At 39.0% G+C, this 72,089-nt stretch overlaps 1 protein-coding gene across 1 annotated transcript; it reads left to right on the top strand.

Moving 5' to 3' along the window:
* Positions 1-28,576: 28,576 nt before the first annotated feature.
* SOCS6 (suppressor of cytokine signaling 6) lies at positions 28,577-56,526 on the top strand. Its single transcript, XM_075705292.1, has 2 exons — positions 28,577-28,609; positions 52,750-56,526. The coding sequence occupies exon 2, from the start codon at positions 52,875-52,877 to the stop codon at positions 54,477-54,479; it is 1,605 nt and encodes a 534-aa protein (XP_075561407.1). The 5' UTR covers positions 28,577-28,609; positions 52,750-52,874; the 3' UTR covers positions 54,480-56,526.
* The last annotated feature ends 15,563 nt before the right edge of the window (positions 56,527-72,089 follow it).

Raw genomic sequence — 72,089 nt, 5'->3', positions numbered from 1 at the left:
GGGAACAGTTATTAGCGTACAGCTCATCTTCTTCACTGCTAGCGTGAGGTCAAAACTGCAATCTAGCCCCAAATTAGTGCCCGATAGGTTGTGTGCTCTAAAAAGACATGATCCTGCTCTGCTTCAGCTGCAGTATACTGCTGTCTGAAGACCAGCTGCAGCCTCACTGCTATGCGTTTACAGACACCCACTACTTGACATGCTGTTTATGGTGCATAACAACTAATGAAAAAGGGTTTAATTAAATCTTTTTAATTTTTTTGTCACTTCCATTTTTAAAGGAAGTGTTGTAAAAATGGAGAAATGTAGGGCACCCTTCTGGGCAACCTGAGCCCCTATACCAAGGGCTGGTGATGCACACAAGACTGCTTTTCTTTGCCCTGAGGACTGAAGTGCATCAGCAGCACAACCTGGGAAAACGGGAAACTCTCTGAGATATGCTATAGATAGAAGCATGATTTAGCAGTGACACCAGAAGATACTTAGAAGCAGAGGAATCTTCATCAACTCCTATTTGGCCACTAGGTATATTATCACAGCTGAGTGTTTTCAGTGGGGAAGGAAAAAAAAACCAAACAAAAAAAAGCTTGTCATTATCACTTAAAGACATTTTTCAGATCTCATATATTAAGCCAGCAATTATCATGAATTCATCTTGCAGCCCTTCAAAATAGCATTTCAAAATACCTGATGAATGCTCTAGAGCTTGTTGGATTCCTCCTTTTCTTTCTACACCCAGCCATCACTGATGCAAGTAGCAAAGCCTGGGACATTTGGTAAAGAGCAGAGTAGAATTTGCTCACAGTCCATAGACAATCAGAAGGAAAACTGATTTCCTGCATGTCCCCTTGAAGAATATGAAGGGAAAATTTAATGAAGTAAATGACTTCACTGGTATAGTAACTGTCTTAAGACAAAGTACTAAAGAAAGCAATGCATGACCTGTAACACTAACAAAAGAGAGGACAGAACCATCCTTTAGCTCCTCAAAGGCTGTAGATTTTTTACAAAGTATCTTTTTAACCACGAAATTATAAGATTAGGGCTCAGAGTTTTCATAAGCAGCTAAGAGAGCTAGATATCCCATTCCTGTTAACAATAAGGAAACTGGGCACTCAGTGTTGCTAGGCAGTTTTGCAAGATCCACATCTAGAAATTACAAATGAAAGAAAGCCTAGAAAGTCTTCCAGCTCATTTTTGCATTGAAGAGAAGAATGTCCTGCCTAGTATTTATGAAGGCTTTATTTAGCCTATTTTGACTGTTTCTAATGATTTCTTACTTTTGACTTGTGTAATTATTCTGAACTTTTTACTTCATATATTTTTTACTAAAAAATAATCTTGTTTTTTTGCATTCCATTTTGCATGCTTATGTTTTCATTTCTGACAGACAACAGACTATTTATACCCATGTGATTCTAACACCCTTTATATATTTATCAATGGGTAGCAGGTTGTCTCAAACCTTCTTCCCCTGTGCAATTTCTATACATATTCATTTTTATTCATTTTCTTAATACATCAGTTTCTACAAGCTTTTCCTTCTCTAAAGAAATTTGGGATTAATCGATGTGATTTACAAGCTGTAGTACATAAAAATGCAAGCCCACTGACAGCATTACAAATTGCACACAAAAGTTGAAACCTTGGTCCAGTTAAGTCATGGGAGTTTTTTACTGACTTAGAATGTAGTCAAGTCAAAGGGTTATTTTAAATTATTGACAAATGACCAGCCTAAGGTGTATATGTATTGGTTATTTTTTGAAAAGAACCTAGTTCTTTACTCTAAAGAACTTAGGTTTCCTCTTAAGCATTTTTCTGGCCATTCAGAAAAAAAGAACTGTCAAATTGCAGACAACACCAAACGGTGGGAGTGTCGATCTGCTGGAGGGTAGGATGGCCCTGCAGAGGGACCTGGACAGGCTGGACCGATGGGCCGAGGCCAGGTGTATGAGGTTTAACAAGGCCAAGTGCCGGGTCCTGCACTTGGGTCACTACAACCCCATGCAATGCTACAGGCTTGGGGAGGAGTGGCTGGAAAGCTGCCTGGCCGAAAAGGACCTGGGGTGTTGGTTGACAACCAGCTGAACATGAGCCAGCAGTGTGCCCAGGTGGCCAAGAAGGCCAACAGCATCCTGGCTTGTATCAGGAATAGTGTGGCCAGCAGGAGCAGGGAGGTGATTGTCTCCCTGTACTCAGTGCTGGTGAGGTGGCACCTGGAATACTGTGTCCAGTTTTGGGCCCCTCGCTACAAGAAAGACATGGAGTTGCTGGAGCGTGTTCAGAGAAGGGCAACGAAGCTGGTGAAGGGTCTGGAGCACAGGCCTTATGAGGAGCGGCTGAGGGAACTGGGGTTGTTTAGCCTGGAGAAGAGGAGGCTGAGGGGAGACCTTATCGCTCTCTACAACTCCCTGAAAGGAGGTTGTAGTGAGGTGGGTGTTGGTCTCTTCTCCCAAGTAGTTAGCGATAGGACAAGAGGAAATGGGTTTAAGCTGCACCAGGGGAGATTTAGGTTGGAAATTAGGAAAAATTTCTTTACGGAAAGAGTGGTCAAGCATTGGAACAGGCTGCCCAGAGAGGTGGTGGAGTCCCCATCCCTGGAAGTGTTCAAAAAATGGGTAGATGTGGCACTTCGGGACATGGTTTAGTCTAGTCTACCCTTGACTGGTTTAGAGTGGACTTGGTAGTGTAGGTTAATGGTTGGACTGGGTGATCTTAAAGGTCTTTTCCAACCTAAACGATTCTATGATTCTATGATTCTATGAATCCTAAAATCAAAATACAGAGGGAGAAAAATGTCCCTTAACAAGCCTCAACACTACTCAGTTTCAAAATACTTCTGTTTTATATTTTATTCAGATCAAGTCAGAGATGATTTAAGCAATATTTTACAACTAATTTTTAAAATGTTTTCCAGATCTAAGGCCTTATACGATAAATGTTCATGCTGAAATTATTTGACAATTACCAGCTTCAAAAAATGGAGCTTAATAGGGTGACACTGAGATAACCCCAACTATTCTGCTGCTTCTAAGATAAAATGGTATATTACAGTAAAATATACAGTTACATTTAAAATTCTCTCTGAGAAAATACGCAGTAATTCACTACTAAAGAAATTCCACTGACTTCATAAGCTCTGAAGTTGTGAGTGCTTTATGAAAGAATGCCACTAGAAATCCAAGAAGATCCTGTTACTTAAATATTTCATCACAAGTTATTTGTTATTGATGTGACAGTTTTCATAGTTAGCACAGCAAGCTATCTCATCCAGCAGCACTAAAATGTCCTTTTCTAGAAGATACCCTGTCTATGATTCCTTCATGTGTGAAGGATATTTCAGTAAAACATGCAGGCGTGAGGGTGCACACACACATACAGTTACAGGCACTTTTTAGTAGCAACCCTCCGCTTATCCTCCAGTCCTAAGTCTAGCTTTGCATTAACTGTCTCTAGTCCTCACTTTTTTAAGGAACTATTTTCATGGTTCCCATTGCTTTAAGGCGGTTGAGAAGAGTCAAACACAGCTGTCGACTAAGACATGTATTTGACAGGGAGGAGGTGCAGGAGGGCATGCCAGGAGCTGGTCACCACATGCTGGTTATGGTCTCAGGCAGAGTCCTGTGCATTAAGGAAGCCTAGGGGCTCAGCTTAGTATTTGGACAATTTAGGAAGTAGATGCATCTCCTAAGCTCTCAACAGCATTACACAATTATCTTGGTATTTGAGGGAGTAGCGAGACTTCCTCTTTAGATGAAGCATCCCACACTGGGCAAAGCTTTAAATAGATTACCAGGTTTAGATAGGATGTTAACTCAGATGTTGATCAGGTACGATAAATCCTGTCTTTGTATCTTTCCATGACACAAATAAAGCTAGTGTTTTTCTCTCCCTGTTACTCTGTTTAATCTGAGATGTTAACATTGCAAATTTTTTACTTTGAAAGATTCTAAACAGTTTTGAAGTTTCAGGCTGCAGTTGTAAAATAGAGTCTTCTAAAGACAACACTCATTCTTTTGATAACAGATGAGTCAGAGAAGAACGTAGACACGGGCTTCTTGCCTGTAAACTTATATTAATAGAACTTCCTTGTTTGAGAAAACTGTTCATAACTTCAAAAAGAGATACTGAGCCAGCTGAAGTAAACACTCTTAAGTGCCCGGATATTCTTAAGTGCCCGGATATGACTAGTTTTGGAAAGAAAAGGTATTGATATTAGAGACAGTTCAGCTAAGCAGTGTATCAGAACAGCTGCAATGAACAGTGCAGCATTTCAGGATGCTGAAGTGCACTTTAGTGCTTATTCCTGGCAAATGGCATAGAAACAATTCTTGCAAAATGGGGAAAGATGCAATAAGGTACTCTGGATTGCCAGATATATATGATCTTTATGGACTATAACTTTTAGTTTGGCTAGAACATTATGACAATGAAAGCAAAAATAAAATACCCTCTTACAGAATTATGAGCTATCTAATCGTAACTAAAACAGATAGAAAATGTCTATGCTTAAATTGCTATTTTATTTGCATACAGAGGAGCAGGTCAGATTTTTAAAGAAGGTATGACTCTTGGCTGGAGTAGAGACCTTCAATGAAGGCAAAAAATACAGCACTTTTATAGATTTATATTTTACCAAAGCACTGAGGTAGGTTTATAATTATGTGGAGGAGTTTATCCCCATGCATCACTGAAATCAACAGGACTATGCCTTGAAACACTGGAAGGGCTGGCCTGGCCTGGCCAGGCCATTAAACCTAAGAAACAGGAAAATGGGATAACAGATGGTCAGTCATACTCAGAATTATACAATTCCTTATATTACTGGTTGTATATTATATATATATATATATATATAAAAATCTAACAACCCAGTATTTGTGCTTACTTTTTCTATTTTTTAATAGAAATTAACACTCTACTCTGTGGCATTCCATGTGATTTCATGGCTTGTAAAATCTCTGTTGGAAATCCTAAACATATGGGAAGGTCCTAAATAGAAAATCCTAATGACTATATTTAACTACATTTATATAACTGACGCAGGAAAATGCTCCTGGTGATTTTCAAATTAAACTTTTCAAGCCAAAGAAAAGGGGACATAGAAACAGTGGTAGTAAGGAAATTGATTATATGCCTTTCAGTGGAGACTTATTACCTGTCCTCAACTATGTACTACATGTAATAATTCCCATACACGTGTAGTGAAAAGACAATAAAACATGGGAACAGGAAAAGCCAGGAACAGAGAGAAAGTTATCTTAATTTGTTACTTTACAGATTATGTAACTCATTTGTTATGCCAAAGTGCTGCATGCCCCACATACATACATCAATGTACCATAAAATTTTGGAATTTTTTCCTTTATGATTAACAACATAAAATAGATTAATTTTTCTTTTACAGGGAAGTGTCCATAACTGAAAGTCAAACTCCAGGGGGCATTTATAAACAACTGCTGAGTCACAAAAAAATCATGTAAATTATATACAGAACAAATATATAAGATCAAACAGCCCACCTCTTGGCTGTTACAGGATTGTTCTTTACACTCTCCAGTACAGTCCACTTCATTATCAACAAAAAGAGCAGTTAATGTAGTCTGAATTCCCCCTACTACAGATTTTGCATGTAAGTGGATCTAAGTGTCATGCCTAAATATTTTGCTACTTTAGGTCAACTCCAAAGTGACTAGTGTCCTCCTCCCTGTTTCTCCCAATTTAGTATACCTTAAAGGGGCATCTTCAGGGAACAACACATACCCTTTCTGAGGATCCTGACATTTGACAGCAACTGTCTGCACCAAAAATACTCTACAGGATATGCTGCACTGATATCAATCAATGCTGTTAATTTAGTCATATTTAATGCCCTTTAAATATGCCTTGTGAGAAAATAAAACGTGAATAAACATCTAAGAACACTTACAGATTGAAATAAACCTGCTTCTCAATGTAAACTTTCTTTTTTATTGCTACCCTGCCCCAACCTCCCAAGGGGTTTCAACAGCTCTGAACCATCTGATAAACCGGATTCACACCTTTTCTTCCTTTTTCTCTGCAGTCTTCTCTCTATTGTTTCTTGGGTGCAAGACCCTCATTTCTCCACCGAGGAGTGGCTCATTTATTTTTAGATATTCCTGCTATTAATGCCAACAGACGTGGACAAGTGGGAAAAATCGATGCTAACTTCTTGTTTCTTTCTTTGTGTCTCAGTCTATTGGTTATTTGCATACATTGTCATGTAGTTGGGTTACAACAATGACGGTCCTAAATGGCACGTTGCAGCAGATTTGCATGAATAACAATGACGAGCAGTGAAGGCTCACAAATGGCTTTGTTTGCTAATTTGTAATGTGGAGGTCAGATATAATGGAATCTGACCTTTGAGGGTAAGAGGAATTGCCCATATGCTGTTCCCAGATCCAGAAACAAAAGCTCTACACATAAAGTGAAACTATTGTTAAACCGCTGTTACATGGAGAACACTTGATTCTTTATTTCTTTGTTTATTCTGTAAGCCATTTTCTCAAAACTTGGTTACGTTTGTGCAAATTGCAACCAAGATCTGTTCTAACTTGCAAGCTCTGTCTCAGCTGAGATTAAAAAAAAAGACCAAATTGTTATAGGAAATTCCAATTATTTTTTCAGAAGCTAAAAGTAGTCAAGAATGCAAAATGTCATTTATCCAAGATAAAATTAAAATTAAAGCATTACAAAAGGTATTAATGTTTTGTTTGTTTTCTTCAAGGGATATTATTAAGTACTGTTTCACTGGATGAATATACTTTTATTGGTATAATTTCATTATTGGAGTAAAGGTAAGATTGCCCTTTGAAAGAAGTAACAAATGTATTAACAGTACACCTGCATGGGCTTGTCCAGTTTCTACAGACAGGCTTTGTGAAAATATTTTTTAGTTTGAATTGATATTAACTGGAACCCTGAAACTCAAATTGTAGACACTAGCTGCAGCTTATAGAATTGTGGATTTGGACATAAGAGGACATTATGGTCAATGAAACAACTAAAATTATCAAACTGTACCAATACTGAGGAAAAGACAAATTTAAGAAGTTTCACAAAGCTAACTTTAAGTTAGTTAACACCAAAGCTGACTGAGAGTCACTCAAAATTCAGGACAAATCTAATAAAGATTTAGATTTCCAAATATTTGTGAATGTGTTGGCAAAGTACACTGAAGTTATAGTTCTTGATTTTGTGACGTAAGGAAGAAGTTGCTTCATTATGTTACATTGCCTTTAGGTGAACTTTTTAAATAATTTTTTAAAATTATTACAGTTGCAGACTCCTAAACATTATACAAGCTACTATTCTAATTGTTAGGTAGGAATCACTGGTTATAAAAAAATGGAGTTTGAATATCAAGGCTTGTAAAATTGCATATTTAAATTTTAACATGGTTGATTTACTCCTTCTTATTTTTTCTGTATAAGTGAAATAGAGTACCATTTAGCTTATCATCTGTATTATTATATAGATTAGATTTGGGATTTAATATAATAAATTCAGATGTCTCTGTTTCATATGGATAGTAATGGGCTTTATTTTGTACATTACTAGTACAGAGATTTTCCCATGGTCTTTGACTTAGCTTTTGGTATTATGTATGTTAGGGTGTGTGGACATTCCTTTCCTTAGTCTATTTTCTACAGGGAATATAGATTGAACAAGCAGAGAGAGAAAAAACTTGTCAAGTCTGTCCAGCATTTGGATCCTTTGATATGAAAGCTGCTTTTTCCAAGAAGCTTTTAAATTTACTTTGAACTTATGGAAGACAACAATAGGGAAGTCCTACCTCAGTCTAATGTCCTAAATATGACTTGGCAAATTTTGACTATTAGCAGCCTATTTGATACTGACATTGAATAAATCAGTGTTTAATAATGGAAATGAAACCTAGACCACAGACACTGATTCTCTTGGCAAAGGCTCTCAGCAGATGCTCGAGCACTTGCGTAATCGTGAGGGGCATGACACACAGGAGGAATTTGCTGCTATTACTAATCAAGTTGCACAACAGTGCTGAGAGGCAGGTGAGGGATATGAGTTATTTTATATATGCAGAATGGAGAACAAACTGGTTAAAGGCAAAGGCCGGCTCAGGCTGAATGGACTTCTGGGCTGCTTCTCTGCCACATGAAATGGGTGTGCAGGCACCAATGGCAGGTGGAGATGTTACAGCTAGAGCCTCTTTTCTATTGCTCTTTTGTACATCATCCAAGGCAACATTTTTATGAGTACCTTTAAATGAGGGTCACACATTTGAGTAATTATTCTTCCTTTCCCTGGCTCTGAATTTCAGGTGTTGAAGACCTGCACGTCCTTCCCCTTGTCTTCACCTGGGGTTGGAGATGTCAGGGATGTCTCAAGATGTATTCTCAAGTACTTAAATCCAAAGACGGTCATGCCCAAAATAAGGATTCACTTATCAGGCACTGTGGTTTCATTACTTGCTTGAGATCTGTAGAGCTGACACCAGCAATGGCTGCGGTGCTCATGTTTTAGTCTAACCATTGAACTGTTCACCCGCATGCTTTTCCAGCACGCGCCACTGATTCCTTTGTGCACTGGGTCCCAGCTTACGCTCGGTTTCAGCCAACGGATCTGTGAGGCAGCGTGTTGGGTTTAGGTGGCAAGGTTTTGGCAGCAGGAGGGCTGCAAGGGCAGCTTCTATGAGAGCAGACCAGGGGCTGCCCCGTGCCGCACACAGCCAGTTCCAGCTGGCTCCAATGGACCCACCGCAGGGCATAGCTGAGCCCAGCAGCCAAGATGGCGGCACCCCTGGGAAAGTGTATTTAAAAAAAGGATAAAAATGCTGCACAGCAGCTGTGAGAGAGAGGGGAGAGAAAATAGGAGAGAAACAGCCCTGTGGATACCCAGGCCAGAGAAGAAGGAGGGGGAGGAGGTACTCCAGGCGCTGGAGCAGAGAGTCCCTGCAGTCCAAGGAGACCATGGTAATGCTGGTTGTCCCCCTGCAGCCCATGGAGGACCCCACTCTACAGAAGGTGGACATGCCCTGAAGGAAGCTGCAGACCATGGAGAGCCCACACAGGAGCAGGCTCCTGGCAGGAAGTGCAGCCCATGGGGGGACCCACACTGGAGCAATCTGTTCCTGAAGGACTGTGCTCCATGGAGAGGACCCATGCTGGAGCAGTTCCTGAAGGACTGTATCCATGGTTTAGTCTAGTCTACCCTTGATTGGTTTAGAGTAGACTTGGTAGTGTACGTTAATGGTTGGACTGGATGATCTTAAAGGTCTTTTCCAACCTAAACGATTCTATGATTCTATTCTATGGGAGGGACCCCATGCTGGAGCAGGGAAAGAGCGTGAGGAACGAGTGGCAGAGAAGCTGTTATGGACTGACCTCCCCTCTGGCAACAGGGGAAGACATAGAGGAGTGAGGAGTGAAGGAGTGAAGTTGAGCCTGGGAAGAAGGGGAAGATGTTTTTAGTTTTGTCTTTGTTCCTCATCATCCTACTCTATTCTTAACAGGCAATAAATGAAATTAATCATGCCCAAGTCAAGTCTGTTTTGCCCATGACAGTAACTGGTGAGCAATCTCCCTGTCTTTATCTTGGCCCATGAGCTTTTCCATCTTATTTTCTCCTCCTGTCCTGTTCAGGAGAGGGAGTGATAAAGCAGTTGGGTGGGCACCTAGCAGCCAGCCAAGGCCAACCCACCACAGGCAGTCACAGAAGGTTGTGTCCACGGTAACTCATTTGCTTAACTTCCATTTAAGAACTATTTCTTGCAGGAGTGCTGGATATTACTTTGCCATTGTAGATTTCTTCTGGGAGTGCCACAGTGCTAGAGTTCTCCTGCAGATCTTGTACAATCAGCTCCCATAGATCCAGGATTAGGATTTCTCTAGATAAGGTAACTTCTGTGCTAAGATACATGTCTTCTGAGGAAATCTGCAATTTCTAGATGCACATATTTCTGATTTTTTTCAACATTACATGGAAGTGGTGTATGTTTCCAAAATATGAACATTATTGCAATAACTTGCATCTTTCATAATGTTTAGAGTTTCTTAACCCTGTCCTAAGATGCCAGCTAAAGTAGTATGCAGAACTTAAATGGGGTTTTAGATATCAAAAAATGCAGAAAACTTTTTACTAGTTTCCAAACATCAATGTCATAATCAAAAGAATACCTGGATGTAACTGTGGGTTTTCCAAATGGGGGGAATTGCAAATTCTGTTAAAGACCTATCTTCCATGTACATGTGATCCTAAGAAACAAAGAGAATTGCTATATTTGTTTCAGTGTTTATTCTCAAACAATTTATGTAAAGAAAAGCACAGCTGAAGGGTACTGAAAGTATCAGCTTATGGCAGTAATTTTCAATAAAAGGGGTGATGATGTGAGTAGAAGCATTAAACATTTAGATAGTATCTTTGATAAAGGACAAACATGGCTAAATAAGGTCATAACATACCAATTTTCAGAAGAAAAAAACATGGTGTTGTATTCCCAATACTGAAGGAAACTGTTCAGAGGTACAGGATTTCTCCTGTCTGGCTGATGGCTCCTCTCTTGGGATTCTTCCAAAGCTCTATCCTCAGGTTATGTCTTAGGCACTTCATCAGTGCGGCAAACAAGAAACGAGGAAAGCTTTTGAAAGCCAATATCCTGATACTGAAAAATACTTTTTCAAGTAACTTTTAATGACAGAGGAGAAGAGTAGATATATGAGTATCTGAAGCCTCTACTTTCTAGTAGCACTCAGCCTGACCTGGTGGCCAAACATCGGACTATAGCAGAAAATTGTTAAATACCCTCCCAAACACTATGCCTTTACAAGGTAAGGGTAGCAGAAGATATGATAGCTGCTAACTCACAACTGGAATTTATGCGAGTGATGACATGTAGTTTCATTTGACAAGCTCAGCATTACCTATCCTATATTACATTAAGTGATATGGCAACCAGAACAACTCTACAATTCATGCTTTTTTTTTTTTTTTAATATGGAAGAAGAGCAAACATTTCTCCATTTGTTGAATCTAGCAAAAGCTTTTAGATATCCAAAGAAATTTAGAAAGTTCTTTAATACTGGATGGCAAGACAATATGTCTCTTCAGTAGAAGAATTTTCTCTGGCAATTTGAAGAAACCATGAGAAATTTTGTTAAGAAAAAAAAGCTATGAAAAGGCCTACTGATGAGAAGAGAATGCAGATGGTCTCTGGGTAACTGGAGGTTACCAACTCAGCCAAGACTTCTTTCCCATTCTGTGATACCATCGATTTCATACTCATGCTATTGCTAAATGTTCCTCCTGACTTTCCTTTTCACACTGATGTGCTTTCTCCAGATGCCACTCCTCACAATGCTTAATGCAAAATGATCATCTCTGAAGTGAAAAACTCTGCTCTGTGGTGATGATTGCCATGCAATGAGAAAATAGTTTGACAAACTCCCAGAGATTGAACAAAGCAACTCACTCTGTAACACTGTGTCATCTAACAGAAAGTGATCTCTGCCAAAAGCAGGCTGAGGATGTTGGTTTCTCTTCTTTTTATTACTATCTTGACAGCAGGTAGAAGAGAGGATATTTATTATTAGAACTACAAATATGATCTTGAACCTGGTCAGATAACAATGCACTGAATTCTTAATATTAACAGTTTAGCAATGAAATCAGCATTCTTTTCAAATGGATAGCAAAAATGTACAATTTTGCAAAAAGTTTCCTGGCTACTAAATTTTGCAATAATATACTTCACAATTCGCAGGATCAGCTTTCTTTTGCTATACATTTCTTCCAGATGGATGACACAAATTAATTGGGAACATAAAGTAGACTTCCTGTAAGCTTTAAGAACTGCTCCCCACCAAAAAGCCCCCAACTACTTAGTTTCTTTGCCTGCAGAAGACCTAACTGCAACTCTTGAAAGAATCTGTCATGAGGAAAGCAGATTTAGCTACTTAGAGACAAAAGAGCTGAGTAGCTTGTATCTATATTTGATTCTGCGCTTCTAGACAGTTAAAAAAAATCCAGACCTGAGGCTTACACTGTTAAACTTTTCCCACAGTTTTACAAGAACTGACAAGGTCACAGCCTGAGGTAGTATGGTTGCCAGATGTCACACCATTAGTTACAATCTTAGACAGAATAGGTGTGAGTAGGGAGAAGCAAGACTTAAAATAACTCTTCATGTAATGTTTTTCCTGCCAACACTCTTCTTACAATGTGAGCACTATTTTTATTTCATAGTATTAGGTGGATCTCAATGTTTTTATTTAACAGAAGCTAAATATTTAACTCAAATTATAATTAAGTGGAAATAACTGTAGCTATTTATCCTGTACAAACTGTGTTTTTAATTATCAAGCTTTTAATAGGAAAAAAACCCTTGAACACATCAGATCCTGCCAGTGACCTATGATTGCTTTAAACTGAACATTTGCACAATCACTTTCAGGTATTTTTGTTATCCATTTCACTATAAGATATTGTGTTCAATGGAAAACATAGGTTTTTTCAGGCAGAGGCAATATTTTTTCAAAACACCTCTCATCTTTGAAAGCAACTTTCTCATACTGGGATGCACATAAATAAATCATTGCCTCACTTTATTGGCTTTTGATGCAAGTTTTCTACAGGTCATTCTTCACTGAATGAAAGCTATATATCTTTAGTAGCAAGCTTGGTAATGCCAAGCTGATGGTGGTTAGTTGTTCTGAAACTTCCAGAGAGAAAGTGGAAAATTGCAAGTCATTTTCTACACTTTTGTTCAGCCCATCCCTCCTGGACTGTGTATTCTTATTTCTCAAATAAGGTTTACTACGGTGAACTATTTTAGCTGCTGAAAGTTTTCTAGAAGTTACTTTTATAAAACAAAGTTATTCTTATTAGAACAAGTAGATGAAATTTTTCTATAAGAAAATTAGTGATGCAGAAAGAAGAAAATAATTTGTACAAAGAAATGAGTACACGTGGAAATATATATAGGTATATGTCTATACCTATAATCCGTTTGGAAAAAAAAAGGCTCTTCTTTATAGTGCTGTATACAACTAATTGTATGCGCCTGCATAGATACATAAAGGGATAAAAGAACATTTAACAGTATCCTGCCATGCAGCTACTGTTTCCCTCTGTTTTGCAGCAGAATGGTGGATGCCATAATCTGACGCATTTCACAACGTGGCTAGTGCTGTTATGCCAGTGGACTCAGGAAAATATATACTGCCTGGTACAGATCCGATGCAGTGGGGAATGCTAGACTGGAGAGCAAGTATGTAAATCATTGCACCCGATCACCAAACCACATCTAACCATAGATGTTTAATTCAGGAAGGTCTATAAAAACATCCATTCCTCTTCCAACATGCTCTCCAAATCATCCTTAACCAGGCAAATGAGAAACTTCCAGCACCGGGGACAATAAAAATTGTGGTATTATTGAACAGTACATTGGAACTTTGAAATAAGGAAATGAGCAAGACTGACATCATAACATTTAAAACTATTAAATATTATTGTTCTTTGATGTGTTTAAGTCTAGTAAACTATATAGAACACTATAATTCACCCTTACACAGAGCACCATCGTTAAAAATTCAGGTCAAAGTAATATAGAAATTATTACATTGAAAAAAAAATGAAAGAAGAAAAGTCTTATAAATAGACTGACCAATGTAATATGTTCAGTGTCATGGCAAAGGACATAGCCCATGTATGAGACCCTAGTAGACCACTTCATTTAAGTAAATAGTTGTTCTATGCCTGTTTTCATATTGGTGTTCATTAGAAACACAAAAGAAGTGCCTCCAGCAGTTTCTCCTTAGAAGCAGACAATGCAGCTTTTGTCTTTTGAATCTGCAAAAGAGAGTCACAGACCGGAGAAACATCTAAGTTTCCCCTGTGAATTAATGATATCTAAAAATAACAAGAACGAAATACATTTTGATTATTAGATGAATGCTAAAGTGTAAGTAATGCTCTATGAAATTTCATTCTTGGGAAAAAATGACCCTTTTCAGCTGCATTGCCTATTTGCTTAGGGCAATCTTGCTAAGAAATGTAACAGTAAACTATCATATACCAATTAAACTTTGATATGAAGGGGGTCCTTAGAGAGCTGGTGAGAACTACCTGCATATAAATAGCCACTATATGGTATGGAGGAATCTAGTGCCTTATAGGGTAGTGATAGGTAAAGCAGTATAAATTACTACAGAGAAATAAAATCACCATAGTGATTATCTTATGTGCCAGTAACCTGAAAGTTTTCATGGCAAGGCTTACATTCACTTTCTATTGCACCAGTGACTGGTTAGTAAATGATTGGCTAGAAACAGACTCACTGCTAGTATCAATTAGTGTAATTTCACTGAAATGAACTGATTTTCATCAAAGATCAGCCACTTAGCATACCTCCACAAGCAGACTGAAAATCTGAAATCACTGAGCATTCCCAGAAGAGTCCTCCCCTGGCATAAAGTGAGTAGTTAAAGTTATTTTGATGTTTATGAATGAGGTTCCTTCTAGAATCCTTTATAGCATTTTTTCCTATAAATGCTTTTGAGCTCTCACCTGGTAAGGAAGATAAATTCAGGAACCAGAACAGCAGTAGTCAGCTGAAAAAACACTCTGAAAAGCTGTGTGTCTGCTGCTGCTGAAGCGCTGTTGAACCTTGGTCAAAGCACGTCTTTCACTCATCCTGTAGTTGTCTTGCCTATTCACATTGTAATATCTGTAAATCAGGGACTTCATGCACTCAAGGCCCAAGAGAGTGAGACCTTAATCTCAGTTAGAGCTTCTGGGAGTCAACTCCTTACCAGGAATGACAGAGCACAGGTGCAAGGACAGAAATGCTCAGAACTGATGGAGTCACTAGTCTGAGTCACCCCACACAGGTGTGAAGCACCTGTGACTCATTTATGCTGCCCATACCATAACCATATAATTCTCCAGAAACTTCTAGAAGAATTCCTGGATTGGTCAAAAATATCATTCTGTTTTGTGGAAAATATAGAGAAAATTACATTGTTCAGTCTCCATCAGTGTGCTTCATTAAAAGCATATTTCCCCATTTATGTTTGTGCATGTGTTTTTGCAGAGGAAATCCCACTTCATAGACTTGCAGAACAAATGGGGTTTTTTTCGCCACTGTATAAAGTGTTACTTTGTTAAGTGATTTAGTAAATGATTTACAAAGTGATTAAAAAGTGCCAACATTTTTTATTCTTTAGTAAGAGTTTCAATTTAAAGAATTCTTTTAAAAAAATAATTACTGTTGAAAACCCGTTTTAAGATGTTTGACCAGGTCTAGCTTTGATGGCAAAAAAAATACCACGACGGTGTTCCTAGGAGATATGGTGCAGTTTGCAGCTCATGACCTGCATTTAATTGTCCCAAGCAGCAGGTGCTCTTCCCTCTCCCTCTTCTCTGCAGCAGCATCCGTAACAGCAGCAATAGTCTCTGTCCATTCCGTCTTGACTTAGCCCATCTCTGTTCTGCTCTTCCTCTTTCTGCCACTGGAATATGGCCTTCTGGGACAGGCAGAGAACGACAAGTCCAATAATGGACCAGGAGGGGACAGGCAGAAAAGACAGACATTTGCCCATAGAATTGGGATAAGTTGCAGCCCATGTCAAAGATGAAGGGCAAAGTAATGGGAAACTGGTCTTTCTGCTGCTGCAAAGTGAGAATGAAGGTGGTAAGAGGAAGTGGCTAGCAGGCTGGGAAGTCCTAAACCCCCAATTCTTACCTTTGCAGAGGTGGGACTATCTTTAATACACGTAAGACTGTTTTCAGGAGCAGCTGCCTCTTCTCTCATGTGCGCCCTGTGTCACCTCCTACACTGCAAGCAGTACAGCTGCACTGGGAACCCGGGTGACAAAGTGATCTGCAGGGGACAGGACTTCTGCAAAAAATAAAGCGTTTCTTAATTTTATTTTTATTTTTTTCACCTAGATTATTTCCTCAACCTGTTCCCTGTGCAGCTGCATGAACCATTGCCTTAGAAGAGCCACAAGGTTGTGCAGGGCTGGGAGGGAGCAGCCCCAGGAGAAGGTGTGGGGCTGCTCAGCAGGGCAGCAGCAGTGTTGCCAACTGTGAAACCTCAGCCTAAGGATGCGGTTTCAGCTCACACCTCATCTGGTGTGACCGTGGGCTGCTGATAAAAGGGTGATCCTGCTCTTCCCCTTTCCTGCTCGACTTTGTATCAGATCTAGCAATCACACATCAATGTGAGTTGGACCAGCATATTGATCTGCCAGAAAACTAACCCACCTCTTTCCCTGGCAGACCCTGTGTATGGTTAAGGGATTGAGTCGATTCTCCCCTGCAGCAGCACAATCTCCAGGCTCAGTTCACAGAATCATCAGGGACACTTTGCTGGGAGTGGGGAAAGAAGATGTATTGGGTTTGCGTGGCAAGGTTTTGGTAGCAGGAGGGCTACAGGGGTGGCTTCTGTGAGAAGCTGCTAGAAGCTTCCCCCATGTCCGATAGAGCCAATGCCAGCTGGCTCCAAGACGGACCTGCCGCTGGCCAAGGCTGAGCCAATCAGCGACAGTGGTAGTGCCTCTAAGAAGCGAAAAACAACGCCAAAACACCAGGCCACAAACTGCAGCTGGAGTGAGGAATGAGAATATGTGAGAGGAACGACTCTGCAGACACCAAGGTCAGTGGAGAAGGAGGGGGAGGAGGTGCTCCAGGCACCAGAGCAGAGATTCCCCTGCAGCCCCTGGTGCAGACCATGGTGAGGCAGCTGTGCCCCTGCACCCATGGAGGTCCACAGGGGAGCAGATATCCACCTGCAGCCCGGGGAGGACCCCACACTGGAGCAGGTGGATGTGCCCAAAGGAGGCTGTGACCCCGTGGGAAGCCCACGCTGGAGCAGGCTCCTGGCAGGACTTGTGGACCCATGGAGAGAGAGGAGCCCACACTGGAGCAGGTTTGCTGGCAGGACTTGTGACCCCGTGGGGGACCCACTCTGGAGCAGTCTGCTCCTGAAGGACTGCACCCATGGAATGGACACACACTGGAGCAGTTTGTGAAGAACTGTAGCCCGTGGGAAGGACCCATGTTGGAGAAGTTCATGGAGGACTGTCTGCCGTGGGAGGGACCCCACGCTGCAGCAGGGGAAGAGCAAGGAGTCCTCCCCTGAGGAGGAAGGAGTGGCAGAGACAACGTGTGATGAACTGACCGCAACCCCCATTCCCTGTGCCCCTGCACCACTCAGCGGGAGGAGGCAGAGAAAAATCAGGAGTTAAGTTGAGCCTAAGAAGAAGGGAGGGGTGGGGGGAAGGTGTTTTTAAGATTGGTTCTATTTCTTATTACCCTACTCAGTTTTGATTGCAATAAATTAAATTGATTTTCCCCAAGTCGAGTCTGTTTTGCCCACGACAGTAACTGCTGAGCGATCTCCCTGTCCTTATCTCGACTCATGAGCTTTTTTGTTATATTTTCTCTCCCCTGTCCAGCTGAGGAGGGGAGTGATAGAGCAGCTTTGGTGGGCACTTGGCATCCAGCCAGGGTCAACCCACCACAGAAGAGATGTTTCCAGATTAGATCAGTTTAAATGTAATATGACACATCACATCACACACAGCATCGGAATTGGTTTCAAAATCACAGTCCTGCTTATGGTTGTTGGTTTTGCATTACACAGAGTACAGACTGGGCAGGAAGTTAAATTAACCACATCTCCTCAAGGGTGCCCTCCTCCCAGCCTGACATCACAGGCTCAAGGAGCAGCTGGACACCCCATGTCACAGAGACCAGAAAGGCACAATTACAGTAGTATCTTTGCTAAATATATAAAATTATGTTTGGTTTTACTTAAACAGACAATCCTAAAATACTGCCTTCATCACTAATGTAAGTCTGAAGTTTCCTCCCACCAAACACCCACCTCCCTGCCACATACGTATTAAGTGTCATAAGCCACAACTTTTCTCTTGGTGTTCAGTAAGACTGCAAAAAAGTCTAAAAAATCACTAGCCTGATACGGTTTTTGATAATGAAGACTTAAAAGAGAGAAATATAATTAACTGCCAAACATCATAAGCTTATGAGAAATGGGTCTGGTCAAACTAACCAAGCTTTTTGTGAGACTAGGTTTTGTCTGCTAAGTGAAATAGTATTAATGTAACAGGCTGGCACTTACCTTACTATTGAATAAGTCTTTGATTAAGATTTAATACAGACAAAGGAAAATGTTGTGATGATGAATAGATTAAATCTCATTGAAATGATATATTTAAGGACAGTTTTTTGCTTACAATGTGGTTCAGTGCTTTTATGGTTTTTTTCAAGAACACAGGGAAATGCAAGATTTCTTACAAACCGGAATGCTCTGGACAAAGGAGCTGAACTGTACAACAATCAGTATTTATTGATACCAATTCAACTAAGAATGTACAACAGCCAGCAATAATTTGATGTAATGATCAATGATAGTAAGATATTTCTCAAAAAAATTTATATCATTAATTAGACCATTTTTACAAGAGCAATTGCCTCTTCCAACACAACAACAAAATAGCCACTTTTGTTTACATTAATTTACTTTTGATGTTCCATTTAGCTAATTCTGATGTTTTTAATAAAAAAAGTTGTTTGACTTCCTCTGAATCTGAAGCAGGAAGGTTTCAAAATTATATTCCATTAGTTTTATCTTTAGATTATTACAGGAAGGATTTATTATTCAGTAGTATACATAATACCAGCCATTCTAGTTAGTATTTAAGTAAGAGTGAGGAAACCACAGTCCTCCTGATGTGACTGGCAATTTTGCTAAGGATTTAAATGTAATAAAGACTTTGTCTCAAACTGCCCACTATACAAAATTAAATGTTCATTCATAATTAAGCATCTACCTTTAGTCGTCCATGTATAAAAATTGCTCCCACTAGGCGTATACTTACATATTACAAGCTTTTTAAGCATTTTCTTCTTTTTATCGAACGTGGCTACCATGAAAAAAATAATCTTCTATATATGTGTTCTATAACTACTTAATATTAGTGTTACATAATATGTTTTTGAAAAATTTTGTTGCACTATCTTTTTGTTTCAGATTAGACAAATAGAGATTTTATTATTTTTCATGTGTAATAAAATAGCCTCTGTGATGTAATCATAGTGAAATTGCACAGCATTTTTAGCTGTTGAATACTATTTAAATCAACATCCTTCAGTTCATGCTCTTCCATTTTGCTAAGTATCCTTCAGCTTTACAGTGATTAACGTTTTCCATGCTGCCTATCAACATATTTATAAAACCAAGACAATGTTTTATTTACAGCAAAGACATGATAGAGATGAGTCATAAAAGAAAAGAAATTCTGTGTTAAGAAAATCCTAACAGAGCAAGGGAGGATATTTTTTCAAAGGTATGAAGATCCACGAGGCACCTAACTGATGTATCGAAGTACCCTTCACATCTTTGAAAATCTGCCTTGAATGCATGCCACTTAGTACAATGACATTGCTTCTATCAAAGGAAGCATTTTCTTTTCTGGAGGAAATTTTTAAATGCAGCTAAAGACTGATTTTTACCCACAAAAGAGACTGTGGTTGTGTATTCACTATGTGAGCACATTTTGAAACATATCAACCCCCTTTTTCAAAAAGAATAGCCTTATTTATCAGTTTCAGCTTTAAGTTCTGGGGTTTAAGATTATATCATTCTTACTGTTGTCTTTACTGGTGTAGATTTTAGTGATATATTGAGGAGCACATTCGAATCCATTGCATTTGCAGTGGGAAGAAGATGCTGCAATGTTATTTTACATCAGTATAATTTCCAGCTTTGGAACAACACATTACATATTCAGTGCTGCTCTTCTCTTTGATAAAGTTTCTGGATGAAATGAATGAGAACTGTGATATGATCTTCAGCATGTCCAGGTTGTAGTCTTTTATTTTTCTTCCAAAAGATGCCTTCAGTCACTTCTACCCAGTGCAGAGCAGAATGATTAAAAAGAGTTTTGCTACGCTATAATCACAGTGACAAAATTTACTGTTTCATAAATAAAAAGCAGAGAAATGTTTAAGGGATCTGCACAGCTTTTGTGGAAGAAGGCGGCTTATACAAAAGATCAGTCACTTACTACTACAACTCTGTCTTTGGTCATCGAGTAGCAGCCAGAGAAGTCAGCAGAATATTTCCTGGCTGTTTGCATACTAAAAACAACCTACAAACCCAATCATAATCTGAAGATTTTTCACTTTTTTGTTTCTGAAGCTGTGAAACTTCATCTTGTCCTCTTATATTTTTTTTAATGTTCAAGGTACTTTTTGTGATTAATTTGACAAACTTATTTCTGAAGAACAACCCAAATTTCATGAACTGATCATAAAGCCTCCTCACACTTAAATGTAGACTATATTTCAGTGTGGCTCTGTACTTGCATAGATGTCTTCATAAATATTATCAAGATGTTTTTGAAAATGATATGCAGATGCACAGTAGACTATCTCCTAATGACTGCAGTGCCGTTTCAGGATCTTACAGTGATCTGACTTGAGTCTGAGACCTACTGAAAAAGTGTACTGTAAGCATCAGGGGCTTTTCCACCCGGCCTTGTCAGTCAGCTTCACATCTACTGAGAGATCAGCACACATGTGAGGAGCTGTAGTTGGAAGGTCAGACTTCAGTGAGAAAGTAGGTTTCAGGTACAGCAGAGCTTTTAATGTCCATATTTTATTACTTGTTGGGACAACAGTAATAAAATAGTGTCTTGGAAAATTGTAGAAGTCAGTACTGTTGACTTCTTTTTGAGAGACAAGACTTTTCATTTTGAGAAGAAAGATAATTTAAATGTGTATGTTCAGAGCACATTTAGAGACAAGTTGACTGATTATGTCTTCTGTGCTATCCACTTTAGAAAGCAGCTCATTGTATATTGGTTAGGTAACAGATGTCAGTTATTGATAGTTTTAATTTGCAGGTAATGAAGACCATGTTTGAACTTGTGGCCTACATGTGAAAAATTCCATATGTACCTCTGTGAGCCATCTAGATTTAAATACTGTTTCTTCAATAATAGGAAATTTTATTCCAGAAGGCTGTGAACAGTATTGCTTGACTGATGTAGCCAGGAGTGTTTTTGGTTTGTTTTGGTTCTTTTTAATTTGAGCTTTACAAGTATAATAAATAAGGGTTAAAATTTTTTACAAACTGTGTTCAATTAAAACTGGCAGCTGCAGGTACACCCTCTAATGATAAGCTCTTGAGAAACAAGAGTATTGAGGCAACTCTTGATCTAGCTGAAAGTACCTTGCATAATGATAAGCCCCTGAGAAATAAGAACACCGGAGCAGCCCTGGATCTAGCTAAAATCAGTGGGAGTTCAGAAATCAAGAGAAATTACTCGTGGCATTGCAAGCACAGCCTTATAGTGCTGAAGTAAATGTGGATCTTTTCTGTGAACTGGAAGGAAAGGATTATCAAGGCCAGACAAGAACTGCTCAGCTGCCATTGTAAAATCTGCTGACTTCTGCAACCATACATCCAATTTAGGGGGCAGGGGTTTTTTTTGTTTTGTTTTTAATATATTTTTGCCCATGAATTGAGGTTTTTTTGTGCTTTTATGCATGTTTTTAAAAGCATATTCTTAAGAAGACTGAAAAGAACCCATTTGACCTTTTTCATAACTAAGGAAATGGCTGTAACACTTAAAGCCAAGAGGAACAGTTAGTCGTTACACAGAAAGTAGAACAACATTCATTTCTAGGCACACCTGCTACTACTGGTTTTAGACATTTTTTAATTTAATATAATCCTTTGTAGTGAACATTCTGACGTGGTATCTACACTTTCCTTTACTCTCTTTTATGTGGTCTAATGAACTAAGTATGATTCTTGATGTCTAACCAACTTTCATTTTTAGTTAGTTTAATAAAATTCTAGCTACAGCTGTGTGCTTAGTCCTCAAATAACTCTGACAGGAACTGGCTGAAGAAAAAATGCAAAAATAATATTACCTCTTGAGTTTTCAAACATTTTTCCCTGTGAAAAAGAGTAAGTCATCTTCTAACTCCTTTTCATTTTTTTATTCCATCTTCTATTCCCCCTTAAAGATGACAAAATAAACTACTGCTTCTTTTCCTTTTAAGCAGTCCTGCTTAAGAACAATAAACTTCTGACAAATAGAATTATTTATTTTTACATGACTGGGTTTGTATTTGAAAAGTTTGGGGCACATTTTTGTCATGAACTCTACCCTGAAAAAGCAGTTCAAGTGCAACATTTTCTTGACCAGCTTCACCCTCCAGACAGGGAAACCAGGAAACAGACACACTGAGCAACACATGCCATTGCCACAATCTCAGTCAAATCACACAAATCTCATTTGATCCTCCAGACCTATGGCAAACACATAACCAAAAGTTCAGAATGTTTAAGTATTGTAAAGTGACATCGGGAGTTGTTTTCATTTGTCTTTGGCACTTGCTCCCCAAAATGATTGCCTAGTGGTGAGCTCTATACTTCTCAGGCCAGTTGTGAATACTTAAGGGCTACAAAGGCAAGCTCACAAGCTGCACTGTAAAGAACAATAAAGAATTTAAACAAATGTAATTTGGCTACAGAGGATAAAACAATGTTCAAAATAAAAATATATGTATATTTTTTTAAAAAGGGTATAACACCAGTACCCATACAAATTCTTACTGGACATATACTTTCACCTTTTAAGGGCATAAACTTTACAAGTTGAAGGAGGAAGACTCTGTGAGGTTTCTGCTCTTCTGTTACAGAAAAATATGTGACCATAGCCTTCTATACATATTATTTTGATGAACTAGTATGGGGAAACAGATGAAACAAGCCTGTATGTACCCCAGTGCATTGGCTTTGAGAGTACAGACTTTATATGCATTGTCTTTGTTAGCTATGTCCTACTCAAGGTTAAAATCCACTGTGCTAAGAAATTCAGACTGGTTGGGTCAACAGTGCTTGTACAGATGAGATCTGACCTGGGACGAGTTCTCCACCCTGCCTATCTGTCTGCATCTCCAAATCTACATGACTCACTGCAGACCTGAGCTAGTTTACAAGCGACTGTGCAGGCAATATGAACAATCAATGAATAAGATGCATAGGCTAACCTAACAGTATAGAGCTACTCACAGCAACTATTGTCATGATTTATTGTGTGTCTTCGACGACAAGAAAAGTGATATATTATTTCCCTGACTTTAATAGAAATCCATTTGTGAGACCCAATTTACCCTGACTTTATTCAGCTTTTGGTCCCCAGACAATTAAAATGACTCCTCCCTTTCTCCATTACTCAGCAGATTAGAAGTTAGTCTTCTTGTGCTGTTATTAGAAATGTCACTTTGCTATACTCTGTTGTCTACCATAATATAATTGTTAGAGAACTTTGATCTAAGAAAATATTGAGCTGTGCTCTTGCTAAAAAATGAACACCCCTATCATCAACAGAAAACTTTGTAATGGATTTAAAAATCTTAATTTCAGAAGTGCTAATCAATCATTTTTAAGTATGTTTCCTCTTGAAATGAAATGAAATGTGTGAGAGTGGCACTCAAAAATAGGTGTAAATTAGAAAAAATTTAAGTAAATAAGCAGTGGGGTTTTTTGGCATAAGCATAACAGATGAAGATACAGAATATCACAACATAACCACAGTATGACGTAGAAGCAATTGCACTACTCTGATTAAAATGTGACATATGATTTATGCGTTATGGATCATTTATCCTTGGTAGCTATAATGAGGTCTTAATGCCATTTATACCTTAAACTGATTTCAGCAGTGCCAATAAACAATGCAAATTTAACTCCAATCTGAGACAAGGCAGGGTGGGGGGTGAAAGAACTTGCTGCATACTTTGCATTGGTTTGGTGTGGGTTTTTTTTTTAACACTACCATTAAACTGGGTGGAGGGAAGTCCCTCCAAAAAAAAAGGAAACCCCCCCCAACTTTGAAAATATTTGCATAAATTAACTGCTATAATGGAAATGGAATTTACTAACAGAAAATGCACAAGAATCTATGAGAAAACAAAGCAGAACAATCAACTTAGAGTATCCAAAAACTGTGTCCAAAACCTATGTGATGATGTGATATTTAAACATTTCTAATACATACAATAATATAGGAATATAAATACACAATATTATCTAAAAATAAAAATACAGGAATAAATAAAATACATATAATAAAAAAGGAATTAAAAAATTAGAAAATTAGGCCACAGTTACCAAAAATGACCAGCAATCTACAGTGATTTTGTGTATATTGCTTTCCTTAAAAGTCTATGATTTTCCAAGGCCGTTTGAACATTTAACATCTAAAAGATCAAGTTCCTGTAAAGCATTACAGTAATTTGAAAATTTTAATAAAATGACGACAAATGCCCTTTCTGAATTATACTTAATAGAAGCACAAAAAATAGGCACTTGTGTCTTTAAAATACAATCAGATATAGTTACATGCCTGCAAAAAGCAGTAAGATCACAAAGGCATTAACCTCGCACTGCAATTCAGGCCAAATAGCCAGGAGGAGAGTAGTTGTTACAAGATCATGATAACCTATGCCAGGCAAGTAGGCAGCAATAAGATAAAAGTGGATATGGTGGGTATAATATCGGCTTTGTTGTCAATAAAACACTCATAATTTAGGTTTCTGACCTGCCTCTCTGAACTACAGATTTTTATATACACAGATCAGACTCAAAAGTTATGAAATAATTTGTAAGCACACTTTTGAGTATAAAAAAGGAGAAAAAAAGACATAAGCATGTGGCACTCATCAACATGCAGACCTCATTCAGAATAATTAGAACTGGATCTGGAGCTCCTGATTTTAGAAGCTCACGCATATAAGGACATCGGATATGAAAGACCTGAATTTTGTATTACTAAAACCAAATTTGTAGTCCTCATCATTTTGAACAAAAGCTAGCAACTGTGAGGCAAGTCTAATAGGTGATATATGCAGAGAGCATTAAAACAAGACGTCTGAATGTATGAACTGCACAATTTAGTTAAATATGTGTTTTTAAGCCAAGAACAAATTTATGTGAGCAATCCTGCTAACGTCCCCCTCGTCTGCCATCCAAGTTGGAACACCGGTAGCACATTTAGATGAGTTCACCCTTGGTGATAAACTGTTGCTCTTACTGGGACATGGCTGTCTCCTGACACGTTTGGATGAAAAAAAAATCTACCCGGAACATGTAGCTGTACGCTAAGGCTGAGACAAGCCAACAGCACGCTGGTTGCCTATGGAGAAGATCACAGTCCCTGATCCTCCTCCCCCTTTCTCTCTACCACCACTGCAAATGCGCAAACTACCTCTTCCATTTGTGGCAATACTCACCTGATAACAGGCTGAACTACATCAGCTACTGATCCAGCTGGAACGTATTGGGTTTGGCTTTGCTTATTTGGTTTGTGTGCCTGCCTTGAAAGACCCTGACTTCTCATAAACTGCTTAATGCTAACAATCTGGAAACAGTCTTCTTGCGAACTCTTACAGCAACAGATCATAGAATCATAGAATCGTTTAGGTTGGAAAAGACCTTTATGATCATCCAGTCCAACCATTAACCTACACTACCAAGTCTACTCCAAGCCAATCAAGGGTAGACTAGACTAAATCAAGGGTAGACTAGACTAAAATGATGATGACAGTCTCTAAATGATGGGAGTGAAAAATAAGGCACTTACTCTACTTTCTGTCATGACGTATTGTTAGGCAAAGGCACTTGAAGAGATTTAGCTACCTGAGCTGGCTTAGAGAGGTCCAATGAGCACTGGAGCCACTATAAAGGAAATGAAAGGAGTATATCGGCAGGAGGAGGGAAGGAGACACAGAGACAAGATGAGGAAGGTCACTACTTTTACTAGTGATACTAATTTAAGCCATACTTAGTTAGCACCATCCCTAGTCAGAAGAAAGTTAAGGTATGGAAGACAAACTGTGGGCGAAAAAGCTACCAAGGTTTTTGGATTATTTTCCTTCAGCTCTGTAGGGTTGTCTGTCAGTGCCATTTCTGCAAAAAGCTAAACCTTTTGATTCTTAACAGAGTGACAAAGGGGCAGTTTCAGACACATGAAAACCTTTAGTCGACACACAGGCTGGAAAACTTCATCACCCAGAAACAATGGCTTTTTAATAGTAGGAGGCTGTAGAATAAGATTCCTAAGGCCAATTTTTTGTTTTGTCTCACATGCAGTATAGTCTACTGCAAAAGTTGCCTATGGTAAAAGCTGGCTGAAAGCCGAAAACCATTTTTAGCCCAGCTGGCTTCTTCACATATGGCTGCTATTGTCCCACAGCTGCTGCTGAAGACACTGCTTAATTTAATCCTACGTACATGCATGAAGCAAGAATACCACCTGGATCCTGAAAAGAATTACTTGTTCACATGCTTGTATCCAAAGGAAAAGGAGGCCTGAGAAGAAGGTAAGAACACAAAAAACCCCCTTGTTTGAGAAACTGACAGAATTGTATGAGAATTAAACCAAAACTTTCCCAGTCTTGGCCTTCCTTTCTTACATGGCTCTCTTTTGGTCCCCTTATGGATTTGGTTGCTAAACTCCCAACGGTTTAGGAAACGAGGAACCTACTGTGTTGGGCAAAAAGTTACTCTTTTGTTATTTATTGCATTTTTTTTCCTTCTTTGAACACCACTGCCAACATAGAAAGTCACTTGTATTTCTGATACCGACAGTATTGGTTTTACAAGCAAGAGTTATACTCCATAAGGTTTCCGACATGATCCACTTGGAGCTATTCTTAGCTTTGTTTGTTAAACCACTGATAACATGTAATCATAATTGTAAAATAAACAGTTTTAATGTAAAACATTTAACAAAAACATAAATCATTCTAGATATGTTATATCTGACAAAGCCAAACTTTGTATTTGAAAAAAAAAAAAAATTTCCTTTTGCAACTCTTACTAGAATCATCATCTCCTCAAATGGTCCTGGCCTGCCAGCAACTGAGGTCGATCAGACACATAAAGCGGCATATGACTCTTGGATGAGACTCAAGAAAATCCTTTAACTCTCAATAAATGCCTGAGATATAAAAATGTAAATGCAATCGGGACAGATGCTGACCTCAAATAACTTTGGCAGTTAAACAATTCACTGACCTCAACCCACAAATACCTTTGATCTCGGCGGAACAATTCAGGCAGAATGTACATGAATATTCTCACGAACTTGTGAACTTTGTCAATTTCTTTTTAGCCTTAAAATCAGTTAAGCAATTGCATAACGAGTCATAGAGATCATCTCACTAACTCTCCTGCGCTTACGTAGGTAAGCAAATTATGTGTATCTTTGCAAATCAGGTTCTTGATTTGCATCAGTTCTATTCCACAAGCAGGGAACGAAGGTAGTATTTTACTAGCTCCACATCAGTCAGCAAATACGGCTTGCGACAATTTTTAAGACCCACACTGTCCACAGATTTTAATTCTTTGCCCCCTGCTAGTCGCTTCCGTCAGTCTCACACATCCTAAATTAAGAAGTGTTTTGTTGCTCTTCATGCAGCGTTTTATTTTTAACAAAAGGCAAGCAAGCAGCCTGCTCGGCTGAAGCTGCCGCAGCCCAGCTGCCGGGGTTGAACTTGGGTGGCACTTTTTCTGGTGGCGATCCGTGAGGCCAAGTTAAAGACAACAACAACGCCTCTTCTCCCGCGCCGGGCTCACGCCAAGGGAGGTGCGACGCCGGAGAGGGGAGCGGAACCCACCCCGTCCCTGCGCAGCCCCGCGGGGCTCCGGGGGCCTGCGGCGGAGCGCCCATCGCCGGCGCCTCCCGGCGGGGCAGCAGCAGGCCTGGCCCGCCCGCCCTGCGCGGCGGGGGTGGCTGCGGCCCTGCGGTACCAGCGAACCGGTGCCCCTCGCCAAAATGAGCGTGGGTGGGGGGGAGAGTCGCTCCCTGTGAACTTTATTTATGAGCTGCTGTAGCCAAGGGGAGCGGCCAAGAACGGGCGCGGGGTGGGGTAGGGCAGGGAGGCGGTCGGGCTTTGTTAGCCCCCGGCCTGTTCCTCCCTCCTCAGCGGGAATCCCGGCCGCCCGCCGCGGGTTTTCCGCGGCCGCCAAGCGGGGACAAGGCCGGGGAAAGGCGCCCAGGCGAAGGGAAGGGGTCCGGGCGCCGCGGGGCAGGCGGGCCGCGGAGGGCTGGTGCCAGCCGCTGGGCAGCGGGGGCGGCCGGGGCAAGCGGGAAGGCGGAGGGACGGAGCGGGGCTGCCCCGAGCCCAGCTGCCCCCGCCGGGCCGGGCCGGGCGCCGCAGCCGGAGCCGTGCCTGCCGCAGGCGCGGCCATCGCGGGCTCGCCACCCCCCTGCGCCCCCCGAGGACGGAGGGGTGGGAGCGGAGGAGGCGGAGGAAGCGGTGGCGGCGCCAGGAACAGGGAGGCGGCGGCACGGCGAGGGAGGGAGCCGGAGCCGGGCCGGGCCCCGCAAGAGCAACAGCGGCGCCAGCTCCTCCTCCTCCTGGGTGAGTCCCGCTCCGCCGCCCCGGGAGGCTGCTCGCCGCCGAGCCCGGATGCCGGCGGAGGCTGGGCCGCGCCGCCGAGGTGCCCGGGGAGAGGCCCGCGCCGGGAGCGGGGCACCGCGGCCTCCGCTGGGTGAGCGTCCCCGGGGCAACGGGCGCGCCGCGGCCCGTCTCCCCCCTCCCTTCCCCCGGTGGCCGCGGAGGGCTGGGGGGCGGCGGGAGAGCCGGGGGACGGGGACGGCGCCGTTCGCGGCTTGCCCGCCGCCCTCCTCCCGAGCCGCGGCCCTGGCCCTGGCCTCCTCTCCCTTTGTTTGCTCGGCTCCCCGAGCCTGCGACGGCGCCAGGCCCCGCGGAGGCACCGGGGCCGCGGCGCGGCCTGCAAGGCGGGCGGGCAGGCGGGGAGCGGCGCCGGGCCCGGGCCGCCGAGGCTCTGCCCAGCCCCCGCCGTGACAGGAGGGGACCGGGGCCGGCTTCTAGCCCCCGCCAGCCGCGGCGGTAGGGCCCGCCGGCCTCCCCACCTCCTCCCCTGGGCCGCTGCCCAAGTGCACCCTGCTCCTACCGGTGCCATTACCGGCGGCGGCCGAATTAGGCTGATTCCCCCCCCCCCCCAGCCGCCCTGAAACCCGTCTTCAGTTTTGGGCAGGGGGGGTCCCCGTCTCCAGCAGGGCGGGTGGCCGGCGGTGGGGGTTCGGGCAGCCGCTGCGGGGGCTTGCGTGGCGGAGGAGCCCCGCGGCGCCGGGGGCCGCGTTGTTGGTGGGGTTCCAAGGGCTCTCGAAGGGGCGAGCGAGAGAAAGGCTGCTTTCTGTGACAGGTGGCACTTAAAAACTTGGCTTTAACAAAAAAAAAGCAACACCAAACCCCCAAACTTTACTGGCTTTCATTGTTCTTCAAGCTTCTGCTTACGTTCTCATTCCCTAATGGTGCCACTTCTCTCAGAAAACAGCTGGTCCTGGCCCATGCCTACCTATTTGCCTAAGAAAAAAGCCTTTCCAAAACACTGAGGTTTTAGGAAGTGCAGAAGAGGCTTCTGTGATGTGAGGTGCTTTGACTGCGTCTTTCATTCTTCCGTCTTTTCTCCCCACTTTTTCAAAATCACGTTATTTCGGAATGCATTTTTTTAACGTGGAGTAGGTTACTCTGCTAAGGAGAGTTGGTTTCAGAATACGCTTCGGTCAGGGAAAGCTTCTCTTCCAGTAACTAAATTCTTGTGCCCTTTCACCATTAGGTTCCAACCCCTCTTTCCTACCTGCCAGGAATGCTTATGCCATGTCCAGCCTCTTAATACACCTGTAGTTAAAAAATGCCTGCTGCAGGCCTTCTGTCTTAAGAGAGCTGCTGTCTGCACAAGTGCTTGAGGAGTAACGCATCTGCATTTCTGCTCTGGGTGGGGAAAAATAGCACTATTTTTTCATGTTAATAAACACATCCTTGGATTTGGAAGCTTTGGTAGAGTTATGAAATAAATTACTTAGCTTGGCTGGGAGACTTCAAACCACTGGAGAATGTGTAGGTATTTTTGGAGCCTTATGCAGTAAGGCAGTAATCATAGCTCACAGTTTTATGTGTAACTTACGGAAGGCAAATTTCAGCATTTTCAAAATGCTTATTTTCATGAAGTGTTAAGCAGTACTTGAATGGAGTCTTCACTTCCTATTATATGTTTCTTAGTTTTGTGGCATTGCGCTGTTTGGAGCTGAACTGTTACTAGAAGCTGGTTCACATGTTGTGTGCTTAATGAGGCATGTATTCCCTATATCCTGAGTTTTGAGATTTAAGTAGGTGTGTGGTTTGGTTTTTTTTTTTTTGAAGTTAAAATTCAATGAAATTAAGTCTTAATACTTAAAAGTATGAGTGGTCACAGTGTAGTGTTATATAAAGATACCTGCATTTGATAACTTCCTGGGAAGCTGCAAGGCTGTGGAGTAGTAATGAAGAAGGACTGTGGTGTTTCCAGAGCTTTTGTGAGCATCACTTCTTCACACTGTGTATATGCAGCATCAAAGTGTTCACGTGGATTCAGGAGGACATGATGGATAGTCCTAAACTTCCTGAGAACTTGACATACTGAAATCTAAAAAAGATGTATGTTATTTTATACTGTGCTATTAACTTTTTTCATCCTAGATTGTGAAGTAGGTCAGTCAAACTCCTTGGGTTACTCTTAGAGGGGGATGTTTTGAAGAAATGGTAGCTGGTCTGCATTCTTCTGCAAGTAGATTACACATCCTGACTCTCCTTAGCACAGTGAAATGGTGGAGTGACCAAGAGAACTCTTTAAGTAAGAGTTCTTAGGAAGCAAGTTAATTCTTTCTGCTCTTTCTTATGACATCTTCTGTAGTCATACAGTAACTTGAACATAAACATTTGAAAGTCTTCATCTAATAGTGTTGCCTTGAGTTCAATACGTACTTGCTACATTATTGCTGGCAAAACTGAGGCCACAGTCCAGGGTAATACCGTACTCAGATGCCTTATTTGCTATTGCTTTACTCACCTCCTGGGCCTACACAGCACTATTTTGGTAGTGTCTGGGTAGTGCAATGTGTTGTAGGGAGGTGAGTGATAACATAAAGTAGATAGAAAGGAGACTGTTCTCTGCTCGTGTCTGTCTCAGTGTTTTGCTGATAGTGCTTTAATGTGTGTTAGTAACAAATTAGAGGGGGTAGCTCAAGTGGTTGTGATGCTCCAAGGAGGAAAATAAGACGCAAGTAGTATAAAAGTAAATGCAGTCTAATTTAGGAATGCAAATGCTAAAATGTATTGAGTATAAGTTGGATAGGATTAGGATTGAAAAGCAGAAGAGTGTTCTTATGCAACTTAACTGTATATTTTGTAAAGTAAAATATTAAACTGAAAAGAAGTACAGAACTTTGAGTTTCCTCTTTTTAAATTTTTTTTTAAAGACAAGTAACAATATCCGGTAATGTCCCTTATCCTTACGTTTGTGCCAAAACCTAATTTAATTTCATTTTAATGCACGCTTATTTTTCTGGAAATACATAGCAGTCTGCAGAAGACAATATATATATTGATGCAAAGCTCTGAAGTTCTTAGAGCCTGTGTCCCAGTGCTTCCCAATAAATTTGTAGTAGTAGTAGACAAGGAAGTATCCTTTGAAAAAAACGGTCCTGAAAATTTTTGTTGACAGTTTCAGATGACAAGTTACATACAGAAGTATGGGTTTTTTTTAGAAAGCAAGACATTTATTGTCCATGTTTAAAAAGCAGCTTCATACTACTCAAATATGCTTCTGATACAGCAGATAAAGATTCATGACACAGAGTAGATTACTTCTTTTATTGTTATTTTTGCTTTTTCCTCTAGAAATAATTGATTTCTGAATTAAAACTCTGTACTATGTAAGTTGGATAAATTTCTCTGCTAAAATAGTTACATTAGTTTTAAAACAAACATTTAAAAACTTGTAGCTTTGGGTTTTTTGTTGCTGTAGTTTTTTTTTTTCCCCCCCAGTGTAGTTTAATGATCTTAAGCTATTGAAACAAAAACATGTCACCTACTTCAGCCTCTCCTGGTGGTTAAAACCAAAACCAAAACAAGCTGGCCTTGAATTATTGCCCTGGATGAAAATGTAAAACTGACTGTATGTCAAGTGTTATCTAATACATCAACTATATAAAGAAGGTTACACAAACTTTGCTAGAGTCTACACAAACTGAAATTGAAAGGGCAACATGATGCAGAATATGACTTAGTCTGCTTATTGTGAGAAAACTTTCAGATCAAAGTGTTAGAAATGTAGGTCTCTGGTTTCTTAAGCTTACTTAACTAAAAGTTGCTGCAAATTTTTTCTTCTACCAGTTTTCACGGTCTTCTGACTCCTGCTTTTGTCATGTACAGGCATGCAAGCAATAAGCATCTGCAACTCCAGATAATTTCAGGAAGTTTTAAGGTGTATGGCTTTGCAAATCTGACTGCTATTTATTAGAGTCTGTAATGTGGATCGAAGGACCTACCTTTAGATTTTTTTTTTTTTAAATTAATTAAGCTATTATCTGTCATGAAACTTTCTTCTGGAAGATATTATGATAAAATACTCTGGAAATTATTGTCCCTCTTCTGTGTCGGTAACCATTCACTTAACACTTTGGACTCTGAGGAACTCAGTTGGCTTCATTCATGACAAGGACGTAAGCCACATGTTACCTAAAAAAATGTTTCTTGGTTGCTGCATCACCAAGAAAACTGTAAGTTAAATGTAAGTATTAGTTTAGTGTGGATGCAGGTACATTGGCTGACTTGTTCTGCCTCTGACTTTTTAAAACTCCATTGAAGGAATATGAAAAAAATCTCCTTGCTTGAAGGTAACCCCAACCTAAGGATGCCATATATGGGCATTTCTGTCCAGGTGCTGCTTTCCAAACATTGCTTCCTATTGTGTGTTTATAGGGCACAAGAGGCTTCCTGTCTTCTGTGAGACATTCTTTTCTTTTGTAATCTGCCAAGTGCAATAGGTTGGCAGTCTTAAAAAAATCTCAGGTTTGTAAAGTAGGTGTGTTTTTTGTTATAAACACCAAATAATTTTGCTGTAAACTGCTGTAAAACAGTTTTGGGTGAGGGCCATTTTCTCTGGAAGTGAAGGTATAAACAGTAGATGTTAGTGTTTTTTTCAGAGTTTGTTAAGTGGTCTCTAGTTAAAAAATGTAAACAATGAAAATGAACCTATGTGTATTGTTAGGTAAATCATACAGATATGTGGTATTTTTCTTTGCTTCCCAGTGCAGTGTATAATCAGCAACTGTATTTGTATTATTTAACTTGGATGGTATACGATACTGATCTGTAAGAGGACTTGTGTAGGGTTTTGATGCTCTCTAGTTAATAGGATAAATGCATCTAGCAGATAAATTAATGAATTTTAGGATTTGAGATTGTAGACTTAATACCTTTGGTATTGTTCCTCAAAGATATTTCGTATTACTTAAAACAGTACATAGAACGCAACTTTTGATGACAAAATTGTTGGAAACAAGATTCCAGTCAGGCTTGGTTTTACAGCGTGTGATCTCTGTTTTTCTTGAGTAGTTTTATTCTTAATTAATCTTGACGTTCTCTGGTAAATGTGCTAAAACAGCAGTCTGTAGGAGTCTTGAGTAGGTGATTGTTTTTCCTTCTCTAAAGCAGTCTGCATTCCTCAAATAGGTTGAGAACAAATTAGTAGGCTACTCCAAACGTTTCCGAAGCATGTTTATTTGATCCCAAGATGTCTCTGATAGAGTGGTCAAATTTACTTTTTTGTTCCTTCTGATTTAGGGAATCCTATCTCCCCTGACTTTGCCTTAGTAAGTACTACAAGACTGGGCAGTTATAACCTGTAATGTTGACCGGTTTTGGCATCAGTAATGGGTTTTAATACCCTTGGAATCCCTTTTGGTTGGTAAGTAGGTATAAGATTAGGAGGTTTAATAATTGAAATAGAGAAATGAAGACAAGTGGCATCAGGGCAAAGGTTTTTGATTACAGAAGGTGTGCCTGCTAGGATGAGATTTGTGGAAGCCATACTCCAAAAACAGGGTGGGCAGCTTTTCAGGTTGACTCTCTTCGTTCAGGAGCTGGTGGGAACTGGGCAAGGGAGGAATTCTCGCTGGATTAGCTGAACAGAAGCTGTTTGTGCAGGCATACTGGTTTGGGTGAAACCTGTGCTGGGGAACTTTTCCAGGCTGGAATTTTGGTCAGCCCGAGGAGACTGACTCCAGAATAGTTGGTTTGTGCATTCAGAGGTATGAGTCGGTAGTTTATGTGTAAGGTCTGAAATCTGGGTCTGTGTAAGGTAGGTGCCTGGTGGCTTTTTTTCTTCCCTTCTCTGTTCTCTCTACAGTGGAAGACAGAGGCAAACCCAATGCTAATCCAGGGCTTGCTGAAACATTGACTGTTCTCTTCTTGGCTTTTGAAAGGACGAGAGCTGTTGGTTAGTAATAAGTAATATTGAGAAGTAATAAAGGATTAGCTATAGGCCTTTGGCATGATTTTGTGCAAAAAATCTAGTTATGTGGGAAAATACTTACATGTAAATGTAAATATTCCGCAGTCCCTTACTGAAGGGATAAAAGAGGGTCTATACGGAGCAGTGCACTAGCCTTATTTGCAGTCTATTCCAGTGATGGTCAAAAGAAGATGGTGAAGGGAATTTGTTACATCAGCACGGAGTCAGATATTCTGTATATTACAAAAAGTGCTTTCGGAATCTGCAGTGTTTTAAATGTTGTTTGACAGAGAAAACAGGAACAGAAATTCTGTATATCAGCATTGAAAAGTATGTATCCTCATTTTTTTTAAATTGAGCTAATATATTTTTTTCATTTTATTTATAGTGTGTGTAAGTTTATATGTATGTCAGAGAGACCAGGAGAAAAAACAGGCTGTGTGCATGTACATGACTCTCTATCTTTTTTTTTTTTTTTTTTCATGCTTGAACTTTCAAGCTTAGCTAGCTTTTGCAGCTGGGCTTCTATACTCCTGGCTCTGCAGAAATTTGACCTTGCTCTGGAGATAGCTATCTTAAGGGCTTTGAGTTTGGGTAAATCTCATAGAGCATATTACTTCATTAGAGACAGTGACAATTTTATCTTTGATCCTGCACACAAGAATTTATACACCAATGTGAAGTTGCTCAGTGTAAGGCCCCAATTCTTCATGTGCAAGCTAAACAGAATGTACAGTGAGCAGTCCCATTGGTTTAAATGTCTGCTCACAGTTAATTAATCTTTGCTGGATCGGGATGGAATATTAGTAAAATCAGATTGTTTAGGGCTGTGTAGAAAATTATTTTCTGATTCCATGGAATATTATTTAAAAAACCCACCACCACCAAAAAGAACCCCAAACCAAACAATCCCAAACCCAAAAGTATGCATCAGGACAAACCACTGTCTGTCTAAAAACTCTAACTAAAATATTCTCCATCAGATTCGCTGGTTGGGGTAGTGAGATGTTTCTGTCTGCAGGTGATGAGAGTGTAGGTGTAGGAGGGGGGAAAAAAGAACTTCCTGATCTTAATCATGAATAATTAAGAGTGTCTCTAGTTTTGACCCAAAATTAGAAAATTTGCATATAGAGTAAGCTTTGTCAGAACTGGTATAGTTCTGTGAAAGGCCTTATTCTGACAAATCAGGACTTCATAAAAAAGATGGCTAAGCAGCTTTGCCCATGCAGTCAAAATTCTGTTCCCATTCTGGTCAGTGCAGTAGTTTTGCAGTGTTAATGTACACACCTTCTTAAAAGCATCCCTTGCACTTAAAAAGGACTGTCAATTTAGAAAACCTATTTAATGTTTCACCTTCTGTTTTAAGGGAAACATAATGTTAAAGTAATTCTGTGAGCTTAGATGGAGACGATACTCTCTGTACAGGTGTGTTTACCCTGTGTATTTCGCAGTACTTCGAGCACAGCCATGTCTCCTGTTTCCCATATATGGGTAGGCTCTAAACCATGAAGAAGATAATTAGTTTGCTCTTTGTTCTTATTGGGCCTCCTGCCAGTGGAAATGGGAAGGGAAATATTTTAAATAAGCTGCGTTTTGCATTCTCACTTTCCTAAATGCAGAGCTTGGATTACTGTCTGCAGTGCGTTCTAAGACACTGGAGGAGCACCCAGGCCATCCGTGGTGGGGGCGAGCAGGCACACACCTGTTGCAACTTCTACTCCACTGATCCAGGTTCTGCTGCTGGACCATGTTCCAGGGGCAGCCACTAAATTACAGGAAGTACTCGGAGAAGAAGCACCTTTCCTCTTGGGCACCCACCTGACTGAAGATTCCCCCAGTCTTTAAACAGAAAGAAGGAAGTCCTGTCTGTCCCCCTGTCCGTCCCCCTGCCCCGTTTCTGGTTTGTTGTGTTGCGCTGGCTTGTCTGTAAAAACACCCGTCTTCTGTTTCACTGACTGGATCTGTTTTACTGACCATGAAAGACTGACCTTTAGTAGCTGATACTGTTTGACATTCCATGTACAAAATTGGTTGGATTTGAGGTTGACAGTGATCCTAACCTAATGTTCCTGTATGTGGTTTGATACAGGTACCAGCTTTCTTTAAGTGAGGAATATTCACTTAATCACAACATTTGATAGCTTTCAAATGTCTCGTTCTTAAGCATTTATCCCCTTAGAAAGCTTTAAAACTGTGTTAACATTGTTTAGCAGTTGACAGGCTAGCTTATGAATCACATAGAGTCCAATGGAGGAAATAAAATGCTGGAGATACTGGAAACAGTATACTGAAATAAGGATTGCAATAAATATGATTTGTAGTTGTAATAGTGGAAAAGAGGAAAGAATTATGAGCCTTCGGTCTTGTTTTTGTGTGCTGTGCTCCTAAGAAACCTGATGGTATGTGACCCTTCTGTAGCCATTTTGTATGAAACACATTTTCTGGTTCTGAAGATCATGAAACTGATTTCAGAATTGGTAGTGAAGCTTTAAATATTGTATTATTGCTTTACTTAGGTATCGGTTCATCAAGGTGAATGTGTGAGTAGCTCTGTTAAAATAATCTGTCTTTCAGTGCTTAGAGTTTTGGAAGAGTGAGTGAGACTTCTACCCATGTGCCTCCCCCTGGCCCCTCCAAATTTGACTGTATTTAGAGGAGTTTAAAATAATGATTGGAGTACTTGCAAAATGAAGATGCAGGCAATAGGGAGCTTGTGTACTTACCAAATATTATCAAAGCTGGTAGTTTTATGATAAGCACTTATTTAAGTACAAATAGTGGGGGAATAGACTTTTCAAACAAAAGGAATACTTGGATTTATTTTCAGATTAATTGTTGAAAGGCAGTTTAAATTCTCTCTTGTATCTCTTGGAAGTGATTTTTTTCTCACTTCAGAATATAGTAAATAAATCCAGCCTAATGAATTACCTTCCATGTACTATTAGTTTTTCAGAAAATTGGATTAAAATGTTTTTTTAAACTTTGCGGATTAAGTTGCTTCTATGTTATACTAACTTTTGACTGCCTCTGTTTGAAAGACTTTCAGTGTTAATTTGTCTCTTTAAAAATGAAATTGTTTTATGTAGTAGTAATGGGAAATGGTATGCTTTCTTCATCAGTATGAGGTACTAAGTCTCTTGAAGTTTTACTTTTTGTTTCGGAGAAAAAAAATGGACTTTAGTTTAAAAAAGAGAAAAAAATTATTCAAACCTCCTTTTAGAATACTTACTGCTAATGTTATGATTTGCATATATCCAACAAGACTGTGTAAGGTACCTAGGCAGTGTGGAACACATTTATTTTTCTGGGTGAGGGGGTTCTTTGACGCTTAAACTACAGGTGCTTAAAGGCATGATGAAGATGGAGTTACGAATCTGGTAACTGTTATGTATGTATAAAGCCTTTCTACTAACAGTGACAGAGAGAGAAGTATATTCACTTGGAAAGAAGTTATTACTAATAATTTTCCAATAACATTATTTATGTAGGCTTTTTGCTTTGGATTAAGTTTTCCCTTCTATTAAGTACTATCAGAGCCTAGACCAAACCAATATTAATCTCAGTTGAATTGCATCTTGTTAAATACCATAGGCGTTCCAGAATAGAAATGAGATACAAATATAACTATGTAAGAGTGGGTTCCTGACACTTGATGTTAAATGCTCTTTTGTCTTTAAAATGGATTCCCAAGTGTGTGTGAGTGAAGTATACTGTTGTCACTGTTACTTGTTGGGGACCATGTAATAGGTGGACATTGGGCCTAGCATCCATGTGATGGACAAAATTTATCTGCAATGAAATACAAAATTAAATACAAAAGTATATAGCTAAAATTTCCCTTGTCATTTGCACATACAGGTTTCACAGACTGCAAGCAGTACAGGCCGCATTTCCCAGTGATGTGAAATACAGGATGTAACAGCTCAGTAGCTAGAGCCCTCATTCAGAATGTAAGATAGCCAAGTTAATTCTCCACTTCTGTCCTTTCTGTATGAGGGCTATGCCGAACACCAGCCTTTTGGCTGTTCTGTAGTGCAAAAAGTTTTCTGTTCCTTCTTTTAAAGCTGTTTTACAGAAGATTAACAGAGCCGAAAGAGAAAGGGCTAGAGATGGTATGTTTTCTCATTCTAGTGGAGTAAGCAATTGGAGAGGGGAAACCTGGGCCTGACTTTCTGGCCCAGTTCATCCTGCATCTGAAACTGTTTCTGCACAGCAGGGTATCTTAATCAAGAGTAAGCGAGAATTTCCCTTCTGTGATGGCTAGGACCACTGTCCAAGTTGCTAGAATTTGTAGTTTGATTTCCCTCAGTGCAGCCTCCTTATGTGATGCAGAGGGTTACTATGATTATTCATCCACTTCTCACAATGTCCAGAAAAAGAAGTGGTTGCCACAGTATTATATTCAGTATGATTCTGTGAGGTAATGATGGACAGTTTTATGACCATGCCTAAGGTGGTAGGTGAAGGTGTAGCTATGAGGTAGGCATTGATACAGTTCTGCTAACACCTCAGTACTTCTCCTTCTTTATGCAAAAATAAGGCTAAGGGCTACTGAGGAGTTTTTAATTTAAAAAAAATCCCTCTGAAATCTTGTTACTTCCTAGATTAAGCCACTGTGTGTGTGCGAAGGGGAGAAGGGTTTTGATGAACTGGAAAAAAAATCTGAACTTGGACAAAAATCAGGTGTTTTATCTCTATTTTAGGTAAGACTGGTTGTAGCTCTGGCCTTTGCAGTTTGTCAAGATGTACTTTGCTTTGAATTATATTTTTGGAAAGCAGGCCATCAGCCTCAGATGTGTTGTGTTGCAAGCAGAATGTGGTAGAGGTTGTGAGAATACTCCATGCCTGTCTGGAGACACCAGTTTAGCAGACTTAGTTTGTGTCATACAAAGCTTAAACTCTGGACAGAAATATTGTTGGCCTATTTGTTAGTCTGAATTTACTTTCTTTGTAGGTTGCGCTTCCATTAATTTGAGGGTTTCTTTTGGGGTGGGGCAGAATTCTTTTTGGTGTTTTTTTTTTTATTCCCCGCCCCCCGTGTATCTTTAGTATCTTGCTTTTTGTTTCTGGTCGTCGTCCCTGTCCGTCTGCCCCCCCCAATCTTTTTAACTCCTTTAAATACATACCACTGATGGATCTTCATCTCATCATCTGGTTACCTGATGCTTCTTTGTACTGTAAGGTGGGTGATTCATTTGCTTACTGCTTTGATAAACGAAGCAGTTGGGCTGAAGAGACTTTCAAACTTTACAATTCAGCAGATATTTTGCAAAGAAAGTCAGGAAGTTGAATCGTGACTAAATAGGGGACAGTGATAGATGGTATCCTGAAAGGTTGGGTATATCTCCATAGCATGACGAAACCCAAGGTCTTGTGTTTGGCTTATTCCTCCATTGTCAGCAAACCCCTGAAAAGGGCCACAAGCTTTTAACTGATCTTATTCAGTGGGTGACAATTTGTTGTTGCAGTCAACTACTGGAGTTGCATTCGTTTGGTTCTGTTGCCATCTTACAGTTACATGGAGAGATGGGGGAGATTTCAGGTTTAAGTATGTGTTTACTGAGAACCCCGACAAGTCAACCCCTGCCCCCCATCACTCCCATAATGAAAATTCAGAATTCAGATTTCAGAATTAAATTACCTTAAATTGGCTTGATGGTGCATATTATTCAGCTTATGAATCCATCTAAAAAAGTGGAAGTCGAGCTTTCTGTGTTCTGGCTCATGAAGTATTGAATACAGCATTGAATGCCTGTGCATTAACATTTAAGCGTCAGATAGTGACGGCAAAAATTTCCTTAATGAAGCCAGTAATTCTGTCTGAGCATACTGTAAGTAAATGATGGGATCATACATTTTGAAGGGTGGGGGAGAGTAGAATTAATGTAAATATGAGGCAAGAAAGAGAAGAAAATTTCACAGGCAACTCTTCTGGCTTTCTTCAACTTTTGAGTTCTTGAACTTTGAACCTTAATGCAATTATCTACTATGTTTCCTATATAAATAGTATAAAATGATTTTTCTCGTATGCTGTTGTTCCAGACTGAAAACACAAAGGATTTTACTCACCGATAGAAGTTGTCTATGATTATTTTAGTGACTATATTTTAAAATTTTCAAGAAAGTAAAATTGCTAGTGGAATTTACTGATCCCTTCAGGAATTGGGACTCTCAAATTTTGAATTAAAAACATTTTCTATGTATCATAGCTATGATTTCTTACCACGGTGATATAAAAAGTATTGCCTAAGCCTTTCTCTTTTTAACTGCTAATCAGAAATTAAAAACAAATCAGAGTAACAAACCTCTTCTGCTTCTAATGAACATACATGATATCTTGACCATTTTTTTTCTGTTACAATGAACCAGTTTTTTGAAATGTGTCTCTGAGGAATGGATTTGTTTCATGCTACTTTCCTCCTTGGTTTTGGAGAGACTTTTGAGTTCCAGAGAAGGCTTTTCCTGTATTTGGAAATGTCCATGCCTTGGATTTATATATAAGAACATTGAATTTTTGCTATGTCTGCTCCCTCAGTTGAGATGCTACCTATCTGCTTATTTGATAAAACTTCGTTGGCCAGCTTGGAAGGGGCTGCAGGACACGCAGACAGAAGGAGCTTGGTCGAGCTTTGTTTCTATAGGAAGTAATGTTAAAATAAACTATAATCTTTGAATGTGAACTTTGAGAAGTGACTAGGGAACTTAGTTTCTTGAGTAGTAGCCTGTACTTTATATGAGATGCTATATTACAGTATTTTATCTAGTTGTTATTATTTCAAGGACTGGAAACTCCTTGACTGACTAAAAGTTATTATTATTATTTAAATGTAGCCAATGCCTTTTCATCCCAGGTGCTTCATATTTCACTGAATGTGTATTTCAATGTGTTATACTGAATGGGCATATTTTCATGTTATGCGTATGTTATGTTTGTGTTAATGGTGTGCATTTGTAGTAAAAAACTTGGCTATTACTTTGGGAAAATGTCATTGTCTTTAGTAAAAAATGAATGAACAAAATCTCTGTGAATTTCACAAAAAAATTTCTTTCATGTTGCACACCTGGGGAATGAGTGTAATATATCAGTTGTTGGTGTTTGTACTCTGTCAGAATTTTCTACTATTAGAAATAGAAATATTAAAAAAGTTATCAACTGATGTAATGTGCACAAAAAAGTAAAGACATGGAAGTAGGAGTCTCTGCGGGTTTGAAACTCATTAAATCTTTGAGTTGTATGGCAACTGAATGGCTTGATAGGAGGCAAGTATTGTGCAGTACTGACATTAAACCTTTTTGTATGGTCTGGAGGAGAATGGTAGGATCTTTGTGGCGTAGCTGTAGCAAATACATTGTATTTCTGTGTCTGATAATTTAGTGAAGAAAGTCCCAAACCAGAGACCAGTCCCTTCCCCTCCATGATTCTGAGGAATGTCCTTACTAACTGCTTTTTCCTCTTCGGCATGCTTGGAGATTTTTTTCCATGTGCAAGCGCTGTACAGATGATGTGGGAAAGATCTTTCTGCTTCTATTTCTCTTTAATCAATGTGCTGTGCTCTCTTTCCCCTCAGACCGTAAATGGGTCCACTTAATCCTTCCATTTATGTAGAGGGTTAACTGCATTATAAAGGATTGCTGCATCTTAGCTTGAATTGAGAGGATAGACTGTTATCTTCTAATGAAGGAAAGCTTTTATTGTTATTGAAAATGTCACAGTAGAAGTGGTGGGTGTGATAGCTGTAAAGAAGAGATCCTACCTGGTCATCAGAATGTAAAGGGTGATTCAGCCCCAGCCGGAAGCTAACCTAGTGAGGTTAATTTGAAGCCACAGGTGCAGCCATCATCAGTCCTGAGACACAAGGCAGAATGGTAAGGTACAAGAGCAGTGTAAGACTGTATTCTGTTGCCATTCATTCAGGCCTTCTAGAGAAGCTGAAGAGTAGGAAGATGAATCCTACTTTCAGCACAGGTCCTTCAATTGTAGAACATGACTGTGCTTGATATTGTGAAAAAGTGGGATTTTCTTTTTCTGTATAGTGAATTTTCAAACCAGTCTGTTTTAAAAAATTGTTTCAGCTGCTTTTGTTTCAGCTCATGTACGTGTTAGACAAATCTGTGGAATAAATTTAGACAAATCTGTGTGAAATAATCTTTTAGAGTTTAACAATATTTCTTTTGTTACTGGTGGAATAGATTAGATAACTAAATTTGGATTATTGCTTGAAGCATGTTCTTAATTTGATTAGTAAGTTTTTGGGGTATTTTTACAAAGATTTTTTTTTTCCTCTGGATATTTTGAAAGTAATTGTATTACCTTGAAATAATTTGTGCAGAATTTTTTTCTTATTTTTGCGTATCTTCGATGCACAGTGAATGTTATTTGTAGGAACGAAGGCCAATTACATACGTTTCTGGCTGGCTGTCAGATAAGCATAAATGGAAGTGGGAAGGTGAGCAGTTTACACCTTGCTGGTCAAGATACCAGTTCTGCAAATATGTGCTATGAAGCCACCTGTTGGCTAGATAGCGTGGCTAGTGAGATGTTTACAGTAAGTTAGGTTTAACTCTCCCCACCCCTCATACCCCTGAATATGACTGTATAGCTCTCCTGATGTGTTGCTTAGGTTTTTTCACTTCTGTTCTTCAAGAAGAGAGTATCCCATGTTGCACCTTAAGGAAAGCATAATTATCAGTCATACTTGCTTGGTGCTACAGTCTGTGAATGCTACTTCCTCTCTTTTCATTTTCACATCAGATGAACTGGACAGGCAGAAGCAAGTGGGATGATTATAACAAATTAACAGCTCATAATTTGGGGAGAATGGCAACATTTTTTTAAAAAGTGTTTATACCAGCAAGTAGTATCGGGAAGTATGTGGTGATCCTGTGTAAACCTTTATAGCTTTCAGCAGAAATATGGTACAAGGCTTCTCTTTCTGTTAATTTTCCCGTATTTTCCTCCTTCACCTCCCAGTGTCTTCCTTTCTTTTCTAGTGTTATTTTCCTGGGCGCAGACGAGCACGTACACGTTAACCGAGTGGTGCATTTCCATGTTGCCTGTCTGGTACATGCCCTGTGTACTGCGGGGTTGATCAGTGGTGGAGGCTTGGCCTGAGAATCTGAATGCCAGTTCTGATAGCACTGTAAGAAAGATCATTCGTGGTACCTGTTTAATGTCTCCTCATGAAAATATCTGTTGGCATCAGGCCCTCTGCAGCTGGCTTTGTTCGTGCTTTGGAAGTTGCACACAGTAGCAATGTTTCTTTGCTTGCTGTAGAAGTACTAGCCTGAACTAGCCCAGCTAACTTTGAAAGCGAAACCAACATCAATGCAAGTCAATATGAAGCGGTATTCAGCTGTTGTATGTCTGCTAAGTGTTTTCTTTCCTTTTTTGGGAAGGGCTGGAAAACTGGTTCTCACAATTATGTTATTTAGTTGCTAATATTAAAAGAATGGTCAGATTATTGCTGACCACAAAAATCATTTTGAGAGAATGGTCTGGTTTATTATTTCTGTCTTTCTGGCGTATGCTTTAAAAGGATGGACAGCATTTCTAAAATTACATTTTGAAATGCATCAGGATTCAGAAACAAGCCGCATTTAGAATTGCGTTTTGGTGCCTGCGTCCATACAATTCGATAGGTTATATTCTTTTCAACATATGTTCTAGCATTTAGGCATTTGTTCATACTTCTTCATAAAAAAGCACAGAAATAAATTTTTTTTTTACTGAATGTCTTTCCTGTTCTTCCTTTTGTTTTCACTATATTAATTTCAAACACTTCTGTTGTTCTCAAATAAGTAGTCACAGCATCTGTTCCTTGCCAAAGGCAGTTTATTATTGTATACTGGTTTCTACAGGTAACTTTACAAAAATCTTACAGCGAAATGGTTTTAAAAATTAGTCCTTTTTATGGAACATGATGTTGATTCTTATTGCTAAGTGAGAAGTTGGTTTGTAAAGCATTGCAGTCTTGCAACTTTTCTCAGACCCCTAACATAACTGTATTAAGGTTTAAGAGGATTGCATAATTATCTTAGATAAGCATAAATTCCTCCTTGTTATCATGCTCAGGGTATCACCATACCTTACAACTGAGGAGAAACATTTTGGTGTATCCACCTTCCGTCAGGATGGAGAAGTGGGATGGACCCTTACTCGGAAAGGACTTCTTATACATGATCTCCCAGGAAATCTAACCTTTGCTTATGAAGCTAAACTTAATTTTTTGCTGACAGGCAGCCTACTGCAAGGCTGGCTGCTGCAGTGTTGTGAAATAGCAAGAAATGAAAACTGAGCCTGACTGAGCATTACTCTCATTCTTTATCTGCTTCTGCAAAGCTGTGTGAAAAAGAAAAACCAAGGTTTATTAGTGCTAAATGGATGTGATTTTATGCAATGAAACAAATGCACATGGACTACACACACCAGGTTTCTTTGACTTCTCCCATTTGACGGGGCAAAAATGTTTAACTTTTTTCTTTTTTAGGTACTTGGCATACATTGATCTGCTGGGTTATTTTTGTTTGCTCGTTTTCCCCTTGCTGTTAGTTCATAAGGGTCTTAGAGCCAAGTTGTGGCTTTATTTTTCCCTGTAGTTTTTCAGCATGCTTGAAAAATTTTGTTAGCAGTATACTTTGTTATTAGCTGTCTGCTTAAAAGAAAGTGATGAAAGGTGATACTTGTGCCAGTCTTTTAGTAAATGTGTAAAAAGTACAGCCTGCTTTGTTCCCTGTTTGGGTGTTGATTCCCAGTTGGTGAGAGATGTAGCAGGAGTGGCTGAAGTGGTTACTGTTCTGGCTCTCATCCACCCAGCTCCCCCAGAGTTTCCTACTCCAGCAGCAATACTGGTCTCGTGATGCTGTGTGTGTTCTTGAGCTGATACCAGCTGATATCAACTGGTGCTGATACTCGGTTTAATATACCAGATTAGTGTGTCTGTGGTAGCTCAGGAGCAAACATGCATCCCAGTCGGCCATCCGTGTGTAAGGGAGCTGGGACCTTGGGTGAGGACTGTTAGTAATTGGTTTTGGCTATTGTAGTAATGGGATTATTGTAGTTACAAGATTGTATATACACAGATGAACTGTAATACAAAGATGCCATTTAACACTCTTCAGTTACTCCCCAGAGGAAAACTACCAATCGGGTAGAAATATTCTGTCCTGTAACCAAATATGGGAAAGAAGAACAGAACTTACTGCAAGCAGTCATGGATTAAGTAGTGTTTAAAGGGGGGGGGGGGGGAGAAATTGGGGAAATCCAGATGTTAAGAGACATCCTTTTTCAACAGCAGGCCAAAGGCAAGCAGTCAAGGTATTCGGACTTCTTCAGTGGTACTGTTCCTGGTTTTGCATACAGTTAATTCCACTAATGGTGATGAAGAAAAATCCCTTTGTGTCAAGTTTTCATTATTATTTTACCTTACTTTTCTGCTTATTACCAAAGGCGTACCTTGCTTATTCTCTGCTAAAGGTTGCTAATAGTGATTAGGATTACTCTGTATGGTGTTAGAACATTAGTGCCCGTGGACTGTTTTCCCTTGAAGCTTTGTAAAAGGAGGAAAAAGAAAAAATAGGAGAAATGACATGACTGACTGTTGGGGTTTTTTGTTTTAAATTGTAGTCCGTGTAATACCTATTAAATTATATTGGTCTCTAGACAGTATTTTCCTCAGCTGTTCAAATCTTAGAGGGTGGAAGTTTAAATTTGTGGTGAATAACATCTTGGTATCCAGGTCTTTGATTAGTTAGCTTAAATATAGGTGGCTTTAAGTACTCTTGAATTGTTAAGAGTACAAAGGACTGTCAGGTGAGCTTCTCTTCTTTTTTTTCTTTTTTTTTTTTTTTTTTTCCTCCCCTCCTCCCTTGTTCTAATTTTGCGGTGTGCATCTGAGCTTCTCCACACTCACTAGAAAAGCAGGTATGCAGGAGAGGATGGGCTTTTATAAAATTCACATTCTTATATTAAAACAATGTTCATCCATTACCAAGCAAGCCACTACTAAAACCATCTTACCTTTTTGTTGTTTTCAAGATACAAGAGTATGCAATGGAATTTAGATTACTTCACTTAAAGACTGTTCGTATTACAGAGTGATACAATGCAGGAATTTACTTGAAGTTCAGGGAAGGGAAAAGCCTCACCATCTTCAGTATGCTAATGGCATGTATAGTGAGAAAGCTGAAAGCTGCAGTGTACTGTATGTGTTCTATCAGAAACTGATGGTGTTTGAAATAGATATTTAATATCTCTACTTGATGAGTATTTTATGTGTAGTTTCTTGCTCATACAGACTGAAACTACAAGTACATAGGAGGTATCTTGAGTCAGTATTTTCTGTTACTGGTTTGAAGAAATAGCTTCTAGTGATACAGGCTTCATTATTAAAGCGAAATTAATGGGAACAGGTAAGGAGAACAACTTCTTAGTAATTTACATCACTAGATTTAGGAATTCTGGAATGAATTTAGATATTCAGGAATTTCCAAAATATAGCACTTGAAATCTGTGTTATCTTAAGATGCTGTTGTTGAAACACCCTTCCAAGCAATGCATGAATATATTTCAGCGAGAATTTGGGGGCAGCAGGGGAACAACACCTCATACTCCTGCAGATAATTAGACTAGACTTCATTATCTGACTGTAATGAAAGCCTGGTGCTTGTCATGCCCCAGGAATGCAGAAACTTTTTTCAGTTTCAAGGTATTTTTAGTTATTTTCCTAATTTAAATAATTATGTTAGAAATATAATACATTTGAAGTGTACGTGGTATGATTCCATGGAAGAAAATCACTCTGTAGTACAACAATTGCAGTTAATTCTAGCTTTTACATTTTCTTTATAAGCTGAATGTTCTTCTGCTCAACAGTGGAAATAGTTAACAAATCTGTAGTACTGCTGAAGTACTTCTGCTACTGTGGAAGTTGGAAATTAAGTTCCTAAATATTTTCAAACCTGAATTTTTATTAAAAATAAATCTAAAATACTAAGTTTAACTAAATTTAAGACAGCTCACAATTTTTGAAGTCATAGAATTGTAGAATAATTGAGTTTGAAAAGCACGTCAGGATGTCTCAAGTCCAGCCTTCTCTCAGCCCTGAGATCACATAAGGTTTCTTCGGGCCTTACATGGTTGGATCTTAGAAACCTACAAGGATGGAGACTGCACAACTTCTCTGGGGAATGTCTTCTACTACCTGTCCTCATGGACAAAAAGAAAGAGCTTTTTCACAAGCTGGAACTTCTAAATCTTCAGATCTTCATGATTGTTCCTCAACTATCTACATTACTTTCTTTAGTTTAGCTCCATGCACAATTGTGCCAAATGTTATGAAGCAAGCTCTGCTTAACTTGAAGTTGTAAGTGATTTAAGTCTTATTATGATTCAGTATAAGGATAAAGATTATGTTTCTAATGGATAGCAAGGCCTCTCAGGAATAGTGCAGCTGTAGATTTTTAAAAAAAAAAAAAAAATCAAGTTTAATGCTCCACTGTCTCATTTTGTGGAAATAAAAGAGTGGATTAACATTTATTTTAGGAAGTTGAAGTTATCTGAAGCAGCATGGATTAATAGTTCCAAGCCATTTTTGTGATGGTATTTTTAATAAAAATTTTGAAAAGCCAATTCTTCATTCAGCCACGAGTTGTATTTTGCTCTGTGTTCCCAGTATGATGGTTTCTGTCCCAACTCTTAAAAGTTAATGCTGTTTTATTTCTGTAGTAGTGTATTCTGGCAACATTGTTGATAGTATTTGTCGCTGGAAATGCATGTACCTAACCTAAGTGTGAAAAAGATAAGAAGCGAATAAAGGCCATATAAATAAACTTTTTGTTGGTGTACTTTTGCAAACACTGCATTGAGATAGCTATATGATTATAGTCCATTGAAACCATTTTGTAGCATCAAACTGCAACTACTCCAAAATGTTGAATATTCAAGCTAGATTTGCACAAACTTTTTTAAGCTTTTGTAGTTTTTCATAAATCAGTGCTGGCCAACGTAAGAACAATTAATATATGATTGTGTGACTGGCTTTTCAGATTTCTGAGAAGCAGCCTGTAAAGTTTTAACTTTAAATCTCTCCACTAATAATTTTCCATTTGTATGCGATTAATACATGTTGTTCTTCACTTCAAAATGAGGCACACAAATTTAGTTTTGATTATTTTTTTTATAAACACAAAGGGGACCATGGTGTTTGAGTAGTAATCTGGTAGACCAGGTAATTTTTGTCAGGAGGCCTGTGTTTTGTCAGCCTGCATAATTTTAAAGATTCCAAGATGCAGAATTTGTGATGAAAGTTCCTAAGTCAGAATTTCATTCTGACTCTGTTCTGTGTGTTAACATCTCGTTCTCTTTGTGGGTCTGATTAATCTCCCATTTTCAGTCTGTGTGTTCCAGGTATTTCTGCGTACATAGCCACCAGGCTTTGGGAGTACATTGGCATAGTTTGGAGTCTATAGTCGCAAATACCTGCCAACAGAATATCTAGAGGTGTCTCTCTGGTTAGGCTGTCTAAACTCACTGTACAGCAGATGGCACTGGAAGAGCACATCAGTGGGGGAGTTCAGTGATGCCATAATGCGAACAAAATACTAGCAAAGCTGTTGCAGTGCTGAGGGTTGTGAAGAAGTTGAGTAGCTCATTTTAATATATTCCAGGAAGGGGTGCATGCTGGGCTCTTCTGTTCCAGCTCTTCTAGATGTAGACAGTGCAAGATTTTCCACTTGTGAGTGTGTGAGTGTGTCTTCTATTGAGGGCTGTTTATACAGTGCTTTTAAACACATTAATGTGCGATGCAGAGCTACTGGTATTTAAGTACGTGCAAAGAAAGAAGAGTATCTGGATCAATTAGGGTATTTGACTTCAGGGTATATTTGCTTTCTCCTGTCTTGGATAAAATACGTGTAAGAAATGTCATAAACTAGAGTGGTTCTCATATGGAAGACTTGTTTAGAGGCTTACTCTCATCTGTAGGTGTGTTCACTTTACTTCAGAGAGCTTTGACCCGGACTGCCATTCACTAGATTCATTGTCTTTTCCTGGATGAATGAGCTGGAATTCTGGATATATGCATGTTGTTTATGTGCATTTGAACTGTTTACGTTTATATTTGAACTTCAAACCTTTATTATTTCTTTATATGAAATGTTACAATGGTAGAAGCAATGAGTTGTGCATTTGGACAATCATGCATTTTGCTTGATAAAGACATTGGCTGCTAAGGTAGGCTGACAGACGTAAAACACTTTCTTGCTCAAGTGGGCTCAATAGTCACTCTGAAAGTACAAAATTTTGACTTCTCTATATGCTGCCATAGAGATTTATCTGTTGAGATTATTTTTAGATTTTGGATTTTCATTTGTTAAAAAAAAAACCCCACCACATTTTGATACAGACAGACTAGTATATGATAAAAACCTGTTCTTTCAAGTGACTTGCTTAGTCTTGTAGTTACGGAGAAGCTGAAGAAGCATAGTTCCTTCAGTCAACTTTAGGTTAACTATATTCTTTTGAAATACACCAATAAAAAAAATTGGTGAACCAGACCATTTGGGGCTCTATACATGTTCTCTCTGCGATGAGCAATGTGATAATGTTCTTTTATTTTTCTCCCTAGCTTAGAAGGCAGATTTTATTTCATGCTTACTTTTTTTAGGGTTAGGACTTGCAACCAGTATGATGTGCTTCCCACAAGGATGGGGGAATGTATCTGGTAAAGTGGAAATAGTATCAGCTTGTGGATGTCAGTCAGAAGCAGTTGGAGAATGCTGTGGATTTCACAAGTGGGGCTAATGTGAGGGTTCCCAGGATTCTGGTACTACAATACAAAGGCACAATTAAATTTATGAAATGAGTAAATACTCTGGCTTTGTCAGTATAGGAGCAGTGTAGAATCCTGAAGTTACATTTTGCACTCATTTTGTAGGTTCATTTTGTTATGTATAATGAAAGGAGTACTGTAAATTGGTAACATGGCAAAATCCAAATGGTTTAGGAATAGAAGGTCAACAAGGCATTCTGAGTCTACTTTTAATTGACATATAACTCTCCCTTTATCTGTATCTAGCTTTTTCTTAATTACTATACTTTGTCAGTTATTCTGATACACCAGATTTCAGGCATGTAAAACCCACTAAATGTATTCTACTCATGTATGGTTTTCAGTACTTCCATATTTCCCAATTATTCCAAACATATGGAGCTCATATTAAACATCAGTATTTTAAAGCATGAAATTTTATGGTTCTGCATGTATCTGTCATAATAAAAGGGAAATAAAAGTAGTGTCTTAACCTTTGAAAATACATATGGATATCTCGGTATCATCTTCAAATTGTGTAAGTGGAATATGTTTTTTAAGGACTCCAAGTACCACAGGAATCATGTTTAAAGTGGAAAATAAGCAGTGAACTTCTAATAAAATACTGGTCCTGTTTTTTAAGGTTTTAATATTCATTTATAGCAAGAGTTGGTTCTTAGTCTTGTGTGTGTGTGTTTAGGAAACAAGTTTTTTTGGGCATGTTTGTTCTTTGCTGATGGCAAGTAAATGAGTTTACAGGCAGAAGAGAAACCTTTTAGTTTCTCCCCATTGAGAGAAAGGAAAGTGTTGTTTAGTTTGGTAATTAAGAAGAGGTAATGGGAGGAGCTGATGATAATCTAAAGATGGGCTTGGGAAATGTTGGAGGTTATGGCAAAGACAGAACAGGCCTTTGAAATAGGGTGATGCAGATAGTGTAGGGGATTTGAAGACAGGACTAGGGTACAAATTCAAGTAAATCAAGCTTTAGTGCTTCTGCTGTTTATGAGAAGTGTTCAACCCCCCAGCAGCAGGGCTTTACTTAAGATTTTTCAAGGTATTTTGAAGTTCAGAATCCGTAGATGCCTTGCATTGTCTTTTAGTTTGCTTTGGATAAGATCCTTTAGCCTTTGTGTACTTGAGGACCACAAAAGTTGGGCTGGACAAGAGTAATAGTCAATGGACTGCTGTTTGATTATAGTAATCATTCTCCTTACATGCTTTAATATATTTTTTGAATAGTTACTTAAGAAAATCATATTGTTTAGTTGATAAAACTTATTCCAGTTCATTGTACTATTTTTCTCAGTTGCTTGTATTGTGATACCATGGGAGAAAAGTGGGAAATGTGTACATAAGGGCTGTTTTACTTACCCCTCAGTCCCCCCAGCTTGGAAGATTTCTTGAAAGATTCTTAGACCCCTCCAGCTTGCCATGCTTAGCCTGGAGCCAGGATGCTGCTGCAGTTTGTGCTGCTAACGTAACACAGATTTGGAGGTACATGGAAAACTGGCTAGTACTAACTGTAGTACCTACTTCCGTGGTAGCGGCAGCTTCCCTCTTTTTCTCTTTCCCTTCTTGTTCTTCCCCTCTCTGCAGAGCTGCTTGCTTTGGAAGGTCTAACTGACATTAAAAATTTAAGAAAACAAAACAAAAAAACAACAAAAAAAACAACCCCCCAAAACCAAACCCCAAAAAAAAAAAAAAAAAAACCCACCAAGCTGAAAAGTCAAATTTATGGAGGGGGTGGGTACATGACTCTAAGATGCCAGGTGGGAGGAGTTGACTGGGACTTGAGCAGATGTGTCCACTTAGTCTTGGCAGAAGTACAGGAGGAAGAAAAGCTCTAACGGTACTAGGCAAGGAGAGCCTGTGATGTGACCTCCTCTATAACTAAAAAAGAGTTTGGAAGTCACTTTTCTTTCATAGAAGTTCGGGAGGGGACTTGTATGATTTGCTCTAAACAAATGTTACTTTGCTGTTAATTTACCTTGATTTTTTGAGGGGAGTTAGTTTTCCTGTAAGTATGTAACTGTTTGAATCTTGCTTAACTTTCTTGTGTAAAGAAAGTATGACCTTGTAAGACCATGTTTTTTTGGACTAATCACAGTTTAACCTGCATGTAGGAATCCTGTCGGATAGAGTATCTTTTACAGTTTTATCTGCTATAGTTATTTTTGTGGGGATTTTTTTAGGAGCTTTCTGAAAGAGAGGGGTGTTGCTGTGCTTGAAAGTTTTATATATGTGCATGAAATATATATGCCTATGAGTGTGATGTAATGTGTTTGTATATTTAAAAAATAGCAAGCTAAAAGCAGAAAAAAGTTGTGGAAATCTCCAAGGCAGATGTAGCAGATCCCATTTTTTGAGCCTGATTGGTTTCCAAATCAGCTCTCTATATTTACTTTTATTTGATGCCTGTTACTTAAGTACTGCAATTTCTGTTTTGTTTGGAGAGGGGGAAACCCTTATGGATAATTTTTAAAAATATTTCTTTTGTGAAGTTAATTGGTTTTTATTTGTTTCCAGGAAATGGCTCTTGAAGTTAAATGAGGCTGGATAAAACACATAAATGAAGCAGAAGCTGCTCTGCATGTGTTAGGGCTATATCACCACAAGCACTGCTGATCAGCCAGACTTGGTAACTTGTCATAATGAAGAAAATTAGTCTCAAAACAATTCGCAAATCCTTTAACTTAAATAAAAGTAAAGATGAAAGTGACTTTGTAGTGGTTCAGCAGCCATCGTTAAGTGAATTTGGAAAAGATGACTCCTTGTTTGGCAGCTGCTATGGTAAAGATTTGGCTAGCTGTGAAGTCAATAGTGAAGATGAAAAAGGAGGCAAAAATAGATCAAAAAGTGAAAGCTTAATGGGTACATTAAAAAGGAGGCTTTCAGCAAAACAAAAACAGAAGGGCAAAGGCAGCACACCATCTGTAAGCTCTGCAGATGATGACACCTTTTCTTCCTCATCTACTCCAATAACCTTCAAAGATGTTCGAGCTCAAAGACCTCTGAGATCCACTTCCCTCCGTAATCACCATTACAGTCCAACTCCGTGGCCCCTTCGACCTACAAATTCAGAAGAGACTTGCATCAAAATGGAAGTGAAAGTCAAGGCCTTGGTCCATTCCTCTAATCCAAGCCCAGCACTGAATGGTGTTCGAAAGGACTTCCATGACTTGCAGTCGGACAACATGTTCCAGGAACAAAACAATGCATTAAAAAGTACAGAATCTCAGAACGGGGACTTGCATCTTCATATTGATGAACATGTGCCTGTAGTTATTGGATTAATGCCTCAGGACTACATTCAGTATACTGTGCCTTTAGATGAGGGAATGTATCCTTTGGAAGGATCACGTAGTTACTGTCTGGATAGTTCCTCACCCATGGAAGTTTCAACTGTTTCTTCTCAAGTGGGGGGAAATTCTTTCCATGAAGAAGAGAGCCAGGTGGATCAGGATGTAGTTGTTGCACCGGATATCTTTGTGGACCAGACGGTGAATGGTTTGTTGATTGGTACCACAGGAGTCATGTTGCAAAGCCCAAGAGTTAATCACAGCGATGTCCCTCCACTCTCACCTTTGCTACCTCCAATGCAGAATAATCAAATCCAAAGGAACTTCAATGGATTGAATGGCACAGATGCCCATGTGGCTGAAAGTATGCGCTGCCATTTGAATTTTGATCCTAACACTGCCCCTGGAGTTGGAAGAGTTTATGATTCTGTACAGAACAGTGGTCCTATGGTTGTGACAAGTCTCACAGAAGAACTGAAAAAACTTGCAAAACAAGGATGGTACTGGGGCCCCATTACACGTTGGGAGGCAGAGGGAAAATTAGCTAATGTGCCTGATGGCTCGTTTCTTGTTCGAGATAGTTCTGATGATCGTTATCTTTTAAGTTTGAGTTTTCGTTCCCATGGAAAAACTCTTCACACTAGAATTGAACACTCAAATGGTAGGTTTAGCTTTTATGAACAACCAGATGTGGAGGGACATACATCTATAGTTGACTTAATTGAACATTCAATCAGGGACTCTGAAAATGGAGCTTTCTGCTATTCGAGATCCCGACTGCCTGGATCTGCAACTTACCCAGTGAGACTGACAAATCCAGTATCTCGGTTTATGCAGGTGCGTTCTTTACAATACCTGTGTCGTTTTGTAATACGTCAGTACACCAGAATAGACCTGATTCAGAAACTGCCTTTGCCAAACAAAATGAAGGATTATTTACAGGAAAAGCACTACTGAAAGCTTATGGGAGTCTTGCATCTTGCACTTTGGGAACAACAACAACAAAAAGAGATTGAATTACAGTTTACAGACTTTCATTATTATCAAAATCTTTTGCTGCCATAAAAATATTTCATTTTTGTGTGTAAAAGAAAAGTAATGCATTTGGGTTTATGTTTGTTTTGGGGATTTTTGTGTATTTTGGGGGGCTTTTTTTTTTTTTTTTGGAAAGAATGATCTCAAGTTTATTTTTAGAAGTGTGAAATAGCTGTCTTTCATCAATGTGCAGATTAATCACAATGTGAATGATCAAATTCTCCTTAATTTCCCCCAAGTCCTTTGCTGCTATCCACTGTGATTTTTATGCATTGAAAGCACATTTCATGTGTATTCAACCATAAGTAAAAGTCAAATGAAACTTGTTGAATGAAATTTTTTTCTCCTTTAAAATAGCCTGTTGAAAAAAAAAAAATGATCGTGGCTAAAAAACATTGGTATTCTAAATTACAGAATTTACATCTATGCTAAAAAATTTTCCTAGTATCTTAATTATAAATTTCTATAGAGATATGCTCTAATGTAGAACTTAGACAGAGCTGTGTGATAAGAACATGGTTATGCAGCATATCTTTGGCAAAAACCCACCTTTCTCCTAAACCTTGTATTGTCTGTACACTATTTTGTGTTTGAGAATGCTGGTTCAGCTTTCTTGTTGTCTCTGTATTTTGTCCTTCTAAAAATGGCCTTTAAAAAAAAAAAGTAGTCTGTGAAAGTCGATGTGTAGTACCTGTAAGGAAATTGCGGTATTGGGGCCTTGTCAAATATTACCTTTTAAAATCATTCCATCAGTTAAATAAATGAACACCTACCAGGTCCCCTCTTTCTGTTCTTTACCCTGTTACCTCCTCTTGGGGGGCAGGGGTGGGGGAATTTCCTGGATTTGGCTCTAGGAGTTGTTATTATGGGAACATAAATTGATAAGCCATTTTAGGGATGGGGTGAAACTTCCAATAGGATGATTTCTACAATACATATTCAAACTACTTGAAATTTTATAATTTTATGCATTTTTTTCACTTCAGAAATGCAGTAATACACTAATGTCCTTTGGATTGTTTTCTCCTTTGTTTGGATATCCTTTGGGGAGGAAGGAACAGGATTGATAACATTTTGGATGGAAGATGCTTAAAATGCATCTGTAAAGCTCTGTTCTCATAGCCTTTGAAATTATGGGAAAAGAGGTTTGGATATACATTGACTGCAGAAAATGTTTCCGTTTACTGTCACGAAATATGTTTTGACATATGAAATATTGAATCAATTAAGTAAATGTTTATGATATCTGTCAAAGATTCTGGAATTTGAAAAGCTTAAAGTTATTCTAACCTTCTGTAGGGAAAAAAGACTTTCAGTGGGGAATACAGGTTCTGCACTGTAATATTTTCATCGTGCAAGGTTAATCCATGGCATTTTCCTGTTTTGTTTCATATCCCACCCCCCCCACACCCCCCATGATTCTATTACTTTTATGACTTACTTGTTAAAGGGGTCATGGCTGGCTTGGGAGGGAAGCTTGTTTTGTATTTTAGAATGTCATCTTCCCCACGTCTGGTAGGAGTTGCTAATCAGTAAACATCAGCTTAGAAAAGGCTGTGCGTCTTTGACACAGCTTTCTTGTTGAGGTAATTTTCTTCTCCTTGTTTAATCTAGCCTTTTGTCCCCTGAAATGAGTCTTTAGTAATGAATACAGTATTGCTGCAAGGTGGTGCAATAGCACTACATCTTGGGTTGCCTGAATTGATAGACTAAATTTATATTTTTTTAATTTATTTTTTGACCATAATGTTTAACTAAAAAATAAAAAAAAAGAAAATCAAAGGTAGATAAAGGCTGCCTTTGCTTTTAAGGGAGGGAGAATAAGGATTTCTTCTTTAGTCTGATAAAGTTTTAAACTTAAAAAAAAAAATCTAGAGCAGTCTATATGTGTAATTTGTTGGCTCTGCCATTGAGATACATGTATGCAAGTGTGAATTCTCTTTTCTTTTTATTCCTCTGACTTCTCCCTGCTTCCAGGCCCGCCCCCCCCCCCCCCCCCCCCCCCCCCCCCCGAATCAGGATCACTAACTTTATTCAAAAAGGCACAATAACCTATTGTATGGTACAGTGTTCTGATTCGGTCTGTGGGGAGGAAAAAGAAAATTATTTTATGGATTTCAGATGGAAGAAAACCTCTGGCATTTTCTTCACTTTAAAAATTCTTTCCCCGTACAAGCTAGAGGGCCTATGCATTCTACGGAATCTTTGAAAGATTATAGTATATTAAATATTTTCTTTGCCATTTAATACCACTATTGAATGCATTAAACATATGTTTATACTATGCCACATGCATAATTTAGCAGTCATTGCATTGAAACTTAAATAGTTGAAGCTATAATATCCTGGGTCTTATTGCTGAATTGAAAAAAGTGCAAGAACACACATGCTAAATTTCTTGCCCATGCCTTTATAAATTTCAGTTTGTTCACTCATGTGTTGATGGGGTTTTTTTTGGTTTTGGGGTTTTTTTTAAGCCTTGGTTTAGCTATCCAGTTTTTGAATTGCCTTCCTTGCTGTGTTCTTCATCTGCAAACTTAATCAGGTCAAGTTAACTTTGTAATTTCCCGCCCCCCCCCATAAAGCTTCCACAAAAGGAACACTGTAAAGTGGTTGAGGCCTAGGATGTGAGAACCATATAGCACTTTGTTTCTAAATAAAAAATGGTGGTGATATTTCTACTAAGCTGAAAATACTTTAAATCAGTAGTAAGTAGACACAAATACTTATTTTTACAGTTTCATTAATCAGAACCTTGCAGTATTTTTTCATGCTGAGGTAGCTGGCCAGCCAGGAGAAGGAATGCAGAAAAATGACTTTGAAAACATAAAAGATACTTACAATTTCTTATAATAAAGATTAATATAAAAGAAACACAGTAACATTTAGCTATGAGATAATTTAGAAGTACTTGGAGTAACCAGAAAAATTGTGTTGACTTCTACTCCATGAAAATTAGAGGAACAAAGTGTCCTTGACAGATAAAAGGAAAATGATTGAGGATCTTTTGGGGACCCTTGCAATTAGATACACTAGGAATAAAACCTGACTTTGATCCTCATAGAGTAGAGATATGGCTATTTATTCAGCACAACAGTTTAAGCGTTCAAAAGCTATGCTTTTTATGCAACTGAATTGTGGAAAAATGTTTTTGAAAATGAAACTTTGAAATAAAACTCCTTTTTTGAGCATCTGAAATGATTGATGTTATTGATAACATTGTCTGTTTTACCAATTAGAAGAGTAAAACAACACCTTGTATTTGGAAATAGAAAAAATAAATTTGCACAATTTCCTCTGTGTGTTTTTTTTTGTGTAAACCAGTGTTACAAACAACTGAAAGTGATTTGTATTCTTTGATCTATTTGAAGGATATAGCACTTATCCTGCTGTTGACATAGTGAATGCCATCTTTTTATCACAATGTTTTTCTGTCAGAAGGATCAGAAATGCAATTATTAAACTTTTTGTTCTCAGATTAGGTGACTTTACATTTTGTTAAAGCCAATTTCTTTCGTGAATATTGACTGCTGGGCTAAGTGAAATCTGTGCAGGTTTTGTTTTAATGCATTTCATCTATGTGAATACTGGAATTATAAATTTAAAACACCATACCAGCAATATGTGCGCTATGATTCTGATGAGAAGTATTTCTCTGTTACTGAACTTTCAAATTCTGAGCTAAGCTATGGATAAATTAATGATTGCCAATTTAATTTCTTAAAATCTTTTTATGACTGCAAAGAATAAAAATTGCAAGCATTCTTTATAAATAAAAAAATGGGCTAGATGGTAGTTCATAATAACAGAAATATGGCATTGTATCTGGAGAATGTTCTAAATTCTACACAGATAATGAAAAATTCCTAAAGAATTTTGTATGAATACATGTTGGGTTAAAGAATTTTTATAGTGATGGAGTGCCATGAAGTTAATACTTGCAATCCAGATTGCTGTAGTTTACACTTTTCTCTGTGTCAGACCTGGTGTGCACTATTTGTACTAAGCACACCACAGAGTGAATTATCCAAAGTCCATTGATTTTAATGTGTTTTGGTTTGTAAACAAAATTATAGTAATTTCTTGCACATTTTTGAAAAATAATTGTATAAGGATTTATGTATCTGCTTCTGGATACAGCGTGTAAATAAAAATTTCATTCACAAAAAGAATTGTGGAGTGTTCTATACCTTAATGAAGTTCTAAACCAACAAAATTGAAAGGCATTGTAAAATTTGGGCATCTGACCACAACATTTAAATTTTAATGGTTACAATTTAAACTGGTCTGTATATTCTTTTTACCCCTGCTAGTTGACTTTTCAAAATATTTCTATATACCGATGATATTGGTTCCTACTTTTCAAAGCAAGAACAAAAATTGCCAGAACATAACTTGAATTTGATTTTTAAAAGGTCTGCATGCATACAGTAAGTTAACTTTTTGATAATTTTTGGTTTTTTCTTCCTTAAAACACAGAATTCATAAGTCTCCATCTCAAAGGGAATATACCATCTCTTGTCTTCCAAGCAAGGAAACAGTTCTTACTTAGTTCCAAAGTAGAATATTATATATGGTGTTGATCTTCATGTATTCACTTGATGCTGTCCTAGATTCACTTTAAAAAGGGAGTATAGGCTTTTAAACCCTGGGAAATCACACAAATAAACCAGAAGATCAAGGATAAACAATTTCTATCCTACAGAAGATATGCACAATTGTTCACATGTTTTCATGTAGTTGTAACTTACAGATTCACTACTGAAATTCAAGAAAGTGCCACCTGCTCCTTAGCTCTTGATTATAACTGTTGTGTTGTGGGTTTGGGGTTTTTTTTTTGTTTGTTTATTTTGTTTGTTTGGGGTTTTTTAGCAAACAAACAAAAAACCCAAGCTTGGTAGGGAGTAATTATTGTTCAGATTGTCCACAGCTGATACGTGCTTTTTATGTAGCTTAATTCCTAAAACAGTAACAAGAAATAATTCATAAGTTTCTGCCATTTCAGACTTCCTAATGCTTGGGCTAGTATTGCATGCTCAGTATGGTGTGTGTTCATGGGGGATCTTGCTCGGTTTTTGTTAAGTCTGCATGATGCTCTTCTCTACATTCGTTCTATCTACGCCAGAAAATTTGGTGAGAAAGAAACTTATCCTCAAATGTGTTGTTGGTAAGTGGTGAAAGGTGAGTAAGAATTAATTTTACAGCTGCCTACCATGATCCGGACAGAGCCGAAATCTTTATAGTCAAGATGCCTGTAATCCTAATTATTCCTGTCTCGCATTCAGTCAGCTTCATAGCTGTGAGAGTGGAAGAGAAACGCTACGACACTGCCAGACAGAGAAAGCTTGCTGTACATCCGGTAACATAACCCTTGTACCAAGACACAAAGGCAGGGCTTAGGGGTGGGAAGGTGAATTAAGTCATAGAATTACAGAATACCAGGTTGGAAGGGACCTCAACGATCATCTGGTCCAACTTTTCTTGGCAAAAGAACAGTCTAGACAAGACGGTCCAGCACTCTGGCCAGCCAAATCTTAAAAGTGTCCGACGTTGGGGAGTCCACCGCTTCCCTGGGAAGATTATTCTAATGGCTGATTCTTCTCATTGTGAAAAATTTTCCTCTAGTGTCCAATTGGAATCTCCCCAGGAGTAACATGTACCCATTATCCCTCATCTTTTCCATGTGACTCCTTGTAAAAAGGGTGTTTCCATCTTTGTAGCCACTCTTGAAATACTGGCACATGGTGATAAGGTCTTCCCTAAGCCGCCTTTTCTCGAGGCTGAACAAACCCAGTTCTCTCAGCCTTTCCTCATATGGCAGGCTTCCCAGTCCTTTGTCTTTGTGGCCCCTCCCTGGACCATCTGCAACGTGTACACATCTTTTTTTGTAAAGCAGCGGCCAGAACTGAATGTGGTGTTCAGGTGTGGCCTGACAATGGGATAATGACTTCTTTATCTCTGCTGGTGGTGCCCTTTTCCATGCAACCCAGCATCCTGTTGGCTTGCTTTGCTGCAGCAGCACCCTGTTCACTCACATTGAGCTGCTTGTCCCCCTGGACCCCCAGGTCCCTTTCCATGGAGCTACTCTCCAGCTGGGTAGATAGATCCCAGCCTGTGCTGCATTCCTGGGTTATGTTTTGCCAGGTGCAAGACCTTACACTTGTCCTTGTTGAACTTAAAGTCATACTCTGCAATTAAGACCTCAAAGATTACAAACCTGTAAGTTCTAGTAGAAATCCTTAATATTTAGGAAACAATGTTCGATTACTTCCCTCCAGCACATGCAATTTGCTTGCAGTCTCTGCTTTTTTGGTTTTTTTCCTTTTCAAAGGCATCAGCCGAGCATTTTAGCATCCCTTGCAACATTAGTATGCACATCTTTGACTTTTCTGGTGAGGTAATACCTACTGTTTCCTCTCAAAGCCATGAAAGGTAGGAATAGGATATTGTAGGGAGACTGGTTATTTGGGTTTTTTTGAGGAATGACTCAGAAATAGGTGTTCTGCCTCCTGAGCTGGGAGTCTGTGACTCTTCCAGGCCAGCTTGCCACATGCTGTCAGTAGACTACTGAATCTCTTTAAGTGCGAACTATGAAGATAGGGCTGCCTGAGGGTTGGGGTAGGCAGGGCACCAGCCCTCACGAAAGAGGGTTAAAAAAGAAAGGGATATTTCCTTGCATAGAATGAGGAAGGAAAGATAAATGAGACACGTTTCACTTTCAGTGGGTGAGAATGAGTAAGTTTGGATGAACAGAGAGGAAGGATGCATTGATGGAGTCTGGACCACTCCTGACACATAGCTCAAGTGCCATTTAGGCAATTGTGTGTTGTGGAGGGAAGAGTCAATATACCATGAAATGAAGAGGAGCTGTAGCAAAGGTAACACAAGTTTTGTGAAACTTAAGAGCAACTGTGTCTGATGTTAGATGTGTGCGTGCTGGTTTTGGCTGGGATAGAGTTAATATTCTTCATAGTAGCTTGTATGAGTCTATGTTTTGGTTTTGTGCTGAAGACAGTGTGATAACACAGGGGGATGTTTTAGTTACTGCTGAGCAGTGCTTACACAGAGTCAAGGCCTTTTCTGCTTCTCACCCCACCCCACCAGCGAGTAGGTTTGGGGTGCACAAGAAGTTGGGAGGGGACACAGCTGGGACAGCCGACCCCAACTGACCAAAGGGATATTCCAAACCATATGATGTCATGCTCAGCATATAAAGCTGGGGGAAGAGGAAACGGGGGGGGTGTTCAGAGGTATGGCTTTTGTCTTCCCAAGTAACCATTAAGTGTGACGGAGCCCTGCTTTCCTGGAGATGGCTGAACGCCTGCCTGCCAATGGGAAGCAGTGAATGAATTTCTTGTTTTGCTTTGCTTGTGTGCACAGCTTTTGCTTTACCTATTAAACTGTCTTTATCTCAACCCACGAGTTTTCTCACTTTTACTCTTCTGATTTTCTCCCCCATCCCACCAGGGGGGAGTGAGCGAGTTGCTATGTGGTGCTTATTTGCCAGCTGGGGTTAAACCACGACAACGTGTTATGTCTTCATCTGTTCTTCAAAACGTCTCATTTCCTTAACTTTCATTTGCAAATATCTCTTTAGCTGCAGTTCCAGTTTTCTGTGGTGGGGCGTAGTGTTCTTCTTGGCTGAACCTGCTGCAGTAAGAAGGGCAGTTTTTTCAAAGCAACCCCTGTTGGTTCCAGCTATTCAAATAGGTAATATTGCTTAAATAGTTGGAGGAAGTAATTCAAATGTGTTTTCCAGGATTCTTCATGAAATACTGTCCTGGTTTTGGCTGGGATAGAGTTAATTTTCTTCCTAGTAGCTGGCATAGTGCTGTGGTTTGGATTTAGGATGAGAAGAATGCTGATAACACACTGATGGTTTAGTTGTTGCTGAGTACTGCTTATGCTAGTCAAGGACTTTTCAGCTTCCCATGCTCTGCCAGGGGCACAAGAAACTGGGAGGGGGCACAGCCAGAATAGTTGATCCAAAGTGACCAAAGGACTATTCCATACCATATGACGTCATGCTCAGCATATAAACTGGGGGGAGTTGGCTGGGGAGCAGCGATCGCTGCTCGGGAACTGCCTGGGTATTGGTCGGCGGGTGGTGAGCAATTGCATTGTGCATCGTTTGCTTTGTATATTGTTATTACTATTATTATATTGTTATTATTACTACTACTGTTTTACTTTATTTCAATTATGAAACTGTTCTTATCTCACCCCAGGAGTGTTTCTCACTCTTACTCCTCCGATTCTCTCCCCCATCCCATCGGGGTAGGGGGAGTGAGCGAGCAGCTGCATGGTGCTGAGTTGCTGGCTGGAGTTATACCAGGACAAATAGCGAGGGTATCTATCATCATGTGATCAACATCATATCTATTTCGTAATGACACATGTTGTCCTTTCAGTTACACACCTTTCAACTAAGAAAGGAAAAATGCCTCTTGAATTTCTCAAACTGTCACTGGATGGTTCTATGTTTGACCACATTGTGTCAGCCAAGGGGGGTATCTGGGCTGAAGAGGGTTTTGGCAGCATTGCTTTCCCACAGCCCGCATTCAACACACCAGCTCTGCCCCAGGTCTCTGCTTCCGTCAGGAGACAGCAGCTGTCTTGTTCAACTTCTGGTGGAGTTTATTTGGATTGTCAACAGGTTTTCTGTGTCCACTGCTACAAACGGGTTTCTGCTGAAAAGCGTACTTTATATTTTCTTTCAGAATACCTTTCTTCCCTGTCATCCCTGTATCACTCCGCGAAGAAAATAAACAAACTTGTGAATGTTCTAACCTTCCTCAAACCTGATCTTGTCTGAAGTGAAACTGTTTCTGGTTTAAACAGTCCCATTTCAAGCTAATGGAGAAGTTACTTGAACTGTTTTGTGTGAGTAGTGTTTTCAGTCAGCCTTATGACGCTGAAACCTCTAAAAGTCTCAGCTTCAAGACTTTATTGTGCAACAACTTCTAAGATACTCTGTAGTTCTTGTGAGTGTAAAGTTTGGAAAATGTTTAGACTGGAAAAATCAAGTCTGTGACATTCATCCCATTGTCTTTTAATATTTTCTTTTTTAACTTCTGCATGGGAACACCAAAGGGTGGGGACACCAGCAAGATGAAAACCATTCCTGCTGAGTCAGTGCACCTTGTCACAATGAAAACTTCTGCGTAGCTCTTCGGAATGGAGAAGGTGTTAGGGAAATTCCCAAATCCCAGACAGAAGAATGTAACTCCTGTCCTCCCTGAAAACAGAAGAGGGGTTGGTGCGCAAGCTAGGTGGCACGGCAGGTGCCACTCCTGGTGTGTTTTCTGCCTGCATTGAGAGAGTCCACGGGCAATACGACCTCTCATATGCGAGTTCCTTTTTAGCTTTTGACTTCCTTTTCAGATCTTGCTGCTAGTGATAGTATGCTGCTGGTTGGCAATGTTCTGAGAAACTCTTGTCTTTCTAGGCTGTATTGAAGGTGAAAGATACCGAAGTGCAGGTCTATGGCAGACTTGCTCCTTTTTCATAGAATCATAGAATCGTTTAGGTTGGAAAAGACCTTTAAGATCATCCAGTCCAACCATTAACCTACACTACCAAGTCTGCTCTAAGCCAATCAAGGGTAGACTAGACTAAACCATGTCCCGAAGTGCCACGTCTACCCATTTTTTGAACACTTTTTGTCACTCATCTGTGACAATCAATGACCAATTTCAAGTTTTCTAACTTGCCCTTATGTTTTCTTTCTCTTCACGTATCTTTTCAGTTTCAATGGATGAATACAAACCAAAGAAATGATAGAAGGATGGAAATTGTTACTATCTCTGTATTTTCAGTGGGAAATTTTTTTGGTCTGATTACAGGCTGTTACATGAAATTTAATATTGACATCGTTAACATCTTCATACCAGTTAGATGTTAGGAAGCGTTCATCAAAGAATCATTTTAGCTGGGAGCTAATTAACTACTCGTGTGGTTTTAATATAATGCTGAAAGTGAAGATAACCTCACCACAATTTTTTGGTGCTTAATTTAATGTATATCCAAGTTTCTTATGAAGGTAATTGAATACTTAGAATGAAAGCTGTAGCCTCTCATAATTAGATCATTACCTTTTTTCCAATTAACAGTGATATTTGGGAAAAAAATAATTAAATTATATTTTTCTTCAACCTGTTAATTTTGGAAAGTGTTTCTTTTATGTAAAAAAAAAAAAAAATATATATATATATTTGGCACTGTCACATCTTCAAATGAACATTGACCTCAATACATTTTCAAGTATAATTAATTTTAAATGGAGTCCTGGAACAGATAGTTTCCTATGGATAGTCAAGAAGCAGAATGGTAGACTGAAACACTTTTGTTTCAGAAGCAGTAAGTGCCGTCATAATCATTAAAGACTGCTTTCTGTCTCAAAAATTCACAAAATATATGATTTTAGTATATTGCTGTATTCTAATATAATAAAAAAGCTTTCGAACTGTAACACAATACACGAAGTAAACATTACTTTCACTGGTGTTGTCCTCCTGAAATGCTGAGACATCAGGTGGAAACTTCCTAATATCACAGCTAATGTCATAGTTCAATGACAAAAAAAGCCTTTCTTAAGAAAATCCCTGTCTGTAGCTACCCCAAAATCCCAAATCCTTCCTTCTATACATAGTTAATACCCAAATTATTTGGTTACTTTATATAAATTTAATTATATCAGAATTAAACCTGTTGTGGGGTCTAAGAGGTTTTTTCGTGGGAGTGGGTGTTGAGTTTTTTCCAATGTTGTCAACTCTGCTGCTTCAGAAATGTGGAAGTTACATTTTGCACAGGCTCTGTTTGGAAACTGAGGTTTGTTTGGTAGAGATTTGCTTTTTTAAAATTTTAGATAGTGTGTTCAGTCATTGGAACAATATTGTGCTTGTAAAACTGTCAATATTTTGTAGTATAGAATATGTGATATGCAATGCAATGCAAAGGAACAAAATAGTTACAAAACCAGTAGCTCTGAGCTCCTAGAAGAAAAACCTGAATAAATGGCTTTATGATTTGCCTTTAAAAAAGAGATTATATTGTTGAGTATTTTTGTTTTGTGGCATAAAATAGAGTTTTTAAATGTAAAGAAATCTACTTAAAGAGTAACAATGTTTTAAAAATAATGGCTTTCTTTTAAAAAAAACAATAGGTATGCTTTATGGTGTTGACGCTTCTTCACATGCATACCTACCTCAGAATATGTGAGCGTGGGACGGTGGCAGTTCTCTTCAGCACTGTGTTGTGGTTTAACCCGGCCAGCAGCTAAACACCACACAGCCATTTCTTCACTCCCTGCATGCAATTGTTCAATGATGCCCAGCCAAGTCTCTGAGCAGCAGTTGCCTCCCATCCCAACCAGCTCCCCCCAGCTTATATACTGAGCATGACATCATATGGTATGGAATAGCCCTTTGGTCAGTTTGGATCAACTGTCCTGGCTGTGCCCCCTCCCAGCTTCTCGCTGGCAGGGCAATATGAGAAGCTGAAAAAGTCCTTGACTAGCGTAAGCACTACTTAGCAACAACTAAACCATCAGTGTGTTATCAACATTAGTCTCATACTAAATCCAAAACACAGCACCATACCACCTACTAGGAAGAAAATTAACTCTATCCCAGCTGAAACCAAGACACACTGTAACTCTTAGTTCTGACACGTCTCCCCCTACACACTTTACCCAGCCTGATCGTTTACAACTCGGTATCTCCCAAAGCTTTAATCACTTATTTTGGTGTAATTTTCCCCAGCTGCCCTTGAAGCATCGCTGACACGCTTGCTGTATGGGATATTTGTATTAAAACCTGCAGTGTGACTTAAAGATATACTCTATCCCTTCATATTGGAGAGAGGGAGGAAATAGCAACATGAACGTCTTTCTCTTGGCTGGTGCTGTATTTGCCATCAGCTGCATCAGGATTTGTGCAGCCCTGTGAAGGGGCTCTGTGCAAGGCCTTGGGGTTAAATCTTTGTCTGGTTTCAGCAATGTGTTAACGGTTGTTGCTTGACAACTTGAAGAAAGTTATCCTAAAGTTAGAGTAGATAAAGTATTTGTTTCTAGAAGTCTCTGTAGAAATCTTCCACGTATGTATTAGTGCCTGAAGCTTTTCATGATTTTAGACAGGTGTTCTCTAGAGTTGTCATAACAAGAATAAGAATAATATGACAGAGAAATAAGCTTCCATTTATAACCGATGCTGCTGATCATATTCTGCCTGTCCCAAGTATGACCTGCAACTACTCAGGGTCACCTTAATCAGCCCACTGTTGAAGTAACATCCAGGTTGCTGCCCAGGGGCAATGAAATTATTTCAGGTAGCTGATGCACTGAGTGTGAACTGGGATCAACAATTCGTTGTCTTTCCTGAAACAAGATCTAGGGGGAAAACAATGAAGGGAGGAGGGACAAGTTCAAAAGAAAGAAGAGGAGATTCTTCATACAGCCGATCTTAATGTATGAAGCTCTGTCGTGGTTTAACCCCAGTCAGCAACTAAGTCCCCATGCAGTGGGATGGGGGAGAGAATCGGGGAAAAAACCCAAAAAGTAAAACCCATGGGTTGAGATAAAGACAGTTTAATAGGACAGCAGAGGAAGAGAAAATAATAATAAGAATGATAAAAGAATATACAAAGCAAGTGATGCACAATGCAATTGCTCATCACCCACTGACCGATGCCCAGCCCATCCCCAGGCCAGCTCTCCCCAGTTTCTATACTGACCATGATGTCACATGGTATGGAAAACCCATTTGGCCAGCCAGTTTGGGTCAGCTGTCCTGGCTGTGCCCCCTCCCAGCTTCTTGTGCCCCTGGCAGAGCATGGGAAGCTGAAAAGTCCTTGACTAGCATAAACACTACCTAGCAACAACTAAACCATCAGTGTGTTATCAACATTCTTCTCCTACTAAATCCAAACCACAGCACTATGCCAGCTACTAGGAAGAAAATTAACTCTATCGCAGCTGAAACCAGGACAAGCTCCTTTTCATAGGATGTTTTAGGTGCTAGGAATGTGTGTGGGCAAGAACATGGTAAGTTCATGTGTTAGAAATACTTGTAGTTCTGCTAAATGCAAAGAGAGCACAGGATGGCAAGGAGGGCATCTGAAGGGCAGATCATTTATGCTTTTCCTGTTCTTGTCATCTTTTCCAGAATTGGGTTCTAACTGGACAACCACAATACTGAGCTGTGAGGGTCTTTGGTCTGACTCTGTATCTGTACTTATATTTTGACATTGGGTGAGAAGTTGTAAATCTTGAAATCCTGTCTAACAGTTCTTGTTTCTATATTTTGGGGTCAGTAGGAATTTTAAGGATGAATACTTTCTTGGTCATTATGGAAATTGTTAATTTTTTATAAGGAAACATTAAACAGAACAGTAAATAATTTGGCATTTGCAAGGCAAAGGATTGCTCCCAGCTGGAGCATCTAACATATTTTTCATGAAGCTCTTCTGTACATTTTTTAGTGCAAAGCCAGTGTTAAAATTAATTCAAGATCTGCTTCAGATTCATTCTAGCACTGAAAGCTTTGAAAAATATCATTTCCGGGAGAGAGATTTGTATTTGAACCAACATAAAATCTCTGTAGTATAAATATTTCAGCACATAAGAAGAACAAGAGCAAATCTGAAATTATGTTCTTTCTCCTGTGCTTGCCAAAGCAGTGCTTCCATGAGCATATTTAGCTGCACAGAAAATGATTGAAATCTCTGTGTATCAGTTTATATCAGAAGAAAATCTGACCTGCTTATCCTTATAATTGATTGGAAGCATACTGACTTATTTATTTCATGTTGTACTGTAATGTAGGTTGGTTTGTTTGTTTTAAGTTGCAGAGGTGATGAAATAGCTAGGAGGAAATGAAGAAAAAATTGGGGGAAATGAGGAAAAAATCATTTATCTTTCTGTTTTTGTATGCATGTAAAAAAAAGAAATACCACTAGAGGGGTTGGAGACGTCTTGGATAAAGATGACTATCACCACTACATTACAGGGGTTTTACTTTTTTTTCTTGTGTGTGGCTGAGTTTATTTGATGATCGTAGTACCGATGGAAATAGTATCTAAGCTTCATAATTTGACACCTGTATATCTATTTCTTCTCTTTGAGGCATTTTGTAGCTTGCTTCTGAAGATTTTTCAGATATCATGTTTTCAAAGACCTATTAGAAAACAGCTTTTTGTTTTGGTTTGGTTTTTTTTCTTACTTTTAAAGATTACATTGCTGTAGGAAAAAATAGTGAAGTCTAATTTTTCCACTCTGGATAGTCTTGGAAAAGATCAAATACTCAGCTAATGAATGGATTAGTGCTTTTTCTTATTGCTTTATGAGTCTCAGATATTTCCCAATGGAAATATATAAATAGATTTTGATAATGAACAAAGGGAAGATGTGTTTTAGTCTAAAAGAACTAAAGCTGAAGGGCATGTCAAATACTGTAAGTTTTTTCTGTAGGAGAGAAACTGAAAACCACCAAGGATTTTGACCAAAGATTTTTTTTTTTTTTCAAATGGTGGGAAATAATTAAAAGAAGTAAGTGCATAATGTGATTTCTTAACTCTAAAAGAGTATTAGAAGGATCTGCAACACTGGGAGGTATATGAAAATATGGGGTCTCATGCATCTAGAACCATAAATGCTTGTGCATTACCTGTTCCCTTTCAAGGCTGAAATTGAAAATGCTCCATATTTAGAACTGAGCCTGTTGATAGTACTAGAGGAAGAAAAATCAGGTATCTTTTATGTAGTAAAAGAAAGATTTTTTAAAAAAAAATCTCAAATTCTAATTTGAGAGGGTGGATATTGTAAAGATGTGGCAATCAACTGAAATTCCTGCCTTTCTCTAGGGATCTGTTGGAAACAGATGCTTATTCTTTAGATTAGAGGTGATATTCAGTGTTTCATTTTAAACACAAACTGTTTTGGAAGGCTGGGGAAATACAGAAGAAGAAGGATGAACTTGAAGTTTTCTCCTCTGCAGACCTTTTACAAGTTTCAAATCTTAGACTCAAAAACATACATACTTTAAGTAATCGTGATGCCATTGGCACGCAGCTGGGAAGATAACAAGAACTATAAACCTTTATATAGTATATAGAAGTTATATATTATTAATATCTCATCTATCCTTAGTAGTAAGATAGTATATTATTATATCCTCATATATTCTTAATAGTAATGTGTATTTCATTTTGGAAGTTTATCTTAACATTTTTTGAGCCAACCTGAAGCTTTTCTATGCCTCACGCACTGATCCTACTTGCATTTTTTCAAATCTATTACTTCTTTTCTTAGGCAAACAGTAATATTAATACAGACAATATTTTATTACCTCATAAAATCCTTTGTCTTGTTATTATAACTCACACAATTCTCTTAAATGCAGTTATTTGCAGGCATAAAGCATGAAAGTTTAAAAATCAGGACAGAAAAAGGAGCTAATTTTCTTCACTTTAAAGGACTAGCATCCTCTTTTTCTCAGCTTCCAAGAAAGAAAATGACAGTGGGTCTCAGTTGTCTAGAATAGGGTTTAATATAGCTACCAGCAGCTATTTATGCCTTTCCCTTGTTAAAAATTGGATACTATGCTCTGTTCCTTAGGGTTTGTACAAGAGGAGAAAACCTGTGATGAACCTTGCTGTTTCTATGCAAAAAGATAGTTGTATGGCACAATCAAGGATCTACTAGGAAGAGGGAGAGAAGAGAACCTCTTCTTGATAGGACCAAAATTTACCTAAACTTATCTGTAGCAAAAGAACCCCAGCAACCCTCAAAGTGATGAGGTTTCACCTTTTTCTCCCTGTTTTGTATGCACTTAGATATCTGTTTTTAATTCTTGGTGCTAATTTTGGCTGAGCTGAGACTTATGTGACCCTGCACCAGTTGTTTAGTTTCTCTGAGCCTCAGTAAACTTGGCAGAACAACTGGGCAAGAACAGATCACTGGATAAAACAGATGGCAAAGGAAAATAATTTTTACACAAAGCACTGTGCTTTGAAGTGAGTAACTTGAGGTGGGGGGAGGTGAAGCAAGCAATAGGCTGGATGCAGATTCCAAACAGATCACATAATCTGCTCAGGTGGTTAACCTACTCAAAGGAATAATCCCAAGGAGTTATTTATCTGAACATATAATATGTCTGTCCATTTATGTGTGTGTATGGTTGCTCACTTACTTATGGCTGAGTGAGAGAGGATACCAAAGAAATTCAGACAGTTCAAAGAAGCATTTGAGGCCCTGTGAATGCACTTGTCAGTTACTCTCATGCCATCACAAACAACATGGTAACATGCAGACAAATTTTTAACTTTACTTTACTTTGCTTGGAAATTTCCGTAATAACATATGTATATGAACAAATAGCTTGAAGATGCAATACGGAGCAGTAAAATAAAATGCGTGCAGTGATTTCTGCATTGTGCATGTTAATGAAGAGTTACTTGGAATTAATGAAGGGACTTGCTTCATTTTTGTTTAGTTCTAAGCTCCAAGGGATTGCTCTTGTATTAAGTAGACTCAAGGGAAGAAACTGGAGTCTGGCATGCCTTCTACTGGCAGCTGCATTGGGAGATGAAGTCAGGTAGCTTACTACCAAAGTTAAAATTTTGGCTAAATTATATGAAATGCACATTGCTTAAAAGATGTTTCCCAGAACTCTGTAAATGAGTAGAACTTTTTCTGGTTTTCCTTTTAAATTAAATTAGCTAATAATATCTCCTGGGCCTGGGTTTCATATTCCAACTTCAAGAAGAAAAAGGTATTCATGAATTCATGATCTGTGACAAAAGCATACTCTTATTCTTTTGCATTATATAAATACCAGTAAAATTAATTTGAACCATAAATACAGACAAACAGTTCCACTTGACCTTTCTGGCTAGAAAATCGGGAGCAATTCATCTCATGACAAACATTCTTATTAAAAGCTACATTGCTTTAGCAAGCCAATATAAGCTGCCAAACATTGATGAGGCTCTGCAGAGTTCAGAGGCTGTTGTTAGTCAAGACTTGGGGGGCAATTATGCTTCTATGGATGTTGATAGTAGCTCATCTGTGTATTCTACTCAAGGGAGAAATTTGTTCAGCCATGAACATCAAACTGTAATGGAGACTTTTCTAGGAAATGAATCAAGCCAAATGGTTTTGCCAACCAAACAGAAGTGCTAACTTGTCAGAGGGTATAAGAAACTATTTGTGTCTGTGTTGTGAGGGTTTTTTTTTTAATAACATTCTCAGGCTGGTAGATACTGAGTTGTTTTAGGGAACTTGGATTGACTAAGAACTTTAAATATCAAATTACCCTTTTCTTCATATTGCTAGGCTTACTTGTCTCTCAGTTTCTGTCAACTCTCATTTCTTTAAGTAGCTTGATGATCATTTTAATGGTGATCTGGACGTGGGAAAAAAAGCAATGAACAACAGACTTATTTGTGTATTTTCAGATGTGAAAATTATGTCTATCCATTTAGTTTTTCTTGGTTATTGAAAAGAAAAATTAACAAGTAGCCTAAAACCAAAAA

This window comes from Pelecanus crispus, chromosome 2 (genome assembly GCF_030463565.1).
Source record: "Pelecanus crispus isolate bPelCri1 chromosome 2, bPelCri1.pri, whole genome shotgun sequence".
In the NCBI taxonomy this organism is placed as follows: Eukaryota; Metazoa; Chordata; class Aves; order Pelecaniformes; family Pelecanidae; genus Pelecanus; species Pelecanus crispus.
The sequence above is the reverse complement of the archived record's forward strand: the minus strand, read 5'-3'. Positions and strand labels throughout refer to the sequence as shown.

What these genes read in the sequence shown, in the direction of transcription:
- SOCS6 (XM_075705292.1), top strand. Translation starts at nt 52,875, where the DNA reads ATGAAGAAAATTAGTCTCAAAACAATTCGCAAATCCTTTAACTTAAAT.